Here is a 72,089-nt window from a genome sequence, read left to right as displayed (position 1 = left end):
TCTTCTGAAGTCCGAAGTTGGTCGTTTTGCAGAGGCGTTAAATGGGAAGATGACTAAGGTTAGGATAAGCCACACTCCTGGAACAGAAGTTGGTTAAAATTATTGCACTAGTCCCCTTCTATCCAGCATTTAGATCCTGGGAGCTTCCGAGATTAAGTTATAAAATAAAAAGGTAGGTTGAACAAGTCGGGTCCCCCCTACCTTCCATCTTAACAGTAATAATGTAGACTTTTGCCAGTTCCTTCAATCCCCATCTCAGCAGCCGAGAATCTCGCTAATCAAACGGGCAATAATGATTTTGTGTCAGAGGTTCTTACAGCTCTCGGCATGATTGCTTACACCGTAGATTGTGTAGGTGAGGGTCATTTGATGCTTATCTTAATATAAGAAGGGCGGCTCCTGGTTTGTTCACATATGGTTTACATTGATCAATGACTTGTTGACTTCGCTTGATCCAGTACAAGCTCCGACAGCTAGACGGGGTGAGAAGTCTGTAATGCAGGTATTGCGCTACTATTTACTATGATAACGAGCATCCTTTTTAGTGGAACCCCTCAATGCTCTGTAACTTTGAACTTTAGCAAAGTGAACAGTGCGATGTGCAAGTTTGCTTGCTTATACATCCGATTAGTACTTGTCTATTTTATTTACCGAAATTGTTTGCAACAATAACTAGGTATAACACACTGTAGATGCCAAACCACACCAAGTCGCTAAGTAAAAAATTTTTGTACATAACATCATAACCTAAAACAATTTAAATGACATTCATTTGAAGTACACTGATCACCCTGGCGCCATCTATGGATTGAGTTTACCTAGCGCCGGATTTGGCGTCAAATTTTACAGGTATAAGCGCGCCTACCAGTCTCTATATATCTTGGTTCTAATGTTCCCTATAGTTTCTGATAATGATTTTTTTAATTAAATTAAAGCACCGAAATAGAAAAAATAGTAAGAAAAACGCGTGTTACAATGTTTTATTGTAATACTCCTATCTTGCGGACGGCCACAAGATAGTCGTATTACAATAGGTCGCATTGTAACACTTGTCTTTCAATGTACTATTAATTGGCAGATTAACTTAAAAGATGAATTTATAAATTTGGAAGTCAATTTTGATGTAGATCTGGAGTACAGACTACAGAGTAGTTCAAATACGTGGGTCACCATTGCGATCTCCGTCAGGGTGTGGGATATAGTCAACAGTGTACGTAGGTCAAATAGGTCTTGTGACTAAAAAAACCCATTTGAAATTTTTGAAAGTAACTTAGATATCACCGAAAAACTGAAAATGTCAAAATTCGTTTGCATTTTCTCTATGGGCACTTTTTGTCGGAGAATCTGAATCTACTATCAGAATTTCCATAACACGCTAGAAATAGAAAATACAGACTACTGCTTTCTTATTTCTTATGGACCTTATATTGAATGAGAGAACATGAGAATAAACTGCACCAATATAGACAACTAGCAACAAAGTCACTTGCGGTTGGCACAAATTGGCTAAAATTTAATCAATTGGTCTCTTGACCATTGTCTACCTATTGCTAAAAACAGAAATGGAAAATTCGAAACCGTTAGTGAGTTATCGTGTCCACAGACGGACGGACGGACAAAAACTCCCAATCATAAACTCGCTTTTTGTTGCTCGTTTTAGTAATCCTACATGTGCTTATACGATGCGATCAAGGAGTTGCTGGTCGAGTCACCTTTGGAATTTTTGTTTACATGTGGGAAATCATGTTTAACATGAGCTTCCAAAGGTGACTCGATTGGAAACGGTTTCAGATATAGATTAGAACTTCTTGAAATAAAATGACTGGATGGTGATTATGGGTCATTCTTCAAAACGGGGACAAATCGACAAGGATCTTCAATAAAAATGAAAAATGTATCAAAATCGTTTAATATTCATACAGTTGTATATACAGTGAATTTTTTTAAAATGCGAACATAGGAGTTTGCATGCAATGTAATTTCCCTATGTTTGATTTAAAAAAAAACACATCAATCTATTGAGTAGTTCAAATGACAGCTGTCACATTTTTAAAAATACCGCCGTCCAATTTAATTACGAAATCGGTTAGGCTATTGCTTAGAATGTCAAGGAGGACACTTCGAACATTTATGTAATTGTTTTCGTTACTTATTTTCTTCATTTATGTATTGAATAAATTAAATTAGTAGAATACCAGGTACACATGACCTACAAATAATTGAAGGTTGGTTCACAATGAATTGTGATGTCAGCGCGTGCCATGTGAAGTCAAGTTATCGTAAGTTTAAGAAAAATGTATCCTAAAGTTGCCATGGCCGAGTGCTCTTCATCATAAAGACTATGAGTTGCGGTTCATAGTCAAGTCACACAAGTTGCGCGTTTTGGGAATGTGAACCGCGCACACCTCATAGATTGATGTGTTTTTTTTAAATCGAACATAGGGAAATTACATTGCATACAAACTCCTATGTTCGCATTTAAAAAAAACTCACTGTATGTACATAAAATATCTAATACTGAACTGGCTAAGAATTGGATAATTTTTTATCGATCTATGCTGCAAAAACTAAACGCGCTTCCCATGGAGTTGATAATATTAACAAAAACATGAAATTTCTTCGAAAAATTAACGTAAATCGAATCTGTTATTACCTAAAAAATAATAACAATCTCATTAGAGCTTTGTTTTGATCATCTAAATATTAAATATTAGTATAATATCTTCATAAATAAATGATTCCATGGAGTTGACCAACATAACAATGAACTTTACGTACATCTGTAATCTCAGATTCGCCGTTGTGACACATTTTTCCCCATCAAGCTCGAAGGATTTACGCTCTGGGCTCTGATTTAGTCAAGCGTACTAAATACTTCAAACCGAATTGCAAAAAAATGCCTAAAGTTAACATAAATCACGATGTGTGTGTGTTTTTTAAGGAAAAAAACATTATTTTGGTTAATTCATTAAAAAAAATGTGTACAGATTAGCTTTCCAACACCATTAGACATTTGCTGATTTATGTTATGAACTAAAGGTAAATAATCCGCACTAGATTTTGTGTCACGTGTAATTTCGATATTTAATACCGGAAACGGATCTGTGGCTAGTGCTCCAGATGAAAGGCATTGTACACTATACAGGTATCAAATGTATGATGGATTTTAAAGTCAGTGCCTTTTAAAAGAAGACCTTATAGTAATTCCCTCTCGGATTTCATATCCTGCTACGGTATTAATATATCCACTTACCTTATTTGTACTACATTCATAGCCGCAATCTAGTTCGTAATGTCCTTCGTCGGTACGATTCTGAAACAAAACGTACAATTATTAATAATCTATCTAACAATTCCAGAAAAAAACCAGTAAATTGTACTTCCAGGTATCTTAAATCGTTCAGAATGCATAACGCTAACGGCAAGGATATCTAGCAGGAGGCGAAATTCTAAGAAACGTTTCTACGTAAAGGGTTGTAGCCTTTAGCCAGTAAAATTATAAAGCGTAAAGCCCTTCATTAAAGCAAGTTGCACAGGTGGTTGATCAACTTAATGCACGGTCAAGCACGACACAATCAAAATACAAATTCCGCAGGAAAAAGACTATTTTAATATTTCCTTTATTATAATAACGCACGTACGTTTCTGTACTTCCATTTGTTATTAAAAAGAGATCTTGTATTATACCTAGCATACACGGCTTTCAAAACAAACCACCAATTATAATTTGTAGGTAACTGATTAAAAAATTAAAAGCAAGATACGAACGAACATACGATTTTCAGTAGGGGAATTTTTTGTTCTTTTCGTTCTCAAGTTAGACGAGGAACAGACGAACAAAATCTTCACATAGGAGAAATTTTTTGCTTTCGCAAAATTCCCCCAAAAATTGTAAAAACGCCTCCTAGCTAGCGAAAGGGTAAATCTACAGTTATATCAAATATCCTCAAAAAAAAACGACAGAATAATATGGACAATGACTTGACTACTTTTCCAATTTAATATAAAGCGTCATAATTGCGTATACATCCTTCGAAAAATCATTCTTCATGTTACTCTCTACTATTTCTTGTTTACTTATTATTTGTTATAACTAACTCTGCTTTGCTCGAGTTAGTTGATTATAGTTGAAACCCATGAAATTTTGAAGTAATTCAAAAATGGGATACACCCTAACCGAAATAATAAAATAGCCGCTAAAAAGGCAAAAAAATGTCTTGTTCGTGAATGTAGACGTACATGTAACAAGGGTGTATTGGCAGTTAATTATTTTCGAGTATGCAATAGGTAGTTATTTTTCTCCAACCACCTGAACAAGATACTAATTTGTCACCCGTTTATACATATATACAGGTTGTTCAAATTTGAGGGCCACCATGGGGATCTCGGAAACTGTAAGAGATAGGTAGGTACTTTATTTGGCAAAGTTGCGTATCTTCATGCTTAACAAAATGCCGTTTTCAAACTGAAAAAATTCCGATTACTTTCGGGGATATCACGAAAAATCGAAATTTTGCAAAATCGATTTTTGTGTTTACCGAAGTTATCAAAATAAATAACACATTAGGTATTATGGCCACTTTAACCCTCTACAATATGTTAGTGTTAAATTTTAAGTCTGACGTTTCGTCTCTAGTTAACTACATCAATTTTGTTTCAGAAGTGTGAAGTCATTATTACTTTTTGTGTCACGTGATAGAGCATTTTTTCGGATGTCAAAAATGTAAACCACTATTTTTTAAATGTTGTTAAAACATCTTTTTTTGCCTGGCAAACTTTGTCTTGGGTAGTGTATGTTTGTAGTTTCTTGCGTTATTTACAAATTAATAGCGCCATTTCTTATTAAAAAACAATGATATTTACATTTTTTAAATCAGCAAAAATTCCCTATTAAATGCCACAAAAAAGTAAAAATGATTTCCCTAAGACAAAACAAAGTTCATGATGGTTAACCGGAGACGAAACGTCAGACTTAAAATTTAAAACTAGAATCTTGCAGAGAGAAAAGAGTGACCAAAATGTGTCATTTATTTCGAAATATCTTTTTAAATAACTTCAGTATGAAGTAAAAATGATTTTGTAAAATTTCGTTTTTCTCTCCGCAAGTAGTCGGAATTTCAGTTTCAAAACGGCATTTTGTTAAGCATCTAAATACGTAAACTTTGCCAAATTTAAACTACCTACCTCGAGACCTAGCTATTTCTTACAGTTTTCGAGATCCCCCTAGTGGTCCTCGAATTTGAATCAGCCAGCTGTACAGGGTGTAGAAACGGTTTACGCACCATAGGGACTTCATTGCTAATTTCTTTATATCGAAATATTTTCTCCCCTAAATTTAGAGCAAAGTTCTAAATAGGTTTCTTGTAGCTTGAAAAATTCTGCGTCTGGTCATGTCATCATTTATTAAGGATCCTCAGATCCTTTATAGTTTTGTATTGTCGTCCGTCGGTCCGTCCGTTCGTGTACGCTATAATTCTTTTTAAAAGTGTCCGATTGTGTTGAAATTTGATGTACGGGTACCTACTTTGGACATTAAGGACGGGCACTATTCATTTTCAGGAAGCTGGTTCAACAGGAATAAAAGTTATAGGTCTTCGAGTGAATCGGGAACAGGAAAAACTGCAGGCTCAATATAATAGAAATCAACATATTTCATTTCCTAGGTCATGTATCGAGTTCGGACTTTCGCTATAGATTATTCCCTACTGATGCTCTTAGATGTGTAACAATTCAATGTAACTCTTCTCTGTGGTCTAGGTTAAAAGTTTTAGAGAAAACTGTACCTAAAATTATTCTTTACACATGAATTTGGAGCTGTAAAAGTTTTCAAACGCATTATTTTGATGCTGAAAAATAATGTAACATGCTAACATCTTTAAATCCAGCACATGCGGTTATCATTATCAAATGTTCACGTGATTTACTCTACACCCACCTGTAAAATAATTAGGGGAGACATCGAAATTTGATGACCGCCTGGCACACCTTCAAGGTGTAGACTACATATTGCAAAAAATTCCAAGACTCTAGAACTATTCCCCTAAAAGTAGTTCAAAACCGCATAAATGGGTCCGGACTGACGGACGGGCAGACAAAACACAAACAATACTTTTTTAATTAAAAAAAATGCGCTAAAAAATGGACTATTGTGACAACTTTCTCCGTTTAGTTGGCTATGTATTCTCACATAATTAGAGCGTTGTGCGCGGGTGCAGCATCTTGTTTTTGTGCGGTACATCGTTGTATTCGTAATCAAAAATGGTACCTATAGGGTTTTTGTACTTTGCATTTTGTAATATCTTCTGTACATTTACACTTTTTCATTTAGAATATACGCTTTCTCTTATTTTCGACATTTTTTAATATCAAGAAAACGGCTTATACTGACAAGCTAAGAACTGCACACATTTTTAGCGCATTTTTTAAGAATTAAAAAAATGTGTTATAAATTAATTTTATCTCTCATTGTGTTTTAATTAAAGGTCTCAACGAAAGGAACCGTTTTCTATCAACTGCGGCCCTTCTTTCTGTCCTCTTATCAAAGTAGGGGGGCTAGGACTAGTTTTATCCTTCATGGTACTCTAATGAAAGGTCTCAACGAATGGAATTAATTTCTATCAACCATAGCCCTCTTCCTCGACCTCTTATCGTGATCGGGTATAGGTATTCCCTTATACCTCAAGAACGGATTGTCGGAAGAGGGTGCTCACAAGGGGCGATTGAGACGTCTGCAAGAAATATATCCATTGGTGCGTCTCATTTTGCGACTGGCCTAAATGTTGACCATGCACTTACATGAAAAAGCAAAATAACATTTGGATTTTGAAAACTAATAAATTAAACAAATATAGCAAACGAGCTCCTGGGTATGGCTATAGCATATGCAAAACCAAATTTTGAAACTGGCGTTAAATTTGCTTTTATTCCAAGTGCCTATGTATCAAATTTGATTTAAATGCCTCCATAAATAAGAAAGTTGGCACTGCGCATGCGCAAAACCAAATTTTGAAACTGGCGTTAAATTTGCTTTTATTCCAAGAGTCTATGTATCAAATTTCATTTAAACACCTTCATAAATAAGAAAGTTTGCAATTCGGTCTGTAAATGGTCGAGATGCGCAAAGGGCACTGTGAATACTGATCGATTAGGCTCAATTTTTGAAATTGAATTGAAAAGCTATGCGCATATTGAATTTCATGCAATTTGGTTCATAAGTAACGGAGATGTCGAAAGGCCCTACTTTATTTTTTTGGCTACATTGCCAATTCACGAACTCCGATCTACAAATTTCATAAAGGATCCACCTGCAAAATTTCATCGTAATTGGTCCATTCGTTTATGAGTTATCGTGCTAACGGACGGACGGACAGACATCGCAAAATTATAAACTCGCTAGGAGCTCGTTAATAATACGAGTACTGTAGCGTACCTTCTAGAACGTTATTAAGGTGTTAAGGCGCCATAAAGTCGATAAAGGATTAGTCACCGGGGGTATGCAGTTTGTTATATTCGTAGGTATGTACAATTACACAAAACTGTTGAGTGTTTATGGCAGATTTATTTACCTCAAAGGCTTCCAGCGTTCTACTGTATTCATTTGGAAAAGAGTTCCACTCCTCTGTTGCACTGCCAGCCGATGAATTTTATCGATCGAGACTAATAATTACGCATTTACTTATTCGCCGAAATCCACTGCATGATTTTTCGCCTACGCCTTTCTCTACGCGATTCGATTATTTCGGAAATTGTTATGTTGTAGATTAAAAAACTGCTTTGAAACGTATCTTTCAGTGTGGTGATCATCGTTAGCACTATTAGTGCGTGAAGTTTCGTATAAGGTTGTAGTTTGAGTCATGTAGTGGAAATTTAATGTGGGTTTTAGGCATGGTCGAGGGCATGGTATAATAAAAAGTTTTGGGTAAATAGAACGCAAAAAAAGATCAAAGTATCTTTGATCCAATCAAAACTGTCACGCGAATTATCTTGTTAAATTCTAGTAAAAACATTTTAAATGGAAGGTAAATAGCCTTGTGTAATAAAAAGGCGATAATGCTAATACGGCGTTATTTTTAGGTCTCAACCCTCCGATCGGTGACAATCAGGAAGGAAATAATGAGGGTAAGGTAATGCATTTCGTGCGTAGATTTAGCGCGTATTGGCGTGGGAGTGATAACACCACAGCCAGTAGAGCGTCTGATTCCGAATTATCCATCAACGATTTGGATTTCGCCCATCAACAAGAGAGACTTAAACGTAAACGCAAGAGGCAAGCCAATACACAAGAACATTTACCGAGAACACTAAGGAAAGCCGCCAAGATTATCGGTAGTACTATTGAGTACGGCCTCGCCAATGGTTTACTCATCCAAAATGGCAACAGCTTTTATTGGGCCTACAAAGATATCGACGGAGAAAGGGATGGAGAGGATGTCAAGGCAAATGTAGAAACCCTACGCACCGACCTAGGTGAAACGAGTGAATTGGGATGTTCGAAATTCCCGAACAGTGCTGGGTGCAGCAGTATTAGGGCACATAGCAAACTTAAGAAAAGGCACCATCACCATTAAATCAAATTGCAATACACTTCTGCAGATTTACTAATGGTCTTCGCTATTTAACGCGTTTGGCAGTAAAATAATAAGTTGAGCAATTGTAGATTACTCGTCAAATACTGTGATAGGTTCATGTATGTTAATAAATTACAGATAGTGAACGAAGGGATCACAATATTAGAGCTGTTGCGTTACGGGTATCGTTCGCTAATCGCTTTTTCTCTATTTCCTATACGCGACCGAAGGTGATCTCTTCTTGATGCCGTCTGCTGTGGTAGCCACATAGGTACTAATAGGTAATTACTTATTGATGCGATGCTCGATGGTAGATGATTTTCATACCTGGTCTGCGGGTGGTTTCATACAGATTTGTTGCATCCAGGATAAACAGGTGTTTCTTCTTCCATAGTACCTATATACATAATATTATCCCGTACTTAGAGTTTTCAAAGATTTCTTCTAATATTTGACGAACACAATTTGATCAAACACAGGATAGACCGTTAGTACGTCTTCGTCCCACGATGGTCAATTGGTCACCACACAACACATAGACTCGAGCGAACGCGCGCAAAGAAGTAGTACCTGGGTACTGGAGCGTAGTTTCTCGAAACTTGCAGATGATGTGTTGCATCGTGACTCCCTCAGCGGTATCAAAGGTGCATTATGGAAGCTGCTGCATCATAAACAAATACCACAATCTACTTTCGCTGCATTTATGGTACATACATTACTATGGAACGTTTTGGTGTCGTATAATTCAAAATCGGTCTAGCAATAAGCCTAAGTAGTTGCGAAGATTTTTGGATTGCGCTCCAGCGCTTAAAACAACAACTACAAATTCATGATGTTACCAAGCTGGCAATAACAAAGATCGGATGTGGCCTTGATAACTTGAATTGGCACATGGTGCCCAATATGCTGAAGGTGGTATTTCTGTTGCTTTAATCTCAGATGAACTCCGCAAAGACGGTGAATTGCTTTTTAATAATAATAATAATAGCTTATTTACCCAACCGCAACAACCAATGACAGGGTAATTCTACATCTTCTGCATACTTTAATACATACAGGGTGATTCCTATAGTACCTGCCACCGTTTGGGAGCGTGTAGGTGGTGCGTAGGGGAGTATTTTGATATAGGACACTTGGGGTCGGAAATCTAAAATAAGGGTGCCAGAGCCAAATTTACCTTCTGGAATTTCGCGCCTGTAGGTAGGCAACCCAACCGGCCGGCGGTGCACACGGAGCGATCTCAGGCGGCGATGTGTGGCTGACACTTGATCAGAATTTTGTTTAAACCCACGAAATCCCGTCTGCAACGACGCGTATCAAGTGAATAAACACTATGGCACGTTTTACTAACACGGAATACGCGGACATGCACTTCATGTACGGATTGGCAAATGGTAACGCACGAGCTGCACGACGAGCGTACGCTGAGCGGTATCCAAACCGTCAGTTACCCTGCAGACAGGTCTTTCAAGAAGTTCACTTCCGACTGTGCGAGACAGGGCAATTGCAGGTAAGCTGACGGAGGCTTAACTTTACACACAGATTCGTGATGCACATCGATACTTGGGTCATTTAAGCACCCATTTCGAAAAGTTTGTTTGTTTATACCGACCTCCTCCTATTTCGCAGCCCACTAGCGCCCGTGTGCACCGCCGGCCGGTTGGGTTGCCTACCTACAGGCGCGAAATTCCAGAAGGTAAATTTGGCTCTGGCACCCTTATTTTAGATTTCCGACCCCAAGTGTCCTATATCAAAATACTCCCCTACGCACCACCTACACGCTCCCAAACGGTGGCAGGTACTATAGGAATCACCCTGTATAATAGCAGAAGTGGCAAACCGTTTTCTAGGTGGGTCTTACGAGAAAAACATTAATTCACACAATAAAAATAAATGTAAGTTTATATTTTTCAAGATATGAAATTTACTGAGTATCTACCTCCTGCAAATCAACTTTTTATGTTCTTACCTTTTCAAAGATTAAAAATGACAAATTGGGCAATCTTTGATGTGTTACTGCTACCCTTTGAGGTATATTTATCCTCTCCAATACACAGAAATAAACAATACTATTATATGAATGGGGCCAAACCATGGTGTAGGTTCAGGTTCAGGCTCAGCCCCACCTGGTCACCGCCTGGCCCCGGATCTGGATAGTGAACTAATAATAATGATTTATGATTGTATAAACCCACCAGTAGTATGTGATCGTGCAATTGGCGATAAATTAATAAAAATTGTTATTTGTCATGCATACTTATCTAATCTTTTTTTTAAATATTGTAACACCCATAAATTTTAACGAAATTGAAAATAAGTAACTATATTAATTAAACATATTATTTTTATCTTCTAACGGGTGAGCATTTTATGATGCATCTTACAATTGATAGCGCGGAGGTCATTAATTACCATAAATACTATGCTTACACAACAACCAAACTGCATTGATAAATAGTATAGATAGATAATCAAACATTACTTGCTGTCGTCGTCATAAGAAGTGCTAGCGGGTGAATTAAATTCATTTTGTGCACTATTGTTTTGGCTTCATTGTCTATTAATGAAGAAGCCTTGCAATTGACCCAATTCAATTAAGTAAGTACCTAATAACAATTCAGTACGTGCAATAAGTTTGCAACTCTAGGACAGGGAAAATATGGGAAGCTATTTTAGCACATGATCCGGACGCGTCGCGTCTGTCAAAGAGGATGAGATTTTACTAAACGAAAACTTAAGACATGTTACGTTACTATACCCTATTCGAGATTAATTGTTATGCAATTGAAATTGAACCCCTACCTCATCCGCCTTTCTGTTGACTAAAACCACCCAAGTGATTTTACTAACCGAAAACAAACAACCACAGACAAAAATGTGTCTTAATCCTGACGCTGACGGTCACAAATGGAAGGCTACCTTTAGAGTCTTCAAAATTGCATATCTTTTTAGCGCATTTCCACAAAAATAAAAAATAAATGCGCTATTGTGGCCACTTTATCCGTCAGCGTCCGTCCGTCCCCTCGTTCGTTGAGACGCTACTAGCGTTGAGTGAAGGATCTAGGCTCAACGCTACTAGTTCTTTATCTTAAGAGCTATTGTTCGACTTTTTTCGCTATTTGGTTCGTTATGGTGTCGAGGCTTGTAGCAAGGAAGGAATTTTTTCTGCGTTTATTACTAAAAAAGTTATTGTAAAAAAACCAAAAAACTGTTTTTACATGTTCCATAATTTTACACTTTTGCCGTTTATTAACGATCCTAGAGATGGTTTATAATTTTGTCTTGCTGTCTGTCGTCTGTCTGTTGGTCTGTGGTCTGTCCGTCTTTTCCTTTGCCTGTCTGTCCCTCTATCTGTCCGTGTGAACGATAACTTTGTTTAAAAATGTCCGATCGCTTTGACATCTCCGTTAGTTATGAACTGAATTGCATGAAATGCAATATGGGCAATGGGCATAGCTTTAGCCATATAATACGCAATGCCAAAAGTTGAATCGAATCGATTCAAAATTCACAGTGCCCTTTTCGCATCTCGACCATTTATAAACCGAATTGTAAACTTTTTTATTTATAAAAGTATTTGAATGAAATTTGATACATAGGCACTTGGAATAAATGAAAATCTAACGCAAGTTTCAAAAATTGTTTTTGCGCATGCGCAGTGCCAACTTTTTTATTTATGGAAGAATTTAAACAAAATTTGATGCATAGGCGCCTGGAATAAAGGAAAATCTAACGCCAGTTTCAAAATTTGGTTTTGCTCATGCGCAGGTCCAACTTTTTTATTTATGAAAGCATTTAAATGAAATTTGATACATAGGTGCTTGGAATAAAGAAAAATCTAACGCCAGTTTCAAAATTTTATTTTGCGCATGCGCAGTGCCAACTTTTTTTATCTATGGAAGCATTTAAATGAAATTCGATACATAGGCGTTTGGAACAAAGGAAACTCTAACGTTAGTTTCAAAATTTAGATTTGCGCATGCGTAGTTCCAACTTTCTTATTTAGAAAAGCATTGAAATGAAATTCTTCTTATAAACAGAAATTGAAGTAGCACGTCAAAAATGGATTGCACATGTGCAACGCTATTTTTCATATTTGTGGCCGGATTTTTACGATTTTAACAAAAGTTGCAAATGGGAAATGAATGCAAGTGGAAATGCGCTTTCTGTAAATTATTTACGATTACTTTTTAACTTGTTGGAATTAAAGGTGTTGCGTTTGAGACCTGGTTTGAGATTATGTTGACGTTAACTTTGCGATCCTTATTTGAAATAAGTTACAAAAGTAATCGTAAACGATTTACAAAAAATACATTTCTCCATTAACTGTCTATAAAAAAAAACAAGTATAAATTGTGCAGATAAAGCGCATTTTTAAAACTGAAATAGCTCAGTAAATGGTTGCGTTATAAGATAGTAGCATGCTATATTTATCGATATTTTCTTGTTACACGATTAGTGGGGATACTTCATCAATAGATATGGTTCGTCTAGAGAATTCATTTTGCCTTTATGGGTACTTTCCTCCGACAAAGCGTTTTCGAGATATTCGCTCGTAAAGTTTTGACATCATCACATCACCAATAGATATATTTCTTTCAGACGCCCTAACTGCCCGTTGTGACTTTGTGAGTATCATCATTCGACAATTTGGACATAAGGAATTATGTTTATCCGATCACGATAAGGAGTCGAGGAGGAGGTTATGGTTGGTAGAAATTAATTCCTTTCGTTGAGACCTTTCATTACAGTACCATGAAGGATAAAACCAGTCTCCCCCCCCTCTATTTATAAGGAATCAGCAAGTATAGCGGTTGTTGGTAGAAAACAGCTCCTTTTGTTGAGACCTTTACTTGGAATGCCATGAAACAGACAATTATTTTCTACTCCCTTCCTCCTCTCAATCTCGGAAAGAAGACGCGCAAGAAAGTTATAGCGTTGAACTCGGCGTTGAACGAAAAATTTTTTCCACTTTTTAAGGTTTGAACTTTAAACTTGACCATTCATTTGAAAACACCCTGTAGAAGGACGATCAAAATTTAAATCATTCGCATGTAGCGTCATGTCAGTATTGTTGATTTTGGAAGACTTTTTGAAATTCAAGCCAACGGAGCCATAGGTATAGGGAGCTAAAGAAACGCAGTCAAACGTCAAAAATGTTGAAAAATCTTGAATAACTTGGAAACCTTTGATGCTGGGTATAGGGCAATAAAATATAGGGTGTTCTACTTAAAATAAGAAAGTTGCTATCCACATCCGGTAAACGCGAAAGTGAAACAATCATGATAATATTTTCTTTCGAAAGATCATGAAAAACTATGCTGGTATGAAAATTTTCAGATTTAAAGTAATGGAAGCCTAAATACTTTTAGGTTACGGTTTGCGTGAATAGCTTGCATAGGTATGGTTTGATGTGACACTTCTGATGACGAAAAAGTTCCAAAACTTTGCTTGAAAACGATTGTAACCATCATTAAGCAACCTTGTAAAAAATTGCAATATGCTGAATGGCGTTTTAAAAAATCCTTCTCGTTGTTTGTGCACATCCTCCCCAATTATTAATACCAGAGTTGGACTGGGTCAAGCATAGAGTGACCCAGTGACCCGGTGACCCAGTTAGTTTACTGACCCGGTGACCCAGTTGACCCGGTGACCCAGCTTGACCCGGTGACCCAGACCCTTGACCCGGTGACCCAGCTTGACCCGGTGACCCAGCTTTGACCCATCTTGACCCAGCTTTACTCAGTGACCCGTCTTGACCCGGTGGCCCAGTAATTAAATTATTGTTAGGTATCATCCAAAACAATTTCAAGTAACTTTTAATTTTAAAAAAAACTTCCTCAATAATATTCGGCAACAAGCACGTAGCCCAATTTCATTCAAGAGAACTAATACCTAAAAAAATCAAAATGCTTTTGTTTATAGTTTGTAGTCAAGTAGTCAATGACAGTATTTAGAGAAAAGATTTATTTGGATTAAGCTAACTAGAAATGTGTGTTAAATGTGAATGAACACCTGTAAGCAAACTGGTAAGCCCTGAAGCAAAGAAATAACATTATTCTAATACAAATCGGGACATGGAAAGTTTTTTACGGCAGTATTAAAGCAAACATCACAGAAATGGCAGTTGTCAAGCAATCGAGTATTATTTTCAACAAACCAGCATTCCATTTATTTCATAATCTGTACACTTGAACCGAGGGCACTGACTTAACTGCGTTATTCGATCAAACTAGGTGACTGGGTCGAATTGGGTCCCCGGGTGAAATTGGGTCGCTGGGTCAAACTGGGTCACTGGGTCAAACTGGGTCAAGTTGGGTCACTGGGTCAAACTGGGTCACTGGGTCTAACTGAAAAGAGTATGACGTGACCCAGCGACCCAGTGACCCAGTTTAATTTAGTGACCCAGGTGACCCAGTTGACCCAGTCCAACTTTGATTAATACATAAAGATCGATTTTTGAAAAACAACAATGGGACTGAAGTGTAAAATCTTACTGATTCTCTCGTGAAGTTAGCCGTGAATTTTTTAAACAGTATTTCCTAAATACTGCAAAGATACAATGGTAACTAATTACATAGTGTACTTACACTAGGTATGCTAATTATAGCATTTATAGCACAATGAAAGTAGTACAGTACATCAGTACATTGAATTCAGTACCTATCAGGTACATTCCTTCATTTTCGAGTCGCCCATTTTTCGCGATCAACATATCACGCCAATCTATGTACTGATAACAAAGCTGCGAAATGTGTTTATACATGTCACAAAAAATTAGTTATATCTCCGAATACCACACTTTAATTTAGGTAATTAAAATTTATGGTGTTAAAATTGTTGATAACCGATAACACGTTGCAGCAAATTAGGTAATGCAACCAGACGACGGGGTTTACCGTATCAGAGTGGCCCATTTTTACGTAACTTTTGTATATTATCATTTGGTACGTATAGCTGAATACATAAAATGCTTTATCGAAGTATAATTATAGCAGAAGCGCCATGATACTAGCTAGAGGTCAATTTTAAACACGATCGAACTCCACTAATCTCCATAATTAATTTTTTTAATAAAGGCACATTGTATTTTGAATCAATTTTTGTCACTTTTGTTTCTTAATTCAAATCGTCTGTAAACCGCAAGGTTGTTGCCACCTGCACCATTTATCGTTATTGAGATACGTTAAAACCGTAGTTATTCTGACAGGAATGCTTCAATATAAAATATAAGTAATTCTTTATAATTAATAACCCAATTATGATAACGTGATATTTATAAATGCAATAAAAGATAAATGAGAGTAGTCGAAAAAAATACAATCTTAACGCATGCAAGATTTTCAATTTTAGTGTCAGCTACTTTAAACACATGGACGACTTGAGCTTCAGATTATTAACCGCGAATGTAGCCAGTTTATGATTTTGCGGTGTCTGTCCGTCTGCTCGTTAGCACCAGATTAGGAAAGAGTCCAAATACCGCGTATGCTGTACAGCCCGTGTATGAATCGTGTTACCTTTTTAAACAAGTGGGCCATTTTATATGTGGCACAAATGTCATTTAAGTAACATCGTTTTTTATGAGTTTTTGCCTCGGTTTTTGCGCTTAAATTGAGAGGAGATACACAAAAAACAACTTAAAATCATGGTGAATTGTGCAGATTGTGGATACAAAAGCCGGAGAGAGAAGGAAGAATCAGGAATTTCATTTCAGACGTAAATATTGAAAATGTGCCTAATGCCGTTACCACGTATTTTCCTCTTTTTGGTTACGTTGCGCTAATAAGCCCCCCAGGTATGATCATGAAATTGATAGAAATGGATAGAGGACACCTTAATTACACGTTATCAGTTAAAAAATTTGCGGAAGAAGCCTTACATTTTTCACAATCTTCATTCAAAGTTCACTTCATTTCGTCGTAAGTGAGGTTATATTACTCCAAATTTCATGATTGTTTTTCAGTTGGTACTGGTGTGCTTAACATTCCTGAGTGCCAACTTTAGTTAGTTTCTTAAGAGGTTATGTTATTTTTCCACGATTTAATTAACTTTAAACAATGGTATACAACTTTATACATGTGTTTTTAATTATACCATAATAACAGTAAGTAGTTCTCTACATCCTACATTGCTAAGCAGCGATTCATGGAAAATGCGAGTGATGTTCCTTCCCCTCTCGACCGTATTAGGCGGTGTATGCTAAGCGGTGATTGATACGAAAAAGGCGTTCCAAGTTAAGCGGCGATCGCTAACGTAGCTGCGATCCATGGAAAATGCGAGAGATGTTCCTTCCCCTCTCGATCGTATTAGGCGGTGGATGCTAAGCGGTGGTCGATAGGTCGATACGAAAAAGGCGTTCCAAGTTAAGCGGCGATCGCTAACGTACCTGCGATCCATGGAAAATGCAAAAGATGTTCCTTCCCCTCTCGACCGTATTAGGCGGTGGATGCTAAGCGGCGATTCATATGAAACATGCATCAGGAAGTGCCCGGGTTTCCCCTCTCGGTGATCGATACCAAGAAATTGTTGCCACATGCAACCTTCTCTACCACATCCTTCTTCCCTAATGCATTCAAGTTTAGACTGTATACGCTTCAAAAAGTGGTGTTATTAAAATGACAGTCACATGGAAGTGTCGCTTATTTGGTGTTTAAATCAAACAAAACCTAAAATTGTATTGTATATTATACCTGTTGTACTACTTTTATTACATTCTATTAATTTACACGTTAAATCCAGCATATTTCATTTTAGTAGACGAAGAAGTTAACATAACCTCCTACAAAAATTTACTGTCACCTTTGTTTATTAGTGGAATAAGAGCTATCACATAAAATTTTTCAGTTTCGCCAACTTAAGAATTACAAAATATACGTAAAATAACACCAGATTTCCAGAAAATGAGGTGAACTTTTAATTAAGGTTGTGGAAAATTTAGGCCCTCTTCCGCAAATTTTTTTATTCTAAACGTGTTATTAAGGTGTCCTCTATCCATTTCTATCAATTTCATGATCATACCTGGGGGGCTTATTAGCGTAACGTACCCCTATTTTTCATCATAAAGCTTTTTCTTTGAGTATTCTTCTTTTGATATGTTAAAATTCAACGACTATACATAATTTCGTACAACAGAACCAATCCCATGCATTCAAATTTTGATAACAAACGTCTTCAAGGACGGAATTATTCAATAAACTCCATAGGCGTAGTCATTAGCACTCCGAATTTTTCAAAGAGAAAATTCGCATTTACGAATGCTACGCCACTGGCCAATTTCATTATGTGGCAGGTGGTAACACAATCGCTTGCGAAGTATGCGTCCATATTCTTTCCTTGTCTAAGGTCAATATAGCCCAAAAAATAAGGAAGGCCCTTTTGACATCTCTGTGAGTTATGAACCGAATTGCATGAAATTCAATATGCGTATAGCGTTAGCCATATAAAACGCAATGCCAAAAGTTGAGCCTAATCGGTCAACGTTCACAGCGCCCTTTTCACATCTCTATAATTTACAAACCGGATTGCAAACTCTCTTATTATGAAAGCATTTAAATGAAATTTCATACATATCCATTTGAAATAAAAGCGAATGTAACACCAGTTTCAAAATTTGGTTTTGCACATGTTATAGCCATACCCAGGAGCTCGTTTTCTATATTTCTTTACACGTTTATTTTTTTTATATTTAATTTTTCCCCATTTTGCAGATATCGCCACAGAATATAGAGTACGCTACGCCATGTAATATCGCAATGTGGTTCTTGCATTCGATTGTATATTTTGTGCCTATGAAACACTTTCCGTCTTGGGCAACACGGAAACCGAGGGAGGAGAATGTAAGTATGGAAAATACGGAAGCATAGATTTTAATATCTGTACAATTGGGTTCTTTCAGTATAGTTTTCTTTTATTTCTACTTATTCCCAATTTTCGCCAAGCATCAGTATCAGTATCCACTCCACGTGGTTTTACAGCGTAAAGTCAAATTCAAGCCCAATTTATTCCAAGGTGTGAGGTGGATTACCTTTAATGAATCGTTTTCAAGAGGAAAGGTAAAATAGTTAATAGAAATGTAACTCCCTAGTGTCTAACGATGTATTTCAGGATGTTGCTGTATGGCTCGCATATTTTTGTTAAACAGTTATTGTCAACGTTACTACTAAATTAAATAGGTATAGCCCTAATGCAATAAAATGTTAATTAATTTTAATTAAATTTATCCAGGTAGGCCTTTCATATGCAGCCAATTCCCTCCTCGTTACCTAAATTGGAAGCTGTTTGAGATATCGACTTGAAATTTGAGGGTGGAACGCTTCGTCAAAATTAATAGTTTCCAAAATTAAAAATTTAAAAAAAAACAATTAGAAAGATACGTTTAACATTTAAGAAGAGGTTTGGCACTTTTCATACTAAAAAATGGAAGTTTGAACCTTTCAACATGTAGGTAGCTAGGTTGTGCAGGAAAAAAATTAAAACTAAATTTATGGTCACGACGTACCTAAGCTAATTTTAATTTTCTCGTGCACAACCGACATGTTGAAAGCTTCAAACTTTAAAGGTACTGACGCGGATCAGCTAAATAATTAACAAGTACCTATATTCCGAGCTATATTCAACTATAAAATTTAATGATTCCAGTCATTCATATCTCAAAATATTTCTTAACGATTGGTTTTAGAAATTCCTACTGCGATTTATTGCAGTCATAAGGTGTAATTTTTAGGGGTTTAAATCGTCAATTTATTATAATTTAGTCCTTAGAATTTATTTAATTTATTTAAAGAAGATTTAGATTACAAACTTGAATCTACAATTTTATAATTTTATTATTTGATAACACACCCCGAAAAAATACTAAACAACCAACGAACCCAGGTTCAAATTTGAAGTAGAAAGCGAAAGTGTTATAAATAATCAATTATCCCTTAATGTAGTTTGACCGTCATTTAACTTATTATTCTAGAATTATTAGTAATTTAATAAGAGTAGTTTCCACCCCCGAAAAATAAAAAAAACAATCCACTGCACAAGAGCAACGTTGAAGTAAGTAAATCCAAATTTTTGTACAGGGTGTTCGTAATTGCTTGTTGTTGATGTTTTTCGAGGATATTTTAAGAACTAAAAGAGGTAGAGTGATGCGGTTGCACGTCTAGTTACCTCCTTGACAATGTCAATTTTGATGTATGGCTTACGCGAACGTGGCAACAGCGCAAAAGTACAAAAATGTTTGCTTTATAACTTAGTTATTTCTAAGAAGTAGAAAGAATAAAAGTTACGTAGCAATAGTCTCTTCGTGAGGGGGCATTTATATTTTCCATGACCTGCTTAGTTTTTGAGATATACAGCACCAAAGTTCGTTTTTTTCAAATAGAATATACGAGTAAATATTTTTTTGCACCAATAAATTAATTATTTTTTTTAAATTAGAAAAATACATAGTTATCAAAATTTAAAAAAAAATTGAAATAAAACAAGGAAAACCGTTATTTAGTCTTGAAAATGTGAATTAAATACACAAAGGCACCGTGGAATATATCATAGTTCATATTCCAGGAAATGCTAAAAATAACAGTATTTTAATAGGCTTTACTCAAAATTATATGGGATCGCCGTATTTTATCTTCAATGACTGAAGTAAAATTTATGGAATTGACGAGGCAATCATAAAATCATTGAATTTATAGGTTCGTAAATATGGTCGGAAAGTAAAAGAGGCCGTAAATTTATAATGAAAGAACAGTGTATACAATGTCTACCTACACAAAAAATTTTATCGCCGCCTGTTTTGTCTTACGATTGTTGAAAGATTACCACACAAAAACCATAATTAAAGACACATAAGTAGTTTTTTTTTTGTAAATTAAGCTGTAGACGACACCATGTTCTGGTTAGTTTTTCACATCTAAATCACACGCCGCAGCTACTAGAGTAGAACACTTGAAAACTACATGACGTAAAACAGATATTTTTTCCCTCCTCATATATCAAGCAAATCACTAACAGATTATGTTTTGTGGCATCTAATGTGACAATGATACTAAAAGGGAATACATCAGGCGCGTTTTTAGATACAGATCACACTTCACCTTCGAAAGAAAATGATTTAATTTAACGATTAATGAAAAGGCCATGGCTTCTCGGGCTTTATGTAATACAATGTATCTATATCTGCCATGTTGTTTTTAGGCTTTTTCTGAGAAATATGCACTGACCTCTATTTAAAATAGGTCAGTGGAAACTGTAGGTAATCGAATTGTATGCGTGGGCGGCGGTCAGAGGGGAAAACGAGAATTTTACAAAACGGATAGCTACACATCATCTATTTCAATTCAATGTCCTGAGTGATCTTTTAAAATTCCATTTAACTCATGACATATTATACCAAAAGGCGGTCTACATGAGCATGTTTTAATACCACATACCTAATCAATAATTGAAAATCAAGACCTTTTTGGTTTCAATATCACGTACTCCATGATAAAACCTTTCATGAGATGAGTCATATACATAACTTAGTTCGAATTAGGTAAAGGTACGGTTTTGAAAAACGGAAAATTATAACTAAAAGTATGAACAGATACAGTATTTTTTTCTCTAAAAAAAACGTATTTGGACTTTTGCTCTAAAATAATGAGGGGGGCTAGTAATTGACTATAAAGAAATTACCATTGAAATCCTTATGCTGCGTCGCGCCAAGCACCACCCGGTATAAAAATTGTAATCCCGAGTGTAATCCTTAATCCCCGCGTACGAGTATCACCCGAAAATTGGCAGTTGCTGTTAGACAACAAATTCATTATTATTATTATTTACCTTTACGCACTGCAAAATATTGGAAAAAAACTCTGATGGGGTTTCATGAGATTGAGATATGAGATCCAAATATGCTTTAAAACAAGGACGTTTCCGTAATCTTGGCTCAATAAGTATCAGTTTTACATGAAAATGTTTTAAAGACTCAATGTGGTACAGAAAATTGAAAAAGTCTTCGAAAATTCACAGGAAACTTCACGAAATTAACGGTGTCCATTGCCAAAAATGGTTCATTTAATATACCTAATAATTATTAACCGGAAGAATACTTGAAAACTTTAAAAATTACACTTTACGAAGAAGAAACAACTTAGTCCCGGGTATCATCAGGGCACTTTTTTTTAATTGAATACGGTATCGCATTCTCCAATTTAATGGTAAAGGGGTGAATTGTTGTTTGTGTAGAATAAAATTGTAAATTTACAATTTTTATTTTTTTCAATTAATTTAAAAACAAAAAAGTTGATTTAAATGTGACTTCCGTTCAATTATTGTTTTAAATTTAGTAACATTGCCTTAATTTACTGCGTGAAATAAGACACATTTTCAAATTTTCCCATGTTATTTACACGAGTATGTATCTATACCTACAGCATTGGGATATGGACATACTAAACAACTTTTGTCATTGTACAGTCAGTATCGTTTAGTTTAAAGGTACGGAAGGAATTCTTCCGAATTGTATCTCGTCTCATGTTCATGTACACACCTGCATAACAATACTGTAGAATGTAGATATATAGGATGGGCCATTAGTGGATATGTGGCAGATTGTACGGGTTATTTAAAATTCATTGTCGGGCCATAATGAAGAAATCTTAAAGCTACAACCTAAAAATATTTTCAACGCAATATGCAATAGTTACACAGGGCGATTTATATCAAAGTTGCATTTTTTAATAGAACCCCCTGTATATTATTGCATATTTCGATTCCCATATGATATCTAAAATGAGTCGTTTTTTCAAAAACTAGAATTCCAGCAAAAATTGTATATCGCAGATGTAGAAGGTCATTCTTTAATGTTTGCAGCAAAATGAGGTGCGACACATGCTTTATAATTTGAACTGGTGTGTCTAATTTTTAACGACCTAGAGAGGCTTTGAAAATCGAAAAACACTGTAAATTATTGGAAATTGTTGAATTACAAAAAATTTGTAAAAGGTAAATACCGACATGTCGGTGTATAATATATCAAAAAGGTAATCAAATCCTACATTTGATTCAATTACAAAATCTTGGTAATTCCATTTAAAAAGGTCAAAACAAGCTACCTTTGCTTGAAATTTTAAAAATTGACGTAGTGATTTATTTAAAACAAAAAATTTTAACTTTGACCGTTCGGCTTATGTTAACACATTTCATGATTGGTAACATTGCAGAGTCACGGTCTTCTTTTTATGTTTGTATATTTGCTTATCTTTTATGATAACTACAATATTCAATTGTTTTTTTTTATTGGGCTTCGACAGCTATGGTCATTAGCTCTTGTTGCTAATTTAGGTGCTATTTGTACCTAAATGTCTATTACCTTCAAGTACGATAGTAGGTTATTTATACGCGACATACTAATAAAATTATCTCGATAATTATCACTAATGTTGTAATTGCTTCTTATAAGTTCTAAATGGCCACATTCTAAAATGAAGTGTACTGCCGTTAATTCGTGTCGACATCTGGCACATATAGGAACTGGTTCTCCCTTCAGTAGGTAAGTATGCGTTACCGAAGTATGGCCTATTCTAACTCTAATTAATTTTGTTATGTCTGTCTGTTCTAGTGAGTCCAGGATTATCCCATTTAGGTATGTATAAGGTTTGATGATTTTAAGGTGAGTATTACACATATCCCAATCATCTTGCCATTTGGAAACAGTTACACGATTATATTTATTTTTTAAATCTTTGTGTTTTATTTTAGGTAGGTACATCGATCGCATTCTGTTTGGTTGCTTCCAGGGCTACCTTGTCAGCTTCCTCATTACGTACCCTGTATGCCCATATGACTGGGAACCCATAGGAAGGTAATATGCTTTCCTTGATTTTCTAAGTATACGATAGATGAATGACACCATTGTGTTATCATATCATTGTCACAGTTTACTATCGTTACTATTATTACTGGATATCTACTTTTTGAAGAAATTACTAATTGCCGCTAAACGACTCATTTTAGATATCATGTGTAATACATAGTCACACTAAAATTGGCCAAGAAATCGAAATATGCAATAATATACAGGAGGTTCTATTTAAAAAAATGCAACTTTGATATAAATCACCCTGTATAACAATTGCAATTTCGTTGAAAATATTTTTATATTAGTAGTCTTATGAGTCCTTCCACATGCCCCGATAATTAATTTTAAATATCTTCCACCCACGGACTAATGATCCACCCTGCATAATCTCACTGAAACCCGCCAATTAATTGTAGTCCATTTTGTAACGCAAAATTAAGCCGGTTTCTTTACAAAGAAACTGTTACTTCCAGGGTTACTTCACATGTTTATTCCAAAATTGTACGTGCGCACGTGTATAAAATACTCTTAAATGAAAAAGGAAATGGAGGCGGTACAATTTACAAATGAAGTAACCGGACTATCCAAATATGCAAATCGCACAAATATATATACACGGAATTCAGGACATCACATTTGAGACCTGTGACCAAATTTTTTTATCAGTGCCGGTGCTTTTTTATTTTACATTTTTACGTAGATACACTGATGGACGGCAAAAAAATAAAGATCAATATAATCCGTTCTATCTATTGTATCTATCGGAATCGAAGCTAATTTCATGTTTGGGCTTCAGGTCATTACTTTGAGCCATGGTGATGGTTTTGAACAGATGTTTAATGTAATATCGTTGGGTGTTAAAAACAGTAAAACGCGCATTACATTTACGGAAACGAAGTACCTATATATTTGGTATGTTCGAGGTTCAAATCACTACTTAGGAATCATCAAATCTCATTCGCAATAATTCGTAATAATTTAATACAAAGTTTCTCGTTAGTTGTTAGAACTCTCATTTGTATGATACCTATTATTACACAGTCGTAAGTTTCTTGTGAGTTAATTATCATTGCAACATATGTTTTATAAAAGCACTACAAAGTAGTGAAACAAAGACATTAGCGTCGATTCCTAGTACAACCTAATTAGTTCAATTAAATTTGTCTAGACTAGCACAGAAGCTACACGATACGTTTAAAATTATTTAAATGGGTATTAATTATAATACGGCATTGTTAATGTACTGATTAATATACTTGTGCCAGTTCGATTCTTTTTATTAAGGATCCTCAGATCCTTTATAGTTTTGTATTGTCGTCCGTCCGTCCGTCCGTCCGTGTGCGCTCTAACTCTTTTTAAAAGTGGCCGATTGTGTTGAAATTTGGTATACGGGTACGTTGGACATTAAGAACGGACGCTATTGATTTTCAGGAAGCTGGTTCAACAGGAACAAAAGTTATACGACTTCGAGTGAATCGGGAACAGGAAAAACTGCGAACTCAATATAATAAAAATTAACATATTTCATTCCCTAGGTCATGTATCGAGTTCGGACTTTCGCTAGATTATTCCCTATGCCTCTTAGATGTGTAACAATTCAATATAACTCTTCTCTGTGGTCTCGGTCAAAAGTTTTAGAGCAAAATGTACCCAAAATTATTCTTTACACATGAATTTAGAGTTGTAAAAGCTTTCAAACGCATTATCTTGATGCTGAAAGAGTTGATAACGTGCACGTTTGATAACCGCATGTGTGTGATTCAAAAATGTTAAATTATTTTTCTGAGGCCACATGGATTTTGATCAAAATATGTCAAAATCGTTAATTATGCACCAAGATCGTTGGGAAAAAGACTACGCGCATTATCTCAATGCCCAAGACATGAATTTGATGCATTTTTGGCGACCACGTGGATTTTGATCAAAACATGTCAAAATCGTTATTTATGCACCAAGATCGTTGGGAAAAGACTAGGCGCATTATCTCAATGCCCAAGACATGAATTTGATGCATTTTTGGCGACCACGTGGATTTTGATCAAAACATGTCAAAATCGTTATTTATGCACCAAGATCATTGGGAAAAAGACTAGGCGCATTATCTCAATGCCCAAGACATGAATTTGATGAATTTTTGGCGAAAACGTGGATTTTGATCAAAACATGTCAAAATCGTTATTTATGCACCAAGATCGTTGGGAAAAAGATCAAGAGCATTATCTCAATGATCTAAACATGAATTTGATCTATTCTTATGGACCACATGGATTTTGATCAAAACATGTCAAAATCGTTATTTATGCACCAAGATCGTTGGGAAAAAACTAGGCGCATTATCTCAATGCCCAAGACATGAATTTGATGCATTTTTGGCGACCACGTGGATTTTGATCAAAACATGTCAAAATCGTTATTTATGCACCAAGAGCGTTGGGAAAAAGACTAAGCGCATTATCTCAATGCCCAAGACATGAATTTGATGCATTTTTGGCGACCACGTGGATTTTGATCAAAACATGTCAAAATCGTTATTTATGCACCAAGATCATGGGGAAAAAGACTAGGCGCATTATCTCAATGCCCAAGACATGAATTTGATGAATTTTTGGCGAAAACGTGGATTTTGATCAAAACATGTCAAAATCGTTATTTATGCACCAAGATAGTTGGGAAAAAGATCAAGAGCATTATCTCAATGATCTAAACATGAATTTGATCTATTTTTATGGACCACATGGATTTTGATCAAAACATGTCAAAATCGTTATTATGCACCAAGATCGTTGGGAAAAAAACCAAGAGCATTATCTCAAAGCCCAAGACATGAATTTGATGCATTTTTGTTAACTATAAAATGTATTTTGTAAGATTAAAATAAATTGTCGTTAAAAGTGATTGTAATACTGAGGATCCTTCGATATTTCGTTGTATCGGTTTATTTTGTTTAACTTTAAAACTGTCGTTTGCAGGATTGCTAACATAATCCAATTAAGCATTTAATTTACAAAATTATTAGTGCACCCAAATGAACCTAGTTCCAAAGATGTAAAACGAAACATTAATGAAAGACAATAGTAATATTAATTCTGCCGGAATATTGCTGCATGGAAAGTTGTATACCTACCAGCTGAATTCATAACTCGAACAACAAAAGTAAGTACATATATACATAGTGTAATGGTATATAGCATACACAGAACAACAAATAACTAATAAACAATAAATAGTCAAACATAAGAACAAATATTGATTTCTGGAAGAACGTAATTTTAACACATTTAAAATGACAACTTTCACTTTTTAAGATACCTGGTATAATTAATTGTAAGTAATTTCAAGAGATACCGAACAATGAAAATGTGAAATGTGTAAAATGCATTTATTATGTATTTGTCCTGGTAAAATTATCTTATAACCAGACATCCAAAGAACTGCCAAAGACGCTCTATAACCATCCTTGGTGGTGCAGGGCGCTCGAAAAGCAGAAAACTCAATTGGGCAAACCGTTCAATAAGGCAAAAGGAAGAACAAAACTACAACCGACTGGGAGGCCTAAATAATGTATATAAGAAGGATGTCAGCAAGTGTCAGAGAGAGGCATGGAAGAGCTATATTACAGCTCCACATAATCCATCTCCTCTGCATCTCGCCTAAGTAAAATCCCATAGGTATTATAACCCAGCTAGCCTCACCACAACCTCTTAGAGACCGCTGGGGTACTGAGAGATGCCTACTTTCCCACTGGTCAGAGGTAATAGTACGTCAGCTGACTGCCAAAAAACGCGATGATGGTGTAATGTATCCCGTTTTGAATTTTGAATAACAATGCTACCTAATGCTCATTAACGATCAAGTGAAATGACGTTTTCCTTGTGACGCATATGGCAGAAAAATTAACTGTTTATTGCAATGAAAAAACGTGTTTTGCAATGATGGGTATCACAAATGCTGAGCGTGACAAACGGTATTTCGTAAAAAAATCCAACGCAAAATTATCGGCATACGTATAGCGTGGGGCATAGGAGTTGGCACCTGTATGCGCCTATATACATACATAAACAATGGAGAGAGATGAAATTGTTTTCATTCACAAACCTGGCAGAGGTCATTACTCCACACCTAAGGCATATCGTCGAATCAGCTTAGTTAGATACTTGAAAAATTGTGCGATAGATACATAAGGGACACGGCGCTAATACAGCTTCCGCTGCACCCTAACAGACACGCATGCTCTCCAGGAAGATCTACAAAGTCAACCCTACACTGTGTCGTTAAGCGGATTGGAGATCGCTGGACTATATAAACAGTCCACACTGAGAGTATTCATAGATATAGCATTAGCAGGGGCATTTGACAAAACTACCTTAGAAACAATAGAAGCTTCATTACGCACAGTAGTGAGAGGATGCCCCCAAAATGGGGTAGATCACCACTTCTGTTTAACATAACTGTAAACGGCCTCCTTTGTCGCCTCAACGACAGCGGTTACTATATGCTGGAATATGCGCATGATGTATCCATAAGAATAACCGTTAAATTTCAAGCTACTCTATGCAGTCTGATGCAATCAGCTCTCAGAGTAACCGAAGAATCGTGTAGGAAACAGTACTTGTCCATCAACCCGACAAAAACGGAGCAAGTTCTCTTCACAAGAAAAAGAAAGATAGGCGTCTTCGAGCTCCCCTGCTGTTCCAAAAACACCTCCAATTTTCGGCATCACACTTGACAACAAACTGAATTGGAGCAAACATATCCAGCTCAAAGCGGAAAAAGCAAATATGGCTTTCTGGCAACGTCGTCGCGCAATTGCTAGACTTTGGAGACTATCCCCGAAAGTTACGCTGTGGCTGTACACTGCCGTGATTAGACCCATGTTCTGTTATAGAGCAAATGTCTGGTAGACTACAGCCAGACTCTCCACAACCACAGCACTTCAACTTCCACGGGCGCAATGCGAACAACCCCCACAGCCGTCATGGAAACCCTTCTGGGTCCGCCTCCACTAGATCTCCACGTGAGAGAGCGGGCTATACTGGCACCCTTGCCTATGAAAACTAAGGGGTTTTATTAGATTTTTCCAACCCTTCCGGTAAGAAAAATTAAATTATTCTTACAGCCCCCGAATGCTCTCATTCCAGGGAAGAAGGGAGTCAATATTTTGATATTTCGGCGCTGTTAATTAATTATTAAGCAATTTAGATTTCCATAATAAGCGAAAACCAGGATAGAAACGTGTTCCACATGGTTTATACGCTATCAGTATTGCAGACATGCCGGAGTGTAGATAATGACAACAGTTGTTGCGCCGGAAAATTCCTTTCTACGTTTTCTCGTAATTGTTTTCAATAGAAGCCGCTACGTTGACCGTGCTCAATTGTTTTTCGTCCGCTAGAAAATTTGACGGTTGGGCTTTAATTTTGTTTTAGTTACCGAAGTGACCCCCGCCATTTGCTGGATCCGAGCGCCGGATACCTGGAGCTACGAGCTACGGGTTCTGCGATTGAGAGTACCCCCCCCCCCCCTGAGGCTACCGAGACCGACCTACTAGTCCTCGGCTACCGCAAGCGCGAGATCTTCGCTTGGTGGCGCTCGAGTCCATCCGCCCGTCCGTTCAGCCGTTTTCCGCCACCGTTTCGCCGTCTTCCGCCGCCACCTGGTTGTCGCCGACTACCGCTATGGATTGCCATACAATTTGTAATAATAATAATATTAATTACGGGATTAATTATGAATGAATTAATTTTTAACGACTAACTGATCTACAAATAGTATCTCAGAGTGTATAAATTTAAGCACCTAGTATATTTGCATAATTATTACCCAAGAATCATTATATTATTATTTTTATTTATTATTATGAAAATGAGTTCATTAACCGGTTTGCATATTAACGATCAACATAACTGAAGGTATACTTTTACTTTCTTTCGGTAGTACTGTAGTACAGTTAGATAAGCAAGGAAAAATGCGTGCGTTCTAATTTGTAATCGCCGTTACATGCCTGTAGAAGGGCGCGTAAGTGGAATGCATTAGGAAGAGTTTGAGCGTCCACTTGCTTAAAAAATTCTTTGAAGTGGTCGTTAAGAGTGCTTTGTGTTGTTAACAAACGATCGAGCGGCGCCACTGTCTTCAAATTGAAATACTTAACGTAGAGTGACAAAATAATCTTAAACGTATTATTACCCATAAACTTAATAGGCATTGCAATTACTTAATTTTGCAATTGTTAAAAATACTATTTCAAGTAAATGCAATGTAACATTTAGCAGTTTTGCGAAATATTTTGTGGAGAAGAAAACTGGAGTTCTGTTGGATTTGATGGGACAATAAATAACAGGTAGTGATGTCGTAATAACGGTCCCATTCACAACATAATCCATAATTTATTTTCAACGAACGAACGATGTACCTATGGGCACATATAGCCATTAGATACATAATTCTGCTAATTTTCTTACTCGCAAATCAAAGCGCTACCAATTCCAATCGATTTCAAAGTAACACGTTTCTAAACCTACTTAAAAAAACACAAAACACGTACCTAGTAAATACTTGTAAACAATTGCCACGTTCTTTTATGTTTATGCCTCGGTTTATGCATATGGAGTAAGACATCAGAATTCAATGCCATATAACGATTTAAGAAATATAGGGCTTCCATATATAGTTAAGAGCGGATCATACAGTTTATGCATTTAATGTCCAATTGCCATGTAATTGGCAAACAACACTTAAATTAACTTCTGTGTCAACACAATCGTGCTGGTGCGCACTTAATTAATGATCTCCTGTTTCTGAATAGCTTTATTCCAAGGGGTTAATTTGACCCGAAGATAATTCCCAAAATTAATTTTAACTTCACATAACCCGCATCTACATGAGGTTAATTAATTTTTTTAACTGATTGGATAGGCTAGGTTTATATATCGAAACAATACTAACACGTTTTTTTATTAGCAATTTTGTACGTCACACGAAACACCAATCGATAGAACATAAGATTATTGTCCTCACATAATATACGCTTTCGCCCATTCATAATATAAACGAGATTGGTCTGCACCCAGATCAAATATAACAGGATCGATATTGAGATATAAGAGTACATAAACATAAACATAAACTGTATCGTTAATGCCGACTTTACTTATTATTTATTTATTTATTTTATTTATTTATACTTTACACATAACTATTGGGCGAATACTTTTATTGCTAGTTTCAGACGAGTCATGTTTCTTGTCTTAAGCAGGCCTTCCACGTGCATGCATTTCATCGAACTTGGAGTGTACACTCCTGCAAACAGACCAAGTTCCAACGTGGAAGGGGTCACCGCGCAAAGTTTGCATCGTTCTTGGTGCGGAGCGAAGAGTTTTGCCAATCCTAAATTCTTGGCGCGGAGCGATGGTGGGCGCGCGCGTGGATGTGGTTGTCGCTCCTAGAGTTAAGACATAAGTGAGATAGATTTACGCATTGTAGTATGAGGAACCGAAAACGCATGTTCGTTGTTTTCGCGTGCACAATTGTACCTGTATTTGTTCGCCAAGTTTGTACGAACCATGTGCGGACGTGGAAGTGGTGTTTCAACATTCTGTTCCAAGTTCGAAGACATGGCGTTAATTCAAAGTTCGATGAAATGACTGCACGTGGAAGGCCTGCTTAAAGTTTTTGCATACAGCACGCTGCACATTCAATGGAGTAACAGAGCCCATACTGTGGCACGGAACGTGAATGCAGAATTTTTGTTTTTTAAATTTTGTTTCACATTGTATATATTTTACCCAGTAGTTTTAGTTTCACTAGTGTAGGTAGGTTGATAATGATTATACATATAGGGACAAGTTAGAGAGCATTTAAACCGATATTTAAACTAAAAGAACAACAGAAACAGAAAATCCATCAAAACCACAATAATGAAAATCATCCTAAACAAATCCGATTACGACTACCTACTTACAGAAATTCACTATGAGTCGGAGGAAAGGAAACAAGAAAGGGAAATCATTAAATACGTTCCGAACAGTTTACAGAACAATGATGTACAACAATGAAAGAGAACACAATGGAAATTGAAATTGAAAGGCAGAGTAAAGCAGAAACAAACCTTAAACAATGAATAGGTTTATCTAATGAAAAATATACACGAGTAAAAAGGTTTTTGCTCTAATGCGAGTATTTCAGCGCATGTTCCATGCATTCATCAGTATTTCCCAGAAGGCCATAGCTATGTGCGCAATGTTTTTCTTTACTAGAGGAATCTATGGTTAAAATTTCAAAGAAATATCTCCATACATAAGAAGTTGGCATTGCGCAGTTTGCGCATGCGCACATTCATTTTTCTGGGCTCGGGTGCCAGAGCTATAAGCTACTGACTTCAAAAAGAACGAACTAAATATAATGAAAACTGTAGGAGTAGTTACGGCTTCGGGCGGACGGATAAAGAAAGTGGTTGCATACTCGAGTTGCAACGAGGGTTGCAATAGCGTACCCATATTCGTTGCGAATGCGCTAAAAGGGGAAAAGAAGGAGAAAAACACGTCAGGAAATTTTCTCAAAAATTTGCTAATCAATGCCATGTGTATGAGGAGCACGCCGTCTCGAACGTAATATTTTCCTGATACAAGATTGGTAAACATTAGGGCGTTGAAATATTGTATTCTAAAATATTTAATGTTTAATGTAATATCCTAAAAATTAGCAATAAGGATGTTCTCAATCGCGTCAATACAGCAAGTGGGTGCCCCCTGTAGTAAGCTATTATAACGATCCGATTGAAAACAAGTATAAATTGTGCACAACTCTTGTGCAGATAAAGCGCATTTTTTTTAACCGAAATAGCTTTTGTTTTGACATCACCAATGGATATATTTCTGGCAGACGTCTCAATCGCCCTTTGTGAGTACCCTCTTCCGACAATCCGTTCTTGAGGTATAAGGGAATATACCCGATCCCGATAAGAGGTCGAGGAGGAGGGCTATGGTTGGTAGAAATTAATTCCTATGTCCTTTAGTGAAAAAGTTGCAGTGTAAGAGGTCATTTACGCGCTGCGTGACATTAAGGAGGGAAAAAGACTGGAGTTAAATACAGCTGCCAAAAATAGCAACCAAAAATATAAACATTTATTGAGGTGTACAGGGTGTAGAATCGGTTTACGCACCATAAGGATTTCAATGCTAATTTCTTTATATCGAAATATTTTCTCCCCTAATTGATTTACAGCAAAGTTGTAAATAGGTTTCTTGTAGCTTGAAAAATTCTGCGTCTGCTTATATCTTCATTTATTAAGGATCCTCAGATCCTTTATAGTTTTGTATTGTCGTCCGTCCGTGTGCGCTCTAACTCTTTTTAAAAGTGGCTGATTGTGTTGAGATTTGGTGTACGGGTACGTTGGACATTAAGAACGGACGCTATTGATTTTCAGGAAGCTGGTTCAACAGGAACAAAAGTTATAGGACTTGGAGTGAATCGGGAACAGGAAAAACTGCGAACTCAATATAATAGAAATCAACATATTTCATTCCCTAGGTCATGTATCGAGTTCGGACTTTCGCTAGATTATTCCCTATGACTCTTAGAACTGTAACAATTCAATATAACTCTTCTCTGTACTCTAGGTCAAAAGTTTTAGAGCAAAATGTACCCAAAATTATTTTGTACACATGAATTTAGAGTTGTAAAAGCTTGCAAACGCATTATCTTGATGCTGAAAGAGTTGATAACGTACACGTTTGATAACCGCATGTGTGTGATTCAAAAATGTTAAATTATTTTTCTGAGGCCACATGGATTTTGATCGAAATATTTCAAAATCGTTATTTATGCACCAAGATGGTTGAGAAAAAGACCAGAGCATTATATCAATGACCAAAACATGAATTTGATCTATTTTTTGGCGACCACATGGATTTTGATCAAAACATGTCAAAATCGTTATTTAAGCACCAAGATCGTTGGGAAAACGACTAGGGGCATTATCTCAATGCCCAAGACATGAATTTGCGAATGAATTTGATGCATTTTTGGCGACCACGTGGATTTTGATCAAAACATGTCCAAATCGTTATTTATGCGCCAAGATCGTTGGGAAAAAATGCCCAAGGCATGAATTTGATGCATTTTTGTTAACTAGAAAATGTATTTTGTAAAATTAAAATAAATTGTCGTCAAAAGTGATTGTAATACTGAGGATCCTTCGATATTTCGTTGTATCGCTTTATTATTTTTCAATTCTGGGGATGGAAAAGGAGTAATGTCGGACTTACTCCTTTTAAAACAACTAAAGAGCCTGCTCCAGAAGTACTTCTGAAATTCATTTCATGCAAGTGTAAAAAAGGATGCGTCTCAGCATGCGGCTGCAGAAAGGCGGGTTTGAATTGTTCCATAATTTGCATGTACTGCACGGGAAATTCTTGCAAAAATATGGCGGAAATTTTAAACGACTCGGATGACGAAGATCCAGATGATATCATTTTATTGCCGACGTTTGATGATATAGAGAGACGAAGATTCCGGACAAGATGAATCAGATGTAGAAAAAACACGAACAAAACCAGTATGAACCTAAGCGAACCTGGTCCATCCAGAGTATTGCGACGAAGACAAAAATAATTGTTTAAAACATTAAAATGTGGATTACTAAAATCACCCTTATTTATATCAACGCAACTCAGGAAATATTGATCCCAGAAAAAAACCTCAGACAAAAGAGAGAATGTTCTTAGCTACAATTTTTGTAATAGCCATTTTTGGTCTAGAAGGTACCGAAAAATAGATATCATGAAAAAACTGATTTTAGGCGCCATTTTTTCAATATGGTGGCGCTAGCGGCGGCTTGCCGAGGTCGCAAATCATACACGTAACAGAGGTTAAATATATGTACCTAATTGACTGCCAAGTTTCAAAACTCCTGTATTTTTTCCCAGGTAAAGCACTTTTGAGGCCCTCATTGCTAGGCACAAGTACAAGATAACGACTTAAGCTTGATATGCCTACACATTGTGTATAGTTACAGTTACATTTGCAAAAAATCATAAGTACCTAGGTACTTCCAATTTTCCAAGACAAACAATCTCCGAGTGACTGAAATGAAGCATAGCACCATTGAATGATAATGATAGGAGTGTTTAAATCTGTGATGATAGTACCTAAAAATGACGTCACTTGAAAAACCCCACAATTTATTGCTGCTCTATTATACGTACCTATCTCGGTACCTCTTATTACTAACAGCAATTTTATTTCAATTTTAAATGACAAAAAATTCAGTGAAATTGCTCTATTCTGACGTATTCGGGATTTGGCATGAACCTATTCCCAGGAGGGGAGTACAAAAGGGGGGTTTAGGGACTCAAGTCTCTCCCGAAAGATTTTTGGTTTAAAATTGTACCTATATTGGCCCGGTCAGCTTTTTACAGGCACCGAAAGGTATTCCCACCTGTTGCCGTGGGGATGCCTAATAATATGGTACTTTGATTCAACTAACGTTTAGGTAAATCGGTTCGAACAGAGGCCCAACGTTCAAAAAAACTGGTTGCCTTTTGCCTAAAGGCTGTGGCCTCGTGAAGAAACATTAATTATAAGTACACACGATCTAAACAACATCGATAAACTTAAAAAGAGGTTATCATGTCAATATTTTTTGCGAGTCATACAAATCGCATATTTTGAGACGATCTGCGCGGGAAAGTGATATAGCGCACCTCTGCTATGCTATAATAAGTACTTATATATTCAGAAAATTATCTGGGAAATTGCGCACCTAGGCGGCAATACATAAAGTGCGAGGATATTAAATGGAACTATAGTCTTCAAATATTGGATATACTAAACGCACAATTTTGTTATAGCTAATGTTAACATACCTGCAAAGAGCATCGTCTAATACAGTATTGTTCCACCTCAACATCCAAAAGTTCAGACGCAAATGAAACAAAATTTTGAACACTGTACAAAACAATCAGTACTTGCAAATACAACGTGTGCATCTTTAATTTATTTTAATTGGAACATAACGATACTTAAACGTATTCACTCCGTCAACAGTTGCAAAAAAATATGACAAATTAGGTAAAACAATTTATTAGTGCAGTCATACAATTAAACGATACCGCGAAACTAAAAACGTATAAACGCAAAACAAAAGTTACAACGACAAACACACTCCCATAAAGTTACAACTTGACTGACGTTTAAAAGAGTACAGTGGGCGAGTGTTGCGAACGCCCCCTCCATACTTAAAACAAGTGCATGAATGAATGAAAAGTAATTACACCCTCAACTCAAATAAAGCTTAACTACTTCCGTTTGTTGGTAATTGTTTAATTATTTATGCTTTAGATACAATAAAAAAATCAGCGTTTGTATAATACATAATAGGTACCTATTGGAATTTAAATTTAAATTTTAAATTAAAATCTAGGGGGTTAATTTTATAGCGTTCTCGTGAGAATACCCCACCGCACCGCATTGTTTATTAGGTAAATAGATTAAGATCTATACAGGTTTCTTTTAGGAAATTTAGCAATTTTTGAGCAGGTTATACCAAGTACGTAAGCTTTAGGAGGCCGTGAAGGCAATTTTCATTCAATTACGCCAGTGTAAGTTGTAACGTGTACTACCCGTTACTTTTTAGCAGTGGCGTATTTACGGGGGGGGGGGATGAAGGGGATATATCCCCCCCCCCAGAAGAATTGAGTTATCATCATAGCTATTAGGTATTTAGGTAATACTCCGCTATCCGCTCCGCCCACTTTAAAATAAAGGCAATAATATATAGGTATATATAGAGAGCAATTTTGGTTTTGGTTAAAGTCTAAAGTCACTAAAATCTAAATATTCTGTAGTATTCAGTATTCACTATTCAGTGAGTGATCAGCGTTGGCAGTCAACGATTTGGCTATTCGGCATCGATCGGCAATTCGCTACATTGATGCCCAAAATAACAAATAGGTATCAGGTACTTAGTACTGCTACTGAGGTGAGGTACCTGGGTCCTGCCTTTCACAAAATGACGAAAATAAGAATTTTAAATTTTAAAAACAGGAATTTTTTTGCCCATACCTTTTGATTGAGGCGTCTAATCGAAAAAGTACGAATCGTTTTGGATTCTACGCACACAAATTAATAAGAAAAAGTTTTTTCCCGAGAAATTTTGGTGCAGTCGATTTTTGGTAAAAAAGGAAGGTTATACACTGCCTTTTTTTGCCCCGAAAAAAAAATTGTCTCAGATCGACCGGAAAAAAATATTTTCTTATAGAATGTGGCCTGTAGAATCCATAATTTCAAACAGTTCCAACTTCCAAGATCGGAATTCGGACTACTAGATCAAAAGTTACAGCCCTTTGAATTTTTTGTCGAAATTGGTTTTGTGCCCATAAATATACCTATTATTCAAAGTTTTCGTTGACTAATTAAAGCAAAAGCAATAAAGGGGCCTGTCAGTAGTAAGAAATAAAATACCGTTCTAATCTAATCTTTTTCGCCTGTACAATAATAAATAGATAAATAACCAGCATAAACTACCAGCATCAGCAACCTGCAACCCAATTTCTATTTCTTACCCCCCCCCCCTCCCCCTTCTAGTACGCACTGGGTGACTGTATGTGCCACGAACTTGTTTAATCCCCCCCAGAATAAATTTCTACGTACGCCACTGATTTTTAGCGCAATTTCCAAATGGAAAATAAACGCTATTGTCCATCCGTCGTTTCGTCTGTACCACTACTAGTCCTCCAGTTTAAGCTTTTTCGTTGTGGTTTCATTGGGTATAGCGTTTTTTGGACATGTTAAAATTTCATCAAATGACGTTTTAGATCATTTTCAGCAACTTTTCATACGTGCGTACGTTTTCGAGGTAAGTACATAATAGCTCGCTCGACGGATTTAGTTCAAATTCTGGATATGTTAAGTTTATTAGGCATACTGAAACGAAAAATAACGAGCCGAATTTTGAAAAAAAATTTTGGAGCGCTGCCAACTTTTTTTTTCAAATGGCAACCTAAAATTTTTTGTTATTCGAAAGACCTTATTTTTCTGTGTACAACCTATAAAAATTGTGTATGGTTTTATTACAAAAAAAAACAGAAAAAAAATGTCAAAGTTTGGCAACACTAAATTAATTCTTTTTTTTTTAGCAAAAGTTAAAAAAATCGTTAAGCCGCTTGTGAGTAAGAGACGAAGAGTGCACTTTCAAATTTGTTTTTTCAATTTTAATAGCCCTTATGGACATTTCATGCCTTAACGAGAATACAAACATGAATAATTTTTAATTTCTGATCGAATGACGCCAATACCAAGTTTGTAAGTGGTGTAGTTCCGGAGCCTTTCCGACTCAAACAGACAGAAAGATCGCAAAAGTGCACTTTTTAAATTTGAAAGTGAAAGTGCACTAAAAAGTTTCATTCGATTCAAAAAATCCCTTTCGGCTCGACCGATTAGGTGTAGGTGGATTTCTTGTACCCGTAGAAGATGACCGTTCTTCGGTTCATATCTAAAACGTGCCCGTGCGGAAACGATGTTATTCGATACCTCTTAGCGAGCCTAACCCAACGATGTCCATGAACGTATTGTCTAAGATGTACGATTGTACGGCTCACCCAGTAGCATACGGGGTCTCCTAGACATGCGCACTGGATGTCATTCTATAGCCCTCGTCGATACAGATCGAATGGCACCACGTGCGCATGTCTCGGATTTCCGGAACTCCAAGTAAACTACCGCGCATCGTAGACATGCGCACTACATGTCGTTCGGTAGCTCTCGTCCAGACATATTGAATGACACCCTGTGCGCATGTCTCAGATACGGTTCGCCAAGTAGCATCCGGAGTATCCTACACGTGCGGACCCGATGTGATTCGGTAACACTCTATGTGACTAATCGAATGACATTCTAATTTCCGGAACCCCAAGTAGGCTTTCGCGCGTCCTAGGAGATGCCTAAAGGGCACTGTGAATTTTGATTCGATTGGACCCAAATTTCAATAGCGTCTTATATGGATAGCTAATCCCAATTTGAATTTCATTCAATTCGGTTTACAACTAACGAAGTTGCCAAAAGGGCCTTCCTTATTTGTTGGCGTGCTTTGTCAATTCACGAACTCGAATCTACAAATTTGATAAAAAATACGCCTGTACAATTTCATCGCAACTGGCCAACTTTTTCTAAAAATGTACGATTTTTGCGTTTTTTTTGACGTTTTTTCGATTTTAATAGCCCTTATGGACATGTTATACCTTAACGAGAATAAACAAATGAAATAACTGATGGAATGACACCAATTCCTGTAAGTCTGTAAGTGGTGTAGTTCCGTACCCTTTGTGATTCAGACAATAGCAAACAGACACATAGACAGACAGACAGATTGCATTTTTTTAAAAGTGAAGTGCACTGAAAAAGAGATACAACCGCACGCGATCATCCATCCGAGTACTAACCTCTCCTTGCAGCACCTTTGATGGTCATGACTTCAAAACGTAGAACAAAAACTAGTCGCGAAGTAGGCTTCCGGCTGCACAAACGAAACTTCTTCAATCTTCAAACTCTAACGAAAACTATCAATGCTGGTTATGGCTTCAAACGAGTAACTAGTCGTAAATCAACGAAACCGTTGAGTGACGAAACGTAGTACGGCGTAAACTCTGGCTAAAAGCTGATTTAAAACTTCAACGAAACGTAATTCTGCGTTCAACGGAACGTAGTTCAGTGCTGAACTTGGCCAAAAGCGGTTTAAAACTTCTATGAAACGCAGTTCTAAAAGCTAAAAGCGATGCTTTTCCTCTTAACGTCCTATTTAAAGCGATAACCCTTCTTCCGAAAATCAAAATTACAACAACCAATAATACACAGTTGACAACAAAGACTATCCCCTCAACGTACGTTAGTAGCCCAAGAAAAATTAAGGTAGATTAATTTTTATAAATCAATTTCTTTTTTTTTTTTGGGGGGTTGGATCCATCGTTCCTCGAAATGGGGGTTGAAATATATTGTGTGATCAAAACTCTCTAAACCTTCCCCATATAGTTTTTATCCGGTATACCGGATTGTCAATCATTTCTAGACATGCCATCTGCATGATCTCGAATTTAAACTTACTTAAATAATTTAAATATGTAGTCATCTCAATAGTTTTCAAAATTTTTATAAGTTTATTTTTTCCCCCGGTTCTTTTGAAATGTGTTAAATTCAACTTTCAACTTTTAATGTAATAATAATTCAATCCTCCGGTTGGTTGTCTTAATTACAAGGCTTGATATAATTCGTTTTGAAACTTAGGACAACCTTTCCGGTTTAACCACCCTTCAGGTTTTTTCACTTGGCTTCGGCCAGTTAATAATTAAAAACAACATGTTCGTCTTATTCGTCTTCAACGTTTGTAACCTACCATTTTCCTATTAAATTTCACATCGCCTGATGATGGCAGTACGCCGAAACTATAGTCGCTTTTATTTTTAAAAACTTCAACGAATTAAAACTATATGGGGAAGGTTTAGAGAGTTTTGATCACACAATAAATCAATTTCTTATCAGACATTAAGAAATAAACCCAAATTTAATTTCTAGGAAAAATAAAATTTCATCTCTTAACTACACAGAAAAGGCGATAAATTACATCCACCTGTCAATTAAATTAAGCAAGACCAAAAAAATTCCCAGAAATTTCTACGTTAAATAATATAAAAATGTAAACAAAAACAACCTTGACCGTTTTCTCGTATGATACAAGTAATCCCCATACCGTTACATAGACCAAATTAATAAAATTTAATTACAAAAGTTAATTACATAAGGAGACCGCCCTTGTCCGCCTTAATTAAGATCCGAAAATTTCATCCTGCCAGACGAAATAAACACAGCAATATGTAGACAATAAATGAATCATTAGTAATAAACACAAACAAAAGTTAAAAAAAAGCGCTAACAGTCGTTAGACAACAACATGGAGTATTTAGGAAAGAATGTACTATCTGTTAGAAGTTAACAGGTTAACTGAGAGCAGTCGAATCTCTCCTCTGTACTGGGGAGTTTTTGCCGTGATAATAAATAAAGGAAAAGAGCCAGCTGGGTTTTTGTATTTCGTCAAATAACAGATATTGAGGTGACTCTCTTATCCAAAACGCATAGATCAAAGATGGAAACGCCCGTCGTTTTGACATGAAAGTAAAGTAAGATGGCTCTGCTTATATTCTTTTTCGGCCAACTGTAAGTATTAGTCCAGGGAATAGAGTTTTAACTTGCAAAATGAGAAGTAGTTCCGGTTTCTTTTGCATGTCATAGACAGCCATCTGGTGGTTAAGAATCTAAGTTTTCGACCTCCCACCCCTTGTGCTTCCCTCGTACCATCCCCAAAACCCCCAAAATTTGGTTGGTTATTCTTAGTTTATCAATCATATCTTTTTAATGGTTTATTTTAGAAAAAAATATTGTTATCAGAAATTGTAGATCATAAAATTCTACATAACTTTCATCATTGAATATCCAACTCCTCTTCAATGCTTTCATATACACTACTTTTTTGTGAAATGTTTATTAAAAAAGATATAGAGCTAGAGTTGGTTATATTTTTAAAAATTCTGAAATTTCTATGTAGATATTTTAAGCAAATTTTATAGTGCAGCGGAGACCCGCGAAATCGTTCAAAAAATTTTTTCGGAGTAGAAAGAATTGGGACCCACCCCATTTTGTTCAGAAATGTTTGAACCTTCAGAATCTCGCTTTACGACATTTTCCCGTGGTCCTGACAAAAGTTATAGGCCGCTAAAGTTGAACTTTACTCATTTTCGCGCGCGCGACTAGACCACCGAAAAGTATTTATTTTCTTAACAACTAAACGATATAGATCAATAAGTCCTTTTGTAAATGAAAGTACCGGGGGCGTAACAAAAATTAAATGTTTCATTTTTATTGTTTCCTTTGGTGTGGAGACCAGTGGATACTATAATGGGTTTCGTGTGCTGGTATGATCTGAAGGACGTATTTTCGTTTTCATGTGATTTTTATCGTATTAATGACAAATAATCCAACAATATGTAGGGTTCTATAAAATTTCTTTGTGTGCGGGTGGAGAGGATCTGACGCTGCGGTCCCTTTACGAAAAGGAACAGTGTACAAATATTTTCGACGAAACGGAACGATATTGTAATACTTTTTACCAACCGGAACAGCGTTCCGGCTCGTTCCGGTCCTTTCCGAGCCCTGGTACCAACTGAAAATTGGATTCTAAACAAATTCATTTCTATGAGCTCGAGCAATAGTTGACGAGATAATTGGAAGTCAAATGCGAAAAAAACTGCATTTTTCCATTTTTTCTTGTTTTTTTTTGTGTATAGCAATATGTTCCGGGAGCTTCCGGGCAGTGAACTAAATAGAATACACTTGGTTTCGTTGTGTGAAATGCCAACATCCAGTTCAGAATACTTTTGGAGCTAATTTGACTGGACTAAGTTGACCCTACACATTGACATAAAATAAAGTTCGTTAAGTGCTCCCTCCCCTAATCAAAAAAATTTGTGATGGTATTATCACAGATACATATAGGTAGGCAAGGCCGTGCGAGGGGGAGGGGCGAGGGGGGCCCAGGCCCTGGACGCCAAGTCTGGGGGGCGCTGAAGTCGCCCGTCGTCGCCTTCGTCGGGAGCGTCAAAGGCGCGAGTGAAAGATTTACCTCGAATTATATAAACGAATCCGTACCACTTCAGTCCCGCGGTATATAATATACTATTGTGTTTTACAGTTTGCAAAGACGGAATCTGTTGTTACTGTGCAACGTGCGTTCCGGATTAAGTTCGGTTGTGCTCCTCCAGGTGATAACAACATTCGCAGATGGTATCATCAGTTTCAAGACACTGGCTGCCTTTGTAAAGGCAAGAGTACGGGACGACCACGAACTAGTGAAGAGAGCGTTGAGCAAGTGCGTAATTCGTTGACGCGTAGCCCTATGAAATCCGTTCGGAAGGCTAGTCGTGAATTAGCAATTCCTGTGACGACTGTTTGGAGAGTTTTACGGCGACGCTTAGAGCTACGTCCTTATCGTTTGCAGTTGTTACAGGCTCTGAAGCCTACCGACCATCTTTTACGTGCCAACTTCGCTAACGACATGTTGTTGCATGACAATGAAGATTTTCTGGATCTTGTCGTCTTCAGTGATGAATCGACCTTTCACCTTTAGTGGTCGACTTAACACCCATAATGTTAGGATTTGGGGCTCAGAAAATCAGAAGTTTGGGAAGAACTAGCATACCGTCTTGACGTATGCCAAGTGACGAATGGTGCTCACATTGAACACTTGTAGGCTATAATGTAAAACTGTTTGAGTTTCTCTTTCATTTGATATAACAATTGTGGCTGTAAGTTTGATGTATTAAATATTATAACATGTTAAAACCCCTCTATTCATTTTGAAACACGCTGTATAAGCAACTCTGAAGCTCTATATCGTTTTTAATAAAATTTCACAAAAAAGTAGTTTATATCAAAGTTGTGTAGAATTTTATAGTCTACAATTTGTGATAACAGTATTTTTGGTAAAGTAAACCTATAAAAAGATATGATTGACAAACTAAAAAACCAACCAAATTTCTTTGGTTTTAAGGGTGGTACGGGGGAAGCACAAGGGGTAGGAGGTCAAACACTTGGATTCTTAACCACCAGATATTCTTTCATGATATTTAAAAAAATTGGAACTACTTCTCGTTTTGCAGGAAATGGTCCATTTCCCGGACTATATAGGGTGTGAAAATTACAGTGCCAGGTGGAGGATCCTAAGAACATTATAAGCATTGAATACACTGCGTATGATCAATGCTTACAAGGTGAAAAGAGAAAGCGAACTCATGAGTCAAGTGCTGGAAGAGGATAGAAATGGATGAGAATGATTTTAGGAAAAACGAAAAAAAAAATACATAAATTTTAGATTTGGTTTTGTATTTAAATTATTGTAAAAAGTTTTTGCCATTTGGCGTTAATAAAATTTGATTGATTGATTGATAAACAAAATTAAATGCAGACTGTACTGTACCAATTAAAGTAAATTTATAAAACATTCATAAACTATGCATTATGTGATTATCATTCCACTAAGAATTCCATGATGGAATTCTTAATGGAATATTTGTAAAATTATTAAATATTTAGACATGAAACTCTCTTTACTTACGAGTTTCATATGAACAATAATTATAAAAAAATATCTCGTATTTACAAATAGGTACCTACATACAAATAAGGATTAAAACAAAATCCAAAAACAAGAATTATTGCCAATTACTCCACCCAAAGTTCTATTCTTGTCGAAAATGGCTACATACAATTACAACTTCACAAATCACAGGTAGTTACATCAAATTATAAGATGCAGATGGGGTAAACAGGTAGTAAGTATCTATGTTAAATCTTATGCTTTGCATCACATTTTGTTAAAAAATATATGTAATATTTTAACCAAGAGTATACTATACCAATTGAACAATAAACAGAAGTTAGTAATAAAGGCAAAAAAGGATAAGTTCTTAAAGTTATACTATAATGAAGAAAGTGATCATATAAAAAAAGAGGAATTAGACCAAATATGTACATACTTTCTAGCATATTTAGTAATGGTAAATTAAATTTGCATACATAAAACGGGTATAAATTAGACATACTATAAAACGCATAGGAACAGTAAAGTACATATAAAATTAACTTAATTAATAACAACGCTTGTGGAAATAACAAGGGTAACAAAGAATACTGACCGACTGTTGATAAAATAAGAAACACTTTTGCATCACCTGACTCCATTATACTGATGATGCTGAAAATATACAAACAAAACAAATTAGGAAATAAACAATAAGTGCGAAACTGCAAAACATAAGCTAGTTATCTCACCTGAAAGGAATGATAGCCATCAGTATCGCTTTCTCATGGACGTGCCATCCAAACATGAAGGAAGTCAAAGCGCATAAAATTATGCACCTCACAAACTGAACAGGATTATTTCCGGCAAACCACAATTTCATCAGTGCAGGTAACATAAAGACAATGGTAATTAACATTGTTGCAAGTGGAGTGATACTGGGCAAAACGGCATGAGAAAATTCCTGAACTAGTCCTCCAGTCATTGCAGCAACTTCTTCAGACACAGCCAGCCCGATTTTCTTACCTGTTGAAAAAGGAACTATTTTAAAATGGTTTTTAAATACACATTCCACTATTAATGTTTATAGAATTAGATCTTGTAAAGTGCCCTCAATTGTATACAGTGGAGTGTCTGGACCGTTGACCGTAAAACGATTTTACTGTCAACGGTCCAGACACACCGTCTGCTTGTTCTGGAATTTAATTTATTAATTCTTAACCCCTTCCCAATATGTGTTATATTTTCAGTTTTCAACTTTAAAACGTCCGAATGGTTGTCTTTAATTGGGCCACCCTCTTCGGTTTTAGAGCCCTTAAAAGGTGCATTTCAATATTTGTCTGTGCCATAAAATTTAAGTTTCAACACTTTCCAATCTTCAATGCGTCAAAATTTTCAAAAATGTAACTTCAGCACCTTCTATTCTTTTCATTTTCAACCTGTCTTCCATTTCTTCCATCAATAATAATTAACTTCACCCGTAACTATAGTCGTGTTTTAATAGTACAACACAATAAATGTATGGGGAAGGCTTTGAGATCCGATTTTCTTAATCTTTGATATCACTCAACCCCATTTAGAGGAACGATGGATCATGTTCAAAAATAATTTAGTCACTCATACTAAAAAAAAGTATTTAATTTCCATTTTGAACTGGGATATTGGGAACTCTTATTTTCTTCAGATGATGGCGGATTTCTTTTCATTGAAAGGTGTTGCATACAGTATAAATCGAGGGTGAACTTATATCTGCCATGTGGAATATTTTTCAAATTAAACAATTAGTCTAAAAAACCTCAAAATTGAGGCCATAGCTGGACTTATACATAAATTCTTTTGGGATCCTAATTCAGAATTAAGAATAGGAATAAAAAAGACAACACAAACACACGACCAATAGTTTATTATACAAGACCACAAAGGGATGATTTAACTTGAACCACTGAGTGAATTTACCTTCACAAGATGGTTAATTTCCCTTTACCAAGAGTCGGGTGACGCCGCCTTTGGATCATAATATTACTACCTAGATAAAAATAACACAGCATCCATTATTATTATTATTTATAATTTATTCTTAGCTGTACCTATGATCTTACCTAACATAAACAGCACTTTATCAGCGACATTGTAAATTGCCCAAAAATTTGGTGCCCAATATGCGTGACATAAGCCCCTTTTGAATGGAAACAATCTGCTCATTACCTAAAATTATTAAATACTCAGCAATACAATTGCTTAACATACACTACATATTACCTGATTTATATGACCGACGAAAGGTACAAAGGTAACTGCAAATACTAGTATTACAGTTGATCCGAGGTAGATTGTGTTTCGTACAGAAAACCCTGTTATCACATTTTTTATGCTTAAATTTCTCGAAGTGATACAATAATTTCTTAGGAGGTAGATGAAGTAAGCAGGAGCAATGTATAGGTAGATGTGTTTAAAGTTTAACAAAACAAGAAACCAGAATGCTCCGCTCAGGTAATTGGCCTAAAATTAACAAAAAAGACAATTTAAATTTACATTCGCTTCACCATAACAAATGAACTCAAAACAAAACGTTCGAAAATGTAAGGTTAAATAAACCACTACAACGTTGCAATTTTCGAACGTACCCCAGGTAACTATGCAGATTTAATAAAAATTGCGCATGCGCAACCCAACTTTTGTATCTGCGCAATCGCAATTTTTGTATCCGTTAAGATATTTAAATGAAATTTTGTACGTAGGCACCTCAAATAAAACTAAAATTTGGTTTGTGCATGCGCAATCCGATTTTTTGACATCTTCGTGGGTCTAGGACACTTCGCCGAATGCCCACAACGCCGACACGATTTTTTGAAGGTCCATATCGCCGACTAGGGACACTACACCGACGGACACTATGCCGACCGTGCCCACATCGTCGACAAGTGTGCAAGGGACACAACGCCGACCATGCCCACTTCGCCGACGGACACTACGCCAATCGTGCCCACATTGCCGAAACGTGTGCAAGGGACACTAAGCCGAACGTGACCACAACGCCGACTGTTCGAAAATCCAGGCCCCTCATACTCTGTCCAGTGTATGAGTTTGCATTTTAAAAAGTTTAAAAAACATGTCCTAAACCTACAAATAACCTAATATCCAAAGCTGCTTTGCTTCACACTCCGTCCAGTTTGATTAAGAATTTTCGTATGAGTCTGTAGTTCGAAAAAAGTTAAAAAAAATATTCTGAACCTACAATAACCTAACGTCAAAAGCTACTTGGTGTTGCACACCGTCCAGCTTGATTAAGAAGTGTTGTATGAGTCGACGTTATGGTCACGTTCGGCTTAGTGTCCCTTGTTCACTTGTCGGCGATGTGGGCACGGTCGGCGTTGTGTCCCTAGTCGGCGATATGGACCTTCAAAAAATCGTGTCGGCGTTGTGGGCATTCGGCGAAATGTCCCGGCCTCATCTTCGTTAGGTATGAACCTATTGCATGACATTTTGTATGTAAGCACCTCGAATAAAGTAAAACTAATGCCGAATCAAAAAATTTGTTTTGCGCATACGCAATTTCAAATTTTTTATTCGTAAAGATATTTAAATGAAATCCTTTATGTAGGCACCTCAAATAAAAGTAAAACTAATGCCGATTCAAAACTTTGTTTTACAAGGTATGCTGAGCTGGTGGAACAGAATCAATCCCTTAAGGTGTGTTGTAAAAATTATGTATGTGCGGAGATCTCAAGGATCGTTCGGTATTCAGTTGTATCGGATTTTTTTTACATGCCATTACTGGCTGTGGTATTACATTTCACAGAGGTACTAATAATGCGGTTAAAGTTTTAAATTACTCGAAGAAAATAAGGAATTATTTCCCGAACAACCGTGCAATTGTATGATATATATATAGAGATTTATGTCTACCGCTTAAAAGGGAGGTGTGAAATCAAAAGCTATACCATTTTCATGAATCCAATGGTACTATACAAACTTACCTGAAATAAATTGGCGCACGATAATAGCAAAAATCCAAACATAATCCCATTATATTGGAAATGAATATGGTCTACCAATAATAATCCAACGTTGGTCAACAACAAGAGGGGTAGAACTGCTTGAGACTTCCAACTCTTCCTAAATATTTGGGAGCATCTGAAATATATTAAACAGTGCTTTAGCTCTGGCGTTTTACAATAGCAAACGTTTTTTTAAACTGTGCCAGTGTATCTTACTAATAGTACAGTGCAATTAGTCGAAAAAACGGCTTAACCTCAACATCCAAAGTAAAAGTTTCCCATCAACTGCAAATTGTTCTATACAGTCTACATATTGTTTGGTAAAAAGTTACACCATTTTAAGCGTAGGGTTTGAATGGCAGGGGGGAGGAAAGTTGGTAAATTAGTAGTTTTTGGAGTTTTTCTTAAATATTTATAAAACTATGGAGTTTGGCGAGAAAAGTACGATATCCAAAAATAATCTAGGTACATTAAATTGCGAACAAAAATGGTCTTGTGTATAATCTTGCTCAAGTGAACGATTCCAGAGTTATGGAGGGTGTAAAAGTAGACATTATTCGTATTTGTTCGATTTTCTGGAAAAATGAAATTATGTTGGAAGTAAAGAACACTGAAGATCTGGCTTGTTTTAGTTACCAGGATTACTTTGCAGGCTATTTCAAAGCATCCTATACATTCACTGTTCTAGTTGGATGCGCTTCTCCCCACTTCAGCAGCTACCAGGCAGAACATTCATTTAGAACCTACCATCAGGTGTAGCAGTAGCTGCATGAGAAGAAGAACCCGCTGAAGTGGGGATGGAAGATTGTCGAACACCTGAGAGCAATAACAACACATCCTGCAACTTCCCCAGGGATTACTGTCCCTCATGGTCTCTTTAAAAAATGGTTCCCCTTAAGAAGGTGGTAAAGTTATCGTTCCTTCAAGGACATATCAGTTAATATACCACCGGTCACTAAAGAGCAATTTGTTTTAACAAAAAAATTAGTTTCCTTAGTGATAATCTCATATTTTTTCTAAAAGAATCTAAAAAGAAAGATGAAAAATATCTACTGTTACACCCTCCGTAACTCTGGAACGGTTCAATTTAGCAAAATTATATACAAGGCCATTTGTTCGCAATTTACTATAGATTATTGTTGTATACGACACTTTTCGCACTAAACCACATATTTTGCTGAATATTTAAGAACAACTAATTAAAATTCCTAATTATCCAACTTTCCTTCCCCCCTCCCAACCAAACCCGACGCTGAAAATGGTGTAACTTTCTACCCTGGATCTATCAAATGACATAAAAAGTAAAAATTACTACCATAAGAAAAATAGTTATTTGTGTACCAAGGCCGTATTGTGATATTTTTTGGCCGAAGCTGCTGTTTGTGGCCGAGGCGGTAGCCGAGGCCGCAATTCAGATGAGGCCTAACAAATCACTTTTGGCCAAGGTGCACACAACATTTTTTAGGCGATCATCAAAAAGAATTCAAAAATTTGCTGATAAAGATATTTTTTCTGAAAATTATAGTTATCTTAGATAATTAAAAACAAAGCATTTCCTGTCGTATGTAATAAATTATAATTAGCATCTTTGCGTGTGTTTTGTGCGTATCAAAATAGGTGATAGCGACAGTTCAAATACCCCAAATGAAATTTTGGAAGCTGCAAGCGTTGCGACCTTAAGTCATATATGATATAAGAGCAGGCGTTTTTGAGAGTAAAAGTACAATCGCAACTTCCTCCGTTGCACAAGATTTTAATAAATAATGTCAAATGCAATAGGTCCTTCGTAACTGTGGCTTCCAAGACCTTATAGTTAACAATCATGCTGTACAATTATTAGAAACCTGATTACCATACTTTGATGGTAGGTATATGTAGCTACTTGTGTTCTCGGTTAATTGCTGGCGATTCTTCGTATAATAATATACCTAAGCAATAACATCTTCCTCATGTTTTGGTTCTACACTTCAAAAAGGTCTGCAAGCAGCAAAGATTGAAACGTCAAACTATTATTTTAAATGTGAACATTGTGATTATGCAAAATAGTGTGAAACATTCCTACAAGTCCGAAAATGAAAAAAAACCGCACGTGGATGGCCCATTTCTTGATAGGGCTAGACCAGATAGACGCTTTGTATCAAACAGATTACTGTTTCTCACACATCAGTTTCAAATAAGTATAGTTTGACAAATGTGTACAATAAAGTTTGACAGAAGCGCACAATAAAGTGAAACTTTATGGCCGCAAAAGCGACCACAAAATCAACGTTTTTGTGATGATAGCCTAAAATCAAAGTTAATGATGGTTAACCGCAGACGAAACGTCAGACTTAAAATTTAAAAGTAGCATCTTGTAGACAGAAAAAAGTGGTCATAATAATGTGCCATTTATTTTGAAATATCTTTTTAGACCGCCGCCGGTCTCATGCTCTTCTTACCTTCTCACAACACCCTTATCAAGAATCTGTGCTAACAGTCCGCCCGATAAATATTGAATGCGAGCTTGAATGTATCCAAAGCGCCTCTTTGGTAAATGAACATAAACTTTATATTATGTTATTGGAGTTAATTTATTTATTTTTGGTATGTAGGTACATTACTATAAACTTTCAAAAATGTAAAAAGGATTTACTTACCATATTTTTTGTAAATTGTTTCATGGTAATAATAATAATAATTACTATTATTTATATATGTTACCGGCAAACTGCGAAACCCGGCATTTTGCAAAATCACTAGGCATTTTGCGAAATGGCCATTGCAGCAGGCAAAGTGATAAATAGAACTCGAGTTCGCACTTCTCCTGCCTCTCTTTAGGGATTTCGCAAAATGCCTAAACTTTCAGGCAAAGTGAGAATGCTCGGTTATTTTCCACAGATTGCGCGTACAGCGGTGCCAAAAGTAAAACCGTCGCGTTAGTACCTTCCCCTATTCTCCACAGTACATCCAAAGCTTTGCTCAACAGAGAAACCATAGAAGAAATGCAGTCTTAACGTAAGCGCAATATTTAGCGAGTACCACGGATGTATAATATAGAGAGGTGATCCGGCGAGCTATGTTTTCGGTGCAAACAAACGGCGATTGAGTGTGGTCTGTGTGCGAGGGAGAGGCAGCGACAGAGACAGACAACTAGCTTGGCGCGAAATCACTTGTGCATTTATACTGCATTGCGCCAGTGATATACGGTCGCACTTCCTTAAACTTGTGTATGGGCTTTTTTTGCAACTTTTTACAATGGCACGAAGGTATTGTTTTGCACCTGGATGTCACAGTGGATATAGCGGAAGTTCAGAGAAAGTATCCTTATTTAAAGTGCCTAAAAACAAATTAGAAGAGTGGAGTCAACGTATTCCCCGAGCGGATAAAAAATTAACGATTAATGACGCTTTGTGCGAAAAACCTTTTTTTAAAGACGATGTCATACGTGAAGTCGTCACAGAAACATATTCAGTAAGTTTTTTAAATTCAGGAAGTAAATACCAGTTCCGCAGGTCGCCATGAATTACCTACTGTAGGAATGTTATTTTTGTTCTGTTTAGTATGCACTGAAAATCCCGCGCTTGAGAGAAAATGCAGTACCATCTATTTGGCCTAATTGTCCAACCTATTTGTCGAAAAAGCCGGTAAAGAAAAGGAGGGTAATCGAACGAGGCGAATGTACATATGACCTGAAACGTAAAAAAAATAATGAATTAGGTGCCAATGAAGGTAGGTATTTGTCAAATTCTTGCCCAGAAACAGAGTTCTGTTTTTAGTGCATTTTCAGAAAAAACTGAAATGCACTATTAGGCTCGGAATGTCTGTCTGCCTGTCTCTCTGTCTGTCTGTCTGTCTGTCCGATATTTTATATCTCCGGAACGGTAAGTGCTAGAGGCTTGGTTGAGGTGCCGTTAGATAGGTCTCGGCGAGTTATTGAGCAGTACGGAGCCCGTATGTCTGTCCGTATGCCCGTTTGTCTGATATTTATATAAACATGACTGAAAATGCACTTAAAATCCCTGTCCAAAGTTAAGCTTTCGCCAATTTTTTCTTTTTTGATGGGTCTTTTAATCATTTGTGGGAATGTTAAAAACTTAAATTGCATTGCCTAAGTTATTCCACTGATTTCTAATTTCCTTTTAGTTGAAAAGATATACGAAGGCAATAACTCAGAATATAATAAATCTTGGTTAGTCACAATATTCGATAGTTTGTCGAAGAATAACGTTACCTTGCCGTCTGCGTCGTGGACCTTACAATTCCATAAAGACATTATAGCACTTTTTAAAACAGATGTTGTAGAAAATGATATCGTAATTTCAAAGAAAATTGTGCTGTGTAAATCTTTTATAAACTTCTTCATTTTTCAACATTTGCATGTCCGTTTAACTGAAGATTCAAATAGTAAGATTAATTCGATTGCTGATTTTGAAAAAATGTTGATTGATTTTGATCTACTCCCTATATGTTACGGATTAATAATAATAATCGGAGATAGCATAGACTTCAGCAGGACACGATATCACAAAGATGAATTTTCTAAAAGCGTGAGACATGGAAATTGTAGTTACCTGTTGAATACTACCGATGAACGTTTACTCAAAGGAGTGAACTACTGTTGTTTGTGTAAAAATGCCAAAAAAGCAATCGCTTATTTAAAAAAAAAAGTCACAAAGGTCACCATGTCGAGACGAGACCGCTTTTTGAAAAATTCAGCCAACTGTCGTAAACGTGAACGAAGACTGCATTATAGACTAATTCAAGCAAGGAAGGAGTTACAAGAAGCTAAAGCGAAAATGAAAACCCTGAATGAAGAAGAAGTGCAGAAAAAAATTGATCAGATGGAAAATTTACCTTCCGCTCAAAAAATGTTACTGATGGAATGCATTAAGATGGCTAGGTACAAAAAGAAAACGTCTAGGCGTTATTCTTCTAGTTGGTTACTTATGTGTTTACTTCTTCATATTAAAAGCCCAAAATCGTACGCTTTTTTAAGAAAAAATGAAATCGTACCTCTTCCCGTTGTGTCAACGGTGCGTACATATTTGTCGCGAGTAAGACTCAAATGTGGACTTGACGAAGAATTTTTCCAAGCATTTAAGATGAAAATACAAGAAAAAAATAAATTTGCAAGGCAAGGTATGTTGATATTTGATGAGATGTCGGTGCGCGTTAATATTCAGCTAAATGTAAAAAATCTTAAATTAATTGGAGCAGAAGATTTCGGCGCAGAACATGAAAATACATCAAAAACAGTCACTGGCCAACAGGCTGACCATGCTTTAGTATTTATGTGGTCATCATTAGCTGATAATTTTACCCAACCAATAGCAGTGTATGCTACTAAGGGTCCCACGAAAGGAAGCTGCCTTGCACAGTTAGTATTAGAAATTATAAAAAAATTGGAGAATTGTGGAGCGGAAGTTCATGGCACGGTTTGTGATGGTGCATCAACAAATAGGAAGATGTGGATGGAATTTGGAATTTCAGGGAAGTTGTCCAACACAACTAATAAAGTTATTCATCCAGTGGATGATTCAAGAGACCTATATTTTTTCTCCGATACCCCTCATCTTATAAAGTGCATAAGAAACCGATTTTTGAACAACAACGCTCTAATAGTATGTATTTGTTATGAAAATGTATACCATATCTACCTAAATTATGATTTTTAGACGCCTGAAGGTGGAATACTTTGGGAGTATTATAAAATTCTACTACAACTAGATCAAACACAAAGTAACAACACAAGAGTGTGTCCAAAAATAACCGAAATGCATATAAATCCAAACGGTTTTATGAAAATGAGAGTAAAACTTGCAACTCAGGTATCAATTTCACATATCTACATACTTTTACAATATTATTAGGTAGTGATAGGTATATGTCATAATTTCCTTTTGTTTTAGATTTTTAGTAATTCTGTTGCCGAAGGTCTCATCCATTATCAGAGGCGTTGTGATAGACTTAAAAATGCCGATTGTACAATTTCATTTACCAGGAGAATCAATAATTTATTCGATGTTTTGAACAGCCGTCGTAGTGGTGAAGGCATTATCAGTGGAAGTAAAGATTTTGAAGTAATTCTAACAAATTTTTAAAAAGGGGATGCATTTAATCTATATGTGTATAGGTACTTCGAGAGAATTTAAATTTTATTAACCATTGGGAGAATATGGTAGTTGAGAAAAAAATTACAAAAGATCATTTTTTATCAAGCTCCACTGCTGAAGGTCTTCGTGTGACTATTTCATCTACTATGGATTTGTGCAATTATCTTCTGAAAACGCGAACATTCAGTTATGTGCTTACTAGCAAAATGAATCAAGATCCCTTAGAGGTACAGGTTTTTTGCTTGATTGTGTACGTAGGTAATGTATTTAAATTGCAGCGTTTTTTTGGAACAATTAGACAAGCTGGTTGTGATAATGATCACCCTACAATGGTGACGTTTATGCATGTATATCGTTTATTATCGACTTATAAGCTGCTGAAACCTCCAAAATTTGGCAATTGCACGAATGACGAAGACGAATCACAAAACACGGTGCTGTCTATTACAAATTTTAAAGCTATCTTTTGTGACAATGACTCTGCTAACAAAGCTCAGCATATTGAAAAAATCAAGGGTAAATTAGATGGGCTTCTTGAAGGAGAATTTTGGGAGGATTCTGAAGACACCGTGGCACCTATTTACGATGTCGATATACCTGAAACACTAGATTGCATTATTTATTACTTAACTGGTTTTATTTGTAAAAAGCTATATCGAGAATCAAGCTGCAAATTTTGTCGGGAGCTGCTGTATAATCCCAAACCTACTCATGTTTTAGCTCCCGAAGCTGAGTTAGTTGAATTAAAATCTCGAGGATGGCTGAATCATCCCAATAAACCTATTCATAATTTATTAAAGAAGTTAGAAAGTGTGATGTTTAAACATATCGACTCTGTTGATGTCTTCGACAATACACTGGAAGATTTTTTTTCAGTTCACGAAAACAAACTAATACAATTTCAGTGTCAAGAACATCGGGACGATGTAATAGCTAAAGCGGTTTATTACTATACCTGCATGCGAGTTAATAGTATATTACAGACAAGAGCAAGGAAAACATAAAAGATGTCTGCAATAAATAAGAAAAAATCAAAGTTACAAATTCATAAGTGCATATTGTTTTAGAAAATAAATATTTAGTTTCTGTATTACACTGAATTCTTAGCATAAAAAATAATGTTTTCCGGTCCTTGTAAAGAAAAACCTACCAACTGACGTGATTTCAAATTGTAAATCTTTAACTGCCGCGCCCGAGGCCGCGCCAATCTAGTTGTCTGTCCTTGTCTAACTTAGCAGACGACATAAAATGAACCACGCGATGAGCGGCCACCGAGATCACCTCTGCTATTAATTATACATCCGTGCGAGTACTGAAATAAAATCGCAATCGTCGCGTCGTTTACCATCCAATGGCAACGCTGTATGCGCAATCTGTGGGAAATGACGAAGCCTTCGCACTTTGCCTGCATGTTTAGGCATTTCGCGAAATCCCTAAAGAGAGGCAGGCAAAGTGCGAACTGCAGCTCCGTTTCTCACTTTACCTATTGCATTAAAATAAAAATGATTTTGCAAAATTTAGTTTTTTTCAGGATATCTATAGGAAAATAGCGGAAAATAGTCAAAATTTTTTCAGTTTCAAAACGACATTTTATTCAACATCAAAATACGCACCTTTGCCAAATTTAAACTACCTACCTATCTAATAATAATAATGACATTTATTGAGCACACATTATACAAAGAACAGATGTTATACATTACATTACAAAATGGGTGACTCAATGGGGCAAAGTTCAGACTGGAATAAACCGTGTTATTCCGTCTGCTCTACAACTCAACCCCCTACATATGAAATTAACAACAAGAGACCAAGACATAAAAAAAACCTAGCACTTTTAGCAAGTAAATAAAAAACTATACGATAATAAAAACCATTCAGTATGAGGACACAAATGAAAACCTAAAAAAAAATTTTAAAAACAAGTTGTAAATCAGCATATGCATGATTAAAGCGCATTTTTGGTAATGCAGGTCAGTATTTTATTAGCGAAGTTTAAAATTATCGATCTCACGAGTAATTTTGGCTGCGTTAAATAATTAATTTTATTTAATTTCAATTGACGGTACGTCTTCATTTTGTAAAACAAATCAGAAAGTAAATAATAAGTTTTTATACTGGTAGCGCTATCTAACGGTAAAATTATAGCACCTCCGAAACCCATATCGAAATTATTTTCTTCAATTATCGATTCTAACTCAAAATAGAGTAGTGCCTGCACATCTACACCATATATATATGATCTACACTATAGCAGAAAGCTTTTAGTGAAAATTTGAAGTCTCTAGCTATTGTAGTTGTGGAGATCTAACGCGGACAGCCGGCCTGCCAGCAATGACGAATATTAATAGCGTATTTTTTTCAAAAATGCGCTAAAAATTATACCTAGCAATAATGATGTTAACGATGGAACTTAATGCTGTCGTGCAAGGAGTACAAGGCGCAAGCGTTTTTTAAAAAGACATTCGGATAAATGTTTTAAATGAGATGGTAATGGGCTCATCCCGCCTTCATTTTTTATTTCTGATCCACAAAGTACATTAAAAATAAAAAGACCCGTGTGTCCTCAATTTTTATTTGCGAGTAAAACCCAAAATAAATTATTGAAAAGCTGTGTTTTTAGTCCGAATTTGAAACGCTTCAGACTAAATACGTCACAAACCTACAACCAATCACGTAGAAGTGAGCTGGCAACCTTACCCGAGGGTCTGACATATATATAAGAGAAGTATATGGATAAACGAGTGGACACGCCTATCGCCAACGTTAGTGGATGGAAATATACTTCTGTCATTAGTTGGGAACTAGGCGCTAATGCGCTTGCCTGTTATTATGTAGTGTTATTTACCAAGCATTTACTCCAGTTTGACATAACGGATTGAGGTTAAATTGTTTGTTTAGTTTATGAGTTATTGAACTTTTGTTTAATTTTAATAGTAAAGAAGCCTTTCATAGTTATATAAATCAGTATACGTAAGTGATACACAATAATTGTAAAGGAATACCTAATGTTTGGCAATTTTAGTGTGTTCATTACTTAGAAATAAAGAAATGCAGGTACTTGTGGGAAAGTGGATTCTTCGGTTTCATGGCACAAGTAAGTTACAATGCAATTATCTGCAATCAATTCATTTATGCCATACTTGTTATTAGATTCCCAAGTGAAAAAAGCAACAAGAATTGGTGACTGCAAGTATGTGAACTATCGGAATTCGATGATGTAAAAACAAGGTTGTGTTCTCGTCATTTTAACCGCTATGACTGCATTGCTTTGGATGCACGCAAGCATGATGGGGGCACGAAGTTATATGGGGGTCACTTAACACCTAAAAGATTTCCAACTCGACAATGTTAATTTTATTTTAAAATCAGTAAATGTCTTTAATTTAATTGTGTTTCTTTGAACATTGGTAATGTATCACTTTATATTATAGCTGATGCGAACTTATCCAATTTCAAGTTATATTCAAGATATAATCCCTATAGGTATATTATTTCAATTGCAATTTAAGTTTCTAAATCGTTACAAAGTTTGCCTTCGAAGTTGAAGGGTGTAACCGTAAACAAACTCCGCTGAGGAAGCTCGAAAGTTCTCCGTGAAAATGCTACAGTTTCCAAGCAGAACGATACGGAGTACCTTGAACCAGAACGCACTGGGTGGCACGTGAGCGCTGATTTGAGTTGGCAGTGAAATCATTCAAGTAGGCCATTGACTGCAGGTCCCGAATCCTTGTGTGCCGAAAACAATGTTGAGGGCACAAAAAAGGGAAGATTCAAATTGTCGTCGCTGATCGGTGAAGATGCTAGTAGGGGAATCGAAGCGATATAGTCAACAGGTAAGAAACGCTTCGGCGGCGATTGGTCTTGGGAGGGTGGGCCTCGGCCAGCTAGTATACTTATCTAAAGACATCACAGGATCAGACAATAGTGATAGGAGTCGGCAGGTGGAATGGGGCCAATGTGGTGAATATGAACCTGCATGAAGCGAATAGAAGTCTGGGTGAAGTTTCCGAATGGTGCGTGGTTGTGTTTACATATGGTAATTGCACACAATAATGGTTTAATAAAATTTTAACCCTATTTTCGAGTTATAGGTTATGAAATTTGAAATTGGCGCTACTTAAAAGTAGGCGGAGAGAAGTAAATATTTACTTGGGGAGTTTGCGCATAAATACAGAGTTCAGGACTAAGGAATAGGGCAGCTCTCTTTTATGGCGAACAATTTGCACATTGCAATCATAGGCGGTTATCCATATACTTCTCTTATATATATGGGGTCTGACGTTTGTCACATTTGACGTTTTGAGAGGGATGTTTAACTGCTTCACAGCCGTCTATAATTACAAGCCGTGCTGAGAATTATGGCAACACTGCATGGTAGGCCGATTTCCTAATTCAACTTGACAGATTTCAGGTGTATTTTATGTGTGTTTTGGGTGTAATATTCTTTTTTACCTGTTTTAACAGAGCGAGATTGCGACAATTTGTGTTACTCCGTACGGAATGAACAGAAATTATTATTCAGGTTAAGTTGCTAAACGAAATATATCGATTTATTGTCATAACCTCTAAAGCAGGCTACTCCTTAGTGGACCTTTTACAAGCACTTGTATTTGTTCAAAGTACCTGTACAAGCTCAAATATGACCTACACACTACGTGGTACGTAAGTGCGGTAAGTGTTTATCGTGAAAGAATACAATAATTATTTTATTAGTTGGTATTTCAGATATTCTAGCACGGACATGTCAAGTCGATTTTCTGAAGGAACCTTCCGACTTATTCCCAGGAGTTCACGGTACGGGAATTTGAAGTCTACGGGGCTCCCCTCTTTAAAAGCTTCGTACCTAGACCCACTGGAGTACCGACTGGCTTAAAATCTGCCATTCCGAATGGTCGTTGATAAAACCTCGCTGATGCACATCGATTTACTGTCCTTTAGCCGAAATTAAGTGCCCAAGCATGTGCTTCACCTCGACCTCTTTCGACAGAAGTTCACCAATTTCGGAGATCTCGATGGAAAACACATTATGATGCAGTTACCAATTTACAGCGTTCCGAATTTTAACGTCAAATAAAAATGTTATTATCCATATTATGTTATCAAAAATCTCTAAACCTTCCCCATATAGTTTTATTCGTTGAAGTTTTTAAAAATAACAGCGACTATAGTTTCGGCGTACTGCCATCATCAGGCGATGTGAAAGTTAACAGGAAAACGGTAAATTACAAACGTTGAAGACGAATAAGACGAACATGTTGTTTTTTTAATTATTAACTGGCCGAAGCCAAGTGAAAAAACCTGAAGGGTGGTTAAAACGGAAAGGTTGTCCTAAGTTTCAAGACGAAATTATTATCAAGCCTTGTTAAGACAACCAACCGGAGGGTTGAATTTTTACATTAAAGGTTGAAGAATCATTTCGAGACATGCCGTCTGCATGATCTCGAATTTAAACTTTACTTAAATAATTTAAATATGTAGTCATCTTAATAGTTTCAATACTTTTATAAGTTCATTTTTTCCCCCCGTTCTTTTGAAATGTGTTAACCCAACTTTCAACCTTTAATGTAAAAATTCAAAAAAAAAAAAAAAAAAAAATGTTATTATCCATTCCATCCTATTATTGTCCAAAAATAGTATATTAAAACATAAGTTGCAGAAGGCCCTCTATTCTAACACGAGTTCAAGTTTCGAACCTGAGCCGCGTAGCGGCGAGGGTTCGAATGAACGAGTGCTTAGAAGGCCTTCTGCAACGAATGTTTTATACTATTTTCTCTGTTTCGGGCTCGTTTCGCATTGTTTATTAATTACCTATGGATAAATTTAAAAATATTTTCGATATAAATTGTGTTGGCAGTACTGACTATTTGCTTGGTTTCCATAGTAACCGATCTTTCAAATTTCTTCACGAGATATTTTTGCGAAATTATCTTTAGATTTGAAAAATAAAATCCATTACCTACATTTCACTAAAGAGCCTACAATGTCAGACGAAGAACTAACTTCAACACCACCGGAATTGCGTGAATTAGCTGATAATGCGGTAAATGATTTGGTGCCATCCAAGTCTAAAAATGAGTACCAAAAGGAGTATGAACAATTTGAATCTTGGCGCATTGAAAACAAGGTACAAACCCTCACAGAAAATTTTTGCTTGCATACTTCGAAATTCTTAGTAAGACTTACAAAAGTTCTACATTATGGAAGACATACTCGATGCTTCGATTGATGATAAACATCCGACAAAACGTTGACATTTCAAAATTTATGAAGTTTCAAGCATTTTTGAAACGATTATCGGTAGGGTTTGTACCCAAGAAATGGAAGTTGCCGAAATGTTGTCAAACAGTGGTGGACCTCCATCAGTTAGACAGTCTACCTTTACTGCTCTTCCAGCAACAGCTTCTAGTTCCAATGCTGGTTTTATACAGCCTGAATTAAGTAACCCGGAAAATACTAATGTGTCGGAGCAAAATCTGCCCGGCATTTCAGTCAATGCAGGAGTAAATTCGACCGTTACAATTACTATTTAGAATAATTACAACACCTCTTCATAATGTATAATTTTGTACAGTTAAGCAAGTGTTTAGTTTAGTATACTTTCTGTTTTATTCTGATTCCGCATTACTTATGTATTACTGACAAGTGAGCGCAGTCACTCGATCAATCGTATTGACGTAGGTTGCTAAAGCTAGCACGGCTTCTGATATCATACTGTAAACAAAATGGGCTCCCGAAATCTCAAACTGCATACGAAGTGTAACGCAATTTGGCTTCAGTCAGTTAGTAGAGGAAATTCCGCTTCAATCTTGACAAAAACTCCTTATGTGAATGATGTAGCTTTCGATGTGGATCTTTCACCAAAGTTATCCGATTATAGTAACTGAAATAATTTAGCCGTGAAGAATTGTTTGCACCTAACAATTGGAGTTATTTTACCCAACTTACAGCTTACCTTACGATATCAAAAATGTGTTCATTTTAATAAAAATGGTTTCCTTTACAGTATATTTCGAGGTCTTCATTTTATGATAATTACTTTGCCCTTGCAATCAGTTCATACCTACAAGTAGGGTTAGTCAAGTATCAACAACATATTTATGACAACGAAACCATACGGCTCACCGTAACATATGTATATTAACATGGACATTATCGATATTGTTAATTACATTACGTATCTTTACGTAATTTAGAAATGATGGATGTTCACGGCACATAATTTCAGCTTCCGTCATCGATAAGCCGACTGTCAAACTTATTAATGCAAACTGTCGAAAAAAAAAGTCACTAAAAATCGTTTAAGAATAGAGTTCACTGTTCAGACTAACACTAAAATACGTGCTAGAATGACGTATTCTAACACCGAAACAGAGAAAATGTTTTATGGTTTCAGGTACACGGTTATTAAATTATAACTGCGGAATTCAACTACACTGTAAACCCCCATTCATTATACGTCTTTGCAATATTGTAACTAAAGGAGCGTTTAAATAGTGACGTTTTATGAGTAGGTATAGTTATAAAAAACCGATCTCTAACATTGACATTATGGACGTCAGCTCTGTATGTTACCTTTTCAAATAAATATGATTTATTTTGGTTTGAAGTATGCCATGGAACAAACAGGCAGAATGTAATATTCTTCTGTTGTTCATAATTATCAAGCCATTGGAGGGATTTTAATTTATGTGTGATCCGGTCATATTTTCGGATATCAAATATTAGTCTAAGGCAAGAATTCTGCATTCTCTGAATTCGATTGTAGTCTCTTTTGTCGATACATGGGCCATACACACTATCACAATAGTTAAATTGGGAAAGCACTAAGGATTCGCAAAGCATAACCTTAATACTACGATTAATAAGAAATCGGCTATTACATATTAGTTTAATATTTGTAAACGCTTTATTAATTATTTGAGATATATGCTTTTTGAATCGCAATTGGGAGTCAAAAATCAATCCAAGATTTTTAACGACTGGTAATATTGCCCCGTTGGACTTAACAATTATTGCATGCTTGAGCGTGTTAATAATCGACGTTCGACCAAATAGCATAACAGCTGACTTATTGCAGTTAATCTCTTAGTTTCTGAGATCCTCATGCTGGCCTTCTAATTTGAATCAGCCTCGGAATCAGTTGATGATTTTGAGGTTGACTTAAAGTTTAATCCTAATTTGTGAACAGATGCGCACAGTTCCAAATTTAAACTCAAATTTCAACAACTAAAAGTTCGAGTTTAAAATTTGAATCTAAAGCTTAGACCATATAGTACATGGACTGCTATTAGCCCTATGCTTTCAATACAAAATGGGTGGTCACGGATAGAGGGCACTGTAGTCGTGGGTATGTGAATCTCAGGGTAAACTAAAGTTGTATGAACACTACTCGGATTGCGTAATGAGTAGCTTTTATGGAACGTGTAGTACAGGAAGCTTTAAATATTCTTGATTATTCTTCTATACGTCCGCAAATAAGAATAGGTTTGCTTTTTTGCCATATCTAGGCGATTAATTAATTGACGTTTGTTAATTTATAGGTTGACAGCGTCAAACCGTGTCTCAGCGGACAATTTCGGCCAGACTCGTTCACCCGGAAACTCACATACCCAAGCGATGTCCTTGACCATATTTTAGTTACCATTAGCAGTCCATGTACTATATGGTCTAGGATCTAAAGTTTGGTAACAGCATACAGCTGCAGGTAAGATTCAAACTGTCAACAAATATCATACTGCACCGATCTTTGCTGTCAATTTGAAGAGAAAATGAGTACCTAACACCTGTAAATGCAGTTTGCAATGATGCACTATTTAAAAATATTGCACCTAGAGTTTGGCAGTTAGGCCCTTGGTCATTTTCAAACAATTTTTCTAAAAACATTTGTATTGCATAATTATCTATAACAGAAATGTCAATTGCTAATCTACCTACATAAAAAAATGAGTTGCTGTCGAGTCGCCTTTGGAAGTTCAAGTTAATTATATTTAAACTTTGAATCGAGCTTTGAATATACTGCAGACACAGCATTCAAACATTGAGTCAATGGCCCGTATGAATAAAAGTAAGCAAATGCTTATACTTCCAAAACTCAAAGTAAATACTCGTAAGTGCTCCTTCGCACTGAGCGACTTAGCAGCGCGCTTCTAAGCAGGACAGAACGCAGTGCAGCGCTGCTAAACCATGCTAAACAGACCAGTATGAAGGGGCAGTTACGAGTATTTACTTTGAATTTTGCAAGTATAAGCATTTGCTTACTTTTATTCATACGGCCCAATGGTTTAAATTCAATGCTCCAACCTTGGTTCCAACATCTCAGCCTGTATCTTATCAATCCCAATTTTAGTTGTGTTGGAACATTTCAAACTTCAAACAGTTTAAACTTTGATCTGAACAGCAGTAGTAGCATATACTATACCCACTTATTGAGAATGTGAAAGAACAATGCCCTGCTAGTCCGCATTACTTCATACACTTTAATGGAGTTAAGGCCGATTCTAATTAGAACAGCATCAAACGGCATGGCGCAAAGCATTGCAGTAAAAGGAGAGTAAGTAATTTCCACTAATAATAAAATTACCTGTAAGATCCATAAGCGAAAATTGCATCTGTAAGTATTACACTTAGTCTTTGGAATAATATAGTTTTAAAAGATGCATAATTATGGTTATTCAGTACCAACATTTGTGGATCAAACCAATAACCAATTCTCGACAAAAAATACTCGAACCAAGCAAATAGTGGTGGGTAATCCAGTGTCCATTGTGACGTGTCTTCGTAATACCATTTGTCTATAGGTAAGTTTGATGTAATCGCCAACCAATTTCGATGTACTTCAAAGTCTGTTGAACGGCTGCAACATAAAAATATAGAATTGATAGCACAACACTGAACATTCTTACTATGCTGGAATAAGTAACAGTTTCACACATGAAAGTAATAAAAAGGAAACACAAATCATAATTATCACTATTGCTTACATAATTACTATTATCAAAAGTACACATAAACACTTCACCTTAACCTAAAATATTCAAAACAAAACAAGGGAAAAAGCGGTACCGATCTATAGACATGTGCCACAAAAAGTAATGTACAGGGTGAGTCAACGATTGCGCGGAGTAACTTTAGTGCCTTGAAGATCATATTTTTCGATAGAGTGCTTTTGTATTGTGATATGGTTGAATATTCTCCACATTTTAAAAATATTTGAAATTATACAGGGTGCGCCCACGAAGTATGGCGCCAAAATGGTACACTTTTTTAAATAGAACCCTCTGTATTTGAATGCATTTTTGAATTCTACGTGTAATTGTACGTCTTTTTTATTATTTATTTTATTGCCTTTATTTTATAGTGGGCGGAGTGTTAGCAATTTGCTACTCTTCCCACTCAACCCACTATATAATCACAAACAGCCATGCCTTACCTGGTTAATATTCGAAAAACTAGTAGTTTTAAAGATATTTCGATTTGTAAGAAAAATTGGTCATTTGCAAGCGTGAGTATATTGTCAAAATTATTACTTAAATTTTGATTCCAGGTTTATATCTTTTATCCTGGGTTAAGTAAAAGTCAAATAAATACATGTACTATGAAACATTAAAAAAATAGCTTACAGGGTGTTTTTTGGTAGGTATATAGGTTATATTCTAATCTTAAATAAGTTATAGGTAATAGTGAGGTGGCCATGCAAAAAAGGCAATGGTCCATTTTCCATTTTCAGACTTGGCAACAGACAAATCGGATTCAGGGGGGTCGAAGTAGGGGAAAATCATGGTAATACAATTGTTACACAAAATGCTTTTAGCACTTGGATTTTCTCAATAGCCTATAGTCTTGACTAGACTAGGTATACATCGTTGGAACTGACTAACTAACAATTTAAGTCGATACTATACTGTATACATTGATACTCAGAAAAATGCTCTTATGATGTTATGGAACTCTACTTAAATATCTAACATTTTCAAAGATCCCATTACCCGCAGCCACCCACAATCTTTATTTTTTTGCTATTTGCGACATTTTCAACCAACTACATGCGAAATTCGAAAAGTCACTCGTAGGTGGGAGATACCCGAAAGACCAATTTTCAAAGCAGTTCTTACAGCTTTGTTTGAATAGTGATTTGATTTGAAAAAATGTGTTCTACAATTTTGCTCCTTTACTTATTAAGTATGTACACAACAAATTTCGTAGAATTCTCTCCATAGCCCATTTTAATTGTCCCGCCAAGAGCTGCAGTGGAATTTTTTTTCGCACTTACTTACTTTACTTACTCACATAACTTTTAAATTGTATAATCTATCAGAACAACAAACGCTCGATCTCTTGCAAATTCACTGTCTTGGATGTAGTCAAATTAATTGCAAGTGCGATATTTACATTAAAAAGGTAACAGAAATTAAATAAGTATTTAGGGATATATTTTGATCAATATACCTTAGATGGAATGTGCATGTTTCACACCTTGTAAGTAAACTTAGAAAACTCACTCAAAGCCATATTACAAAGACCAAAGAGATATCGGTCTCATCTAGTTTTTCATGAATCGCAGTTATTCGGCGTGAAGCAGTTATACTTTATTGCCATTGCTCGATATTTATATAAAAATCACCTGAACAGCGAACTGGAATTACCCACTCCCATACATAATTACTCTACCAGATGGAAGATATCCAATAAGTGTAATGTACCGCTTACAAAGAAAAAGTTTGGACAAAGAAATTTTTTATTCAATGATTATAAAGTTTTTAATAAGATACAAGAATATTACGGCAATGACTTGGTAACTTACTCATACGAATCATTTAAAAGTAAAATTAAAAATCTGGTCCAAACAGTGTCAGTGGAAAACATTTTTTAATTAAAATAAATTAAAGAAAGATTATTTTATTATTATCTTATTTTTTAAACATAAATTTTAATGGGGGTGTCTACGATTAGCATGATGTTCATGCAACAAGTAACAACAAGTTATGATTTAGCGTGCACATCTTGTCTCTCGTCGACTATCAGAAATTATTTTATTTTGTGGGTTAAATTGATTTAATACAAGTAATGTATTTTTTTCCCTTAAATTTAACTTTTAGTTTTAGCTTAGAACATGACATTTAATTTCAATCTCTTTTATATTTATGAAGGCGCTTTGAGTTTAAAATAAAGGGATATTATTATTATTATCAAAAATTAATTTTAAATTCGTGATGTTCATGTTTAAAATGCCCCAGATATCAAATTTAGTCGAGATCAGAATTTTTTACGCACCCCCATTTAGGGGTGCGCCCTACCACCCAATTTTTGACATACCTACTTATTCTTATATGTAACACCGTAACATGCAACCATATAAAATTTCCCAGCTCTCTTCATTTAAATTTGATATGTTGCATATCCTCATGTACTGTCTCTTTGTCTAATTTACCTACCTCTAAAACTTGTTTGTTTAGTTTATATACAATTTGGCGATCGCTTCGGCTTTAAAACTTTCTATAGTATTTTTCTCTCTCTGTTCGTTCAGGTATTGGCTAAAATACCATTGAATAACATATTCAATGCTAATTATACCTACTCTCAGTCAATGTTCAGGTATTCTCGTGGACATTTTTTTATTCCACGTTCGATTCAAAAGTTACGATAATTAGGTATACCTAATCGTTTTAGGGAGATCGGTCATTTCTGACTATTTACCATTGTGTTTCCATGACAGTACGTGGAATTTACCAGTTGCTATAATTACGACGACGCCAAAATTACTTACCGATCTAAAAACAGAACAGCAAAAATACTTACCGACGCCTTTTTAAAAACAATCAGTTCAAAATTAACAGTCTTACATTACTAATCTTTAATTATTATTGTTACATTAAACGTACAATTTGTGCTATTGTTTCCTATAGAAAGAACACATTCTTCATTTAAACCTGAAGCAATATACCTAGAAATCAAGGTGTTTGAAGGTGCTTTCGTTTTTCAGTTACAATTTTGTTCTGTAAAGAGTCTTCGAATTATTAATTTCAGTTTTGACCATACTTAATATACTAATTTCATAGCCAGCGAGCGGGTTTTTTTTTATCGCCTTTTTACCAGAGACATATGTCTCTGCTTTTTACCTATATTCGAAGTAAGAGAATACAAAATTGCTACTACTATTACCCCTTTATTGCGGTGTTGCCAAATGAAATTATATGTCGGATTTTTTAAGGTCGATCGTCCTGATGTCCCAAACCTATTAACTCTAGCAACCTTCAGCCATTATACCGTTGTTGCGTGTACGATGCATATCTAGTAATTTTAGTACCTACAAGTACTTAGCGCTTCAGTTTGAATTACAAACCAAAATTTGTAACGGATTACGGAGAATGTAAGTACACCCATCTTTTATCAAGCGAAGTTTCCGAAATAATATAGCTATAATAAATCATATATCTCGTCTTTTAAAAGTTATAATAACTAATTGCTGTAGTGTACCTACCTACTTAACCCCCACGTTCTACGCTAACTTCACACTAAGTACAGGAGTAGGTACACAGAAATAAAATCAACCCGGAAACATTTAAAAATCGCTCCCGGGATGGCTATTCCTTCCAAAAGCTAACCGGATTCAGCTTAAATTTGAAATCGAAAAGTGGCACGTGATCGAAAGTCTAAAGCAGAGCCCCGTTGTGAACAACGGTGTACTACGGAAAGAAACGCTAAATAAAACATTATGATGGCGTAATAGTAGGTAATATTGGTATTTTGATCAGTTATTTTAAGTCAATAATCTCGAATGAGCAATAGTGAATATGTTATCAATGTGCAATATCAATTGTTGCACTAAATAATTGATAATAAGCAATAAGGCACGATAAGAAGTAGTAGTATATACTAGATATAATCACATACTCAAAATATGATAGCAAATACCGGTTTTAAGCAAACCAAAGAACTGATTGTGGCACAAGCAGGTTACAACCAGTTAAAAAAGTAATCGTACTTAAACGATTTACAAAAAGCGCATTTGTACCATATGCAACTTCTATTAAAATCGTAAAAATCCGTCCACAAATATGAAAGATAGCGTTGCATAGGTGCAATCAATTTTTGACGTCCTACTTCAATTTCAGTTTATAAGAAGAATTTCATTTCATTGCTTTCATAAATAAGAAAGTTGACACTGCGCATGCGCAAACCTAAATTTGGAAACTAACGTTACATTTTCCTTTGTTTCAAGTGGCTATGTATCCAATTTCATTTAAATGCTTCCATAAAAAAAAGTTGGCACTAAGCACGCGCAAAACCAAATTTTGGAACGGCGTTAGATTTTCATTTATTTCAAGTGCCTATGTATCAAATTTCATTCAAATACTTTTATAAATAAAAAAGTTTGCAATTCGGTTTATATAATGGTCGAGATGCGAAAATGGGCACTATGAATACAATATAAAATTATAAACGATCTCTAGGATCGTTAATAAACGACAAAAGTGTAAAATTATGGAACATGTAAAAATGGTTTTTTTGTTTTTTTACAATAACTTTTTTAGCAATAAACGCAGAAAAAATTCCTTCCTTGGTGCAAACCTCAACACCGTAACGAACCAAATAGCAAAAAAAGTAGAACAATACCTCTTAAGATAAAGGACTAGTAATGTCCCAACGAATGCCCGGACGGACGGACGGAGGGACGGACGCACAAAGTGCCCACAACGGCGCATTTATTTTTTATTGTTGTGGAAATCCGCTAAAAAAAGGTATGTACACTCATATTTGCAATAAAACCCTTTTGTTAAAAGCAACATGGGAAATATTACATAGTCTTGGAGGGCAAATTCAACGTTTAAAACTACGAAACATGTGAAAATTAGTGACTTCCAACTCATATCGCACATACATTCTAAAGCTAAGAGTTTTTTGTTAGCAGAATTCTACCTCTGGCATATGTGACAATGAGTCCTCGTGCGGCATTTGACTGCTTGTAGTTGGGATTCAAGAACAGTCCCGGCATTAGGTGCCGTAACTAATGTGTTTACAGTTATTTACTAGCACAGTGACTATCTGTTCACGAAGAAAAGTGCTAGTTTACAAACAAGTCCGTATACATACACACAGCAAACAACTGAATGACTTCCGCACATTTAATCGAATGATCAAATATATAAATCCAACTTGGGACTTAAGCCATGTAATCAAAACATAAACATAAATTAAGCAAACATTTACACCAGAAATGAAAGTGATTTCAAACAATAAAAGTAAACAGTATTAAACGCATGATTCTGTATTGAGGTTAAATCAAGTCTTTTTGAAAACCAAAACTGTATACTCTGAAAAATATAAAATGCTGCATATATAAAACACAAATACATTATAAAGAAATGTAAATATGCTGCATCAAATAACAAGCATTATGCGGGTCACTCTGTAATTGGGCTCAAGTCTGTTGAGGGCCCAGAACCAGAGAGGGATAATAAATAAATAAATAAATACACAAAAAAAAAACAACAAACGTAAAACTGCGCGATGCTTTCGTGACGAAGATTGAAAATTAAGATGCCGTTGGTGCTGGAGATTGCGTAGACCTCTTTCCTTTCTTCTAAAAAAACTTGCGCGGTGGTGAGCTTTCGAAAACGTCTGCATCGTCGTAGGTTGTAGGTATATATTGGGTATAACCTGTCAACATACTGCCTAATTAAAAATTGTTACATAACTAAATTTCTTCAAAATTAAACTAATCCCTTCAAAGTGTAGGTTGGAATAAATTTTCCAAAATAATTATGTGAGTGAATCTTGTATTTTTTTAATCTAACTTTGTCGATTCGGATGGCGATAACTTCCACTGCCGATTGACCCGAGACTGCCACCCTTGGAAACGCCACTGAATAAGCGTGTACTTAGACACACATATGCCTCTAGTCCCAATGTCTTTTTTAATAGCTAATGGAAATAGTTCAATTGTACTATAACCAACAAAACAGTTAACTCCAAATTACAGAAAAAATTACATTTTTCTGAGATATAATGCAGCGACACCAGTAAAATTGAAACAATCGAAGATGGTTATGCATAGAGCGTTATTTACATGGTTTATACTACTTCTGTTCTTCGTACTGTTATGTTTAAGATTAGAATCTCGCACATACTGGAATTGGTTCATAATATTTCTGCCATTGTGGGTTTATGACGTGATTTTGTTGATTTATGCCCTATTTAATATTGTCATACACTGCAAACATGAAAGTTTTAAATCATTGGTTAAGAACAAAAATAATCTATTTGTGCTCATAGTTTTATTGAAGATAGTAACTCAAATAGTGTTATGTTTAAAGTTGGAGTACGCGCCTCTAAATTTAAGTTTGTACCATGTATTGATACCATTTTGGTTACTTCTACCTATATTAATTATAAATGTTTCATTTACGTTATTTAAAAGTGCAAGTAATTACTAACTTTGGAAGGTTGAGTAACATTCTGTATAATAAGTAACTTGCTCGTTAATATTTACCTGATCTATAAGTGCATGTAAATTGTGCAGCAGGGGGTACTGATCTCGATATTAACAATTTTCAAAACTAATATATTCACATTGTCTATATAGTTAATGTGTTTCCTTTGTGTTCAACAATAAATTTTAATTGCCACAGTGGGTCCACCATAACTTTATTTCAAATTTTTGTATACCTATTGATGATGTGCTGAATTTATTAAGCTCTTCGTGATGTGTCCACTAAAGTGTAGATCTCTTGATAACTAGAGTTCATTGTTTCATTGTATAAACACACTGGACACATTCAAAATCCTTGGAGGTTTTGTGTTACAGTGGAGTTCTTCTGTTATGAGCTGGTTGGATGCTCGTCGGCAGAATTCGGAAATTTTATGATATATTTTTAAAAAAACATGGAAACCTAATCTCCAAATTGTTCTTTAGTTAAATAAGTATACTTGACGAATTTTATGTTGGAAGTAAATAAGTTAAAAGAAACTCAGCGAGTTCTTAATTACAATTAAATTATGAAATGTTTTTAGGAAAATTGCGAAAATGCCTCTTCGTTTCTATTAGCAAGACTACTTCTCAACAGATCAGAACAAAATAATTTCACTCTAACAAGAATTTTCAAATTGGATTATTATTGTACCTATGGCTACCTAAGTTATAAGTACAGTTGTGTAAGTATACTGGACACATTTCAAATTAAGTTATATACTTATACTTATATAAGTCTGAAACCAGTTGAGCCCATTCTGTTTCGCAGGAAGTATTCTAATCCTATGCGACAAAAAAAATTATCCGTGTTAAAATTATTCCAGACACTGCGGACAAACACATTCTTGGTTGTATAATGTACTTATATGTATTTTAATGCTTATGTGTAAGAATATGTGTACCGAATTTGGTTTAAATCAGTTCAGCTGTTTACTCAGAAATAAGGATGCATGCAGACAGACAGACAGACCGATCGACATCATCGAGATTTTTTGCTTTGATTCGCTGGTGCTTCAAAACGTGTATTTCCGTAAAAAAAGTGAGGGGTCATTTTTTACCCCAATTCAATACATCCCTAAGCCTGGTTTTTACATTGGTAGTATAAAGGGCGATCAAAAATGAGTTGCTGTCTAGTCGCCTTTGGAAGTTCAATTTAAGTACGATTTTCTATGTAAACAAAAATTTCAAAGGCGACTCGACAGCAACTCATTTTTGATCGCATAGTATTAGTAGTAGAGTAATTATATAAGGGTGAGTACTAACTATTTTGCAGAATCAATTTCTTTTGATAAATATATAACAGAGATTTCGCATCACAAAAAGCCTGACAATGTTGTTTGTAAAATTATCTTTCTACTGAAATATTTAAGTAGAGCATAGAATTTCTATTCGTAAGTACCTATTTTATTTTATAACTACACATTTCCATTTTTTTGTTATTAAAAATAAACTTAGGGCGGGTTTATGCAACTTCTTTATGTTTAAGTTTAAAGCTTAGTTCTTTATTTCTAATCCGTTATACATAGATCTTAAAGTAATTTCCCAACACAAGTTTATACAATTCCGTAAGTCTTTGTTTTTAACACCAAAAAACTGCCAATCAAATTGAGGGAATTGAAAGGCCAGCTGGTATATTACGAACATCCCGCATGCGCCATGTTCAGATTTCTCAATTGAATAAAAGTTGATAGGAACTTTCAAGGTCGTGTACTAAGAATTACGATACGAATTAGGAACTAAGAAATTGAAGAAACGCGATCATTAGTGATTCTATATTTATCTTTTTATTTTATAAGCATTAAGGATTAATTGAGAAATCTGAACATGGCGCATGCGCGATTGTTCGTAATATCAGCTGGTCTCTCAATTTGATTGGCTGTTATTTGGTGTTAACAATAAAATAAAGACTTACAAAATTGTATAAACTTGTGTTGGGAAATTACTTAAGAGTTAAGATCTATGCATAACGGATAAAAAAAAACAATTAAGCATTAAACATAAAGAAGTTGCAT

General features: G+C 35.8%; 3 protein-coding genes and 3 long non-coding RNA genes across 10 annotated transcripts in view; 2 read left to right on the top strand and 4 right to left on the bottom strand.

The window, feature by feature from the left end:
* The window catches only part of LOC116163422, a 1,158-nt gene extending 279 nt beyond the window's left edge, over positions 1-879 (bottom strand). The window contains exons 1-2 of the long non-coding RNA XR_004143738.1: positions 202-879; positions 1-77 (exon numbers count right to left, since the gene is read on the bottom strand). The exon at positions 1-77 is cut by the window's left edge and continues 279 nt beyond it. This is a non-coding gene — a long non-coding RNA (uncharacterized LOC116163422). The remainder of the gene's footprint in view (positions 78-201) is intronic.
* The window catches only part of LOC116163395 (proto-oncogene tyrosine-protein kinase ROS), a 106,079-nt gene extending 70,499 nt beyond the window's left edge, over positions 1-35,580 (bottom strand). For all 3 annotated transcript variants that reach the window (XM_031477289.1, XM_031477290.1, XM_031477291.1), the window contains exons 1-2: positions 35,262-35,580; positions 3,254-3,313 (exon numbers count right to left, since the gene is read on the bottom strand). In XM_031477289.1, the coding sequence (XP_031333149.1) occupies positions 3,254-3,313; positions 35,262-35,384 (183 nt within the window). In that variant the 5' untranslated portion in view covers positions 35,385-35,580. The remainder of the gene's footprint in view (positions 1-3,253; positions 3,314-35,261) is intronic.
* LOC116163418 lies at positions 7,914-8,646 on the top strand. Its single transcript, XM_031477328.1, has 2 exons — positions 7,914-8,018; positions 8,074-8,646. Exons 1-2 carry the CDS (start codon positions 8,012-8,014, stop codon positions 8,565-8,567), a joined length of 501 nt encoding a protein of 166 aa, XP_031333188.1. The 5' UTR covers positions 7,914-8,011; the 3' UTR covers positions 8,568-8,646.
* LOC116163424 lies at positions 11,096-18,805 on the top strand. Its single transcript, XR_004143740.1, has 4 exons — positions 11,096-11,165; positions 18,275-18,403; positions 18,463-18,619; positions 18,672-18,805. It is a non-coding gene; the product is annotated as an uncharacterized LOC116163424 (long non-coding RNA).
* A 7,787-nt stretch (positions 35,581-43,367) lies between the features above and the next one.
* On the bottom strand, positions 43,368-63,684 carry LOC116163402 (probable dolichyl pyrophosphate Glc1Man9GlcNAc2 alpha-1,3-glucosyltransferase). Of its 3 annotated transcripts, XM_031477305.1 has the most exons (8): positions 63,590-63,684; positions 63,512-63,515; positions 63,190-63,462; positions 47,494-47,650; positions 45,776-46,015; positions 45,616-45,721; positions 44,269-44,542; positions 43,368-44,191 (listed from the first exon to the last, which is right to left on the bottom strand). In XM_031477305.1, exons 3-8 carry the CDS (start codon positions 63,291-63,293, stop codon positions 43,783-43,785), a joined length of 1,290 nt encoding a protein of 429 aa, XP_031333165.1. In that variant the 5' UTR covers positions 63,294-63,462; positions 63,512-63,515; positions 63,590-63,684; the 3' UTR covers positions 43,368-43,782. The 3 variants fall into 3 exon arrangements, with proteins under 3 accessions (XP_031333165.1, XP_031333163.1, XP_031333166.1); XM_031477303.1 differs by having other exon boundaries at positions 63,512-63,663; XM_031477306.1 differs by lacking the exon at positions 43,368-44,191 and adding an exon at positions 45,473-45,542 and having other exon boundaries at positions 44,415-44,542; positions 63,512-63,663.
* Positions 60,152-61,116, bottom strand: LOC116163421. The gene is made up of 2 exons (XR_004143737.1): positions 60,562-61,116; positions 60,152-60,489 (listed from the first exon to the last, which is right to left on the bottom strand). It is a non-coding gene; the product is annotated as an uncharacterized LOC116163421 (long non-coding RNA).
* Positions 63,685-72,089: the final 8,405 nt, after the last annotated feature.

Source organism: Photinus pyralis, unplaced genomic scaffold (assembly GCF_008802855.1).
Source record: "Photinus pyralis isolate 1611_PpyrPB1 unplaced genomic scaffold, Ppyr1.3 Ppyr1.4_LG2, whole genome shotgun sequence".
Taxonomy (NCBI): domain Eukaryota; kingdom Metazoa; phylum Arthropoda; class Insecta; order Coleoptera; family Lampyridae; genus Photinus; species Photinus pyralis.
This window is presented reverse-complemented; position numbering and strand designations above follow the sequence as displayed.

What these genes read in the sequence shown, in the direction of transcription:
- LOC116163402 (XM_031477303.1), bottom strand. Translation starts at nt 63,570, where the DNA reads ATGATTTGTGTTTCCTTTTTATTACTTTCATGTGTGAAACTGTTACTT. An exon ending in CTGTTACTTATTCCAGCATA is followed by an intron (nt 63,463 to 63,511) that starts GTAAGAATGTTC and finishes TTTATGTTGCAG; the next exon opens with CCGTTCAACAGACTTTGAAG. An exon ending in ATGGCTATCATTCCTTTCAG is followed by an intron (nt 44,192 to 44,268) that starts GTGAGATAACTA and finishes GTATATTTTCAG; the next exon opens with CATCATCAGTATAATGGAGT.